Source organism: Panulirus ornatus, chromosome 73 (assembly GCF_036320965.1).
Source record: "Panulirus ornatus isolate Po-2019 chromosome 73, ASM3632096v1, whole genome shotgun sequence".
NCBI lineage: Eukaryota > Metazoa > Arthropoda > Malacostraca > Decapoda > Palinuridae > Panulirus > Panulirus ornatus.
The window spans coordinates 8919641-8987748 of NC_092296.1; the positions used below are offsets into that span (position 1 = coordinate 8919641).

Below are 68108 nucleotides of genomic sequence, written 5' to 3' on the forward strand. Positions count from 1 at the left end.
CATCACCAAAGACAAAGGCCATCTTCACTACACCCTTATGGTCACGACATCCTTATATTCCACCGTACCATCATCCACATTTTATCTTCAGGAATCTCACGACCTTTGACCTCGTCACGGGGTCAGGTCATCCTTCAAAGCAAACACCTGATCCACACATCCTCTACCACTTCTGAAACCACACTGCTCTTCCCCAATCTAATGCTCAAGACTTGTCTTATGCACGTTATTCACCTCCTTCCAAAACATTTTTTTATTCTCCCTAAAGTTCATCATATAAGAAGGAAAAATAGAAATAAAATGAAATGAAAGTGATGTAAGTTTTAGCCACTGGAATTTCCTACTCTCATCTCATTGGGTTTCTTTTGTGATGCTTCAGGTAATCAGACGCCATGGAATAAAATTTAATTACTATTGAATAATCAGCTCATATTCTCCAAAAATTGTACGAATACTTGAGCTCGGTACTGGCTGGACGTGTCATGAGGAACACTTCACGAGCAGCCATATATATACATTTATATTATTGTTTATAATTCTAGAATGTTTTTCACAATAAAGATATAAACATTAGATTAACGGTCATTCTAAGTAGAACAGTTTGGTCTGTTGTGGAGGAGAGGTTTTCAAGCGGCTCCTCAGTAATGACTGAACTTTTTCTTTTCGATCAGGATATCCGCAACTAACTTCTCGGCCTTTCTTTTCCATTCTTCTTCTGTTTCGTTGAAGTTCATTGAGAACCAGAGCCAGCAAGGGATTAGAATGAAAACATTCAGGAAGAGCAGCACCCCAATCAAAGTCCTCCATAGAGACCTGGTTCTTCTTCTTCTTCTTGTTTGTAACAAGGTAGCGAGTTCAGTAGCTTTAGATGACAAACTTGTGCAATCTTTCGTGGACTTGCCCGCAAATCCTCCCTTCTTGGCTGTGGGCCTGTCGAGGTTAGGTCCATCTTGAGCTGTTTTCGTCTTCATCCGGTGGGTTGTTCCCGCGCTCGGCACCTCTGCCTTGGGGTCTGACACAGGTGGCTCCTGTTGTTATAGTTCTTCTGTTGGTTTTCGTTGTTCGGTGTTGGAGTCGTTGCTGTTCATCTTTTCACCACTCTTCCTTTCAGACGTGCCTGACGAAGGACTCTGGTCCTTTGTCCTTTCAGCATCACATTGTGTGGGTGATGGAGACAAAGGCTGGTCCTCTGCTTCTCTGGTATCAAGATTGGTCTGTTCTGACGGAAGGCCCGCGTCTAACTCAGCCATTGGTTCCTGTGACTCAACCATTGGTTCCTTTTGATGTATCTCGATTGGTTCCTTTTGATGTATCTCGATTGGTTCCTTTTGATGAATCTCGACTGGTTCCTTTTGATGAATCTCGATTGGTTCCTTTTGATGTATCTCGACTGGTTCCTTTTGATGTATCTCGACTGGTTCCTTTTGATATATCTCGACTGGTTCTTTTTGATGTATCTGGACTGGTTCCTTTTGATGTATCTCGACTGGTTCCTTTTGATATATCTCGACTGGTTCTTTTTGATATATCTCGACTAGTTCTTTTTGATGTATCTGGACTGGTTCCTTTTGATGTATCTCGACTAGTTCCTTTTGATGTATCTCGACTGCTTCCTTTTGATGTATGTCGACTGGCTCCTATTCTTCTGTGGTCTCAGTCTTCACCTTGAAGTAGACCACGGACGAGGACGACCCATCCCCATCGGGGAAGTGGACTGCGATGTGCTCCTCGTCAGCGTGTAGGTAAACATAGAAATAACTGACCTTCACCTTACTGATGACCCGTTTCTTGGAAAGCAGTTCAATTAACAGAATAGCATTGTTGAAATGGCTGGTGGTGTCTTCCACGCCCATAGGATGATGTAGGGTGGTGACCACCTGGTTGAAGTTTTGTTCGAGCCTGGAAGAATCTTGTTGCCCCTCTTTCCATGCATCTTCCTGGAACACAACCTTAGCTAAAGTCTTCTTCCTCTTGAAGCAGGACATGCAGAGCATGGGTCGCACATGCTTGATTCTTATCCTCGTTGGTTCTCTTCGTCGTCCTTTTCCTCCCTCAGGCCGGACGTTGTTTGATTTGGAGAATTTGACGCAATATAATACCTGTGCCATATCCTTATCTGTGGCTTTTAACCAACTTACATGTCAAGTGGTGCACAGCAACTTGTATGTCCGACATAGAACGCGAGAAATTAGTAAAGATTGTACAGGTAAACAGATATGATAATGTGAGGATATATTATGATGTTTGCCAGTGATGCAACGATGCAAGTAGCTGTCGTATGAGGGAAAGATACGCTAAGTGGTCAGTAGGACACTTACACTAGTTGAGTGGTCAGTAGGGCACTTAGGCTAGGTAAGTTGTCAGAAGGGTACTTACGCTAGGTAAGTGGTCAGTAGAGTACTTAGGCTAGGTAAGTAGTCAGTAAGGTACTTATGGTAGGTAAGTGGTCGGTATGGTACTTACACTAGTTAAGTGGTTAGTAGGGTACTTATGGTACGTAAGTGGTCAGTAGGGTACTTGTGCTACGTAAGTGGTCATTAAGGTACGCTAGGTAAGTGGCCAGTAGGATACTCACGAAAGGTGAGTGGTCAATAGGGTACTTACGATGTGTAAGTGGCCATTAGGGTACTCACGGTAGGTAAGTGGTCAGTAGGGAACTTACGGTAGGTAAATAAACAATAGGATACTTACGCTAGGGGGAGAAAGAGTAGTAGAATTATCTTCCCTACACCCTCACCAAAGACACTGCAAAGGTCATCTTCACTACACCCTCACCAAAGACACTGCAAAGGTCATCTTCACCCTCACGAAAGATACTGCAAAGGTCATCTTCACTACACCCTCACCAAAGACACTGCAAAGGTCACCTTCACTACACCCTCACCAAAGACACTGCAAAGGTCATCTTCACCCTCACCAAAGATACCGCAAAGGTCAACTTCACTACACCCTCACCAAAGACACTGCAAAGGTCATCTTCACTACACAATCACCAAAGATGCTGCAAAGGTCTTCTTCACTACACCCTAACCAAAGATACTGCAAAAGTCATCTTCACTACAACCTCACCAAAGACAAAGGCCATCTTCACTACACCCTTATGGTTACGACACCCATATATTTCACCACACCCTCATCTACACTGTATCTTCGGTAACCTCACGACCTTTGACCTGACCCCTTACGGGGTTGGGGGGGTCAACAAAAATTTTCTGTACACATTCTTATTCACGAAACTTACATTTTTAATTGAGCTTTATCTTCACTACACTATTGATATCACTACACTCTCAACCATGGATACCAGTGACCTGTGTGACCTGACCCTAAATCAAGGCCGTCAGCCTCTAACGAACAACAGAAAAATCCTGAACATCCTCATGTATATATTCATTTATCAATATGCTTGATCGCCGTTTCCCGTGTCAGCGAGGTAACGCCAGGAAACGGACACATCCTTCAAAGCAAAGACCTGATCCACACATCCTCTACCACTTCTGAAACCACACTGCTCTTCCCCAATCTGATGCTCTGTACGTCTTTACCCTCTTAATCAATACCCTCCCATAAAATTTTCCAGGAACACTCAACAAACTTATACCTCTGTAGTTTGAACACTCACCTTTATCCCACTTGCTCTTGTAGAATGGCGCTACACATGCTTCCCGCCAATACTCAGGCACTTCACCTTGATCCATCCATACGCTGAATATCTTTACCAACCAATCAACAACGCAGTTACCCCCTCCCACCCCCTCCCTTCCTGATAAATTCTACTGCAATACCGTCCAACCCGCCGCCTTGCCGGATTTCATCTTCCACTAAGCTTTCACTACCTCTTCTCTCTTTACCAAACCACTCTTCCTGGCCTTCTCACTTGGCACACCACCCCTATCAAAACACCTTACATTGACACTTTGTCATCAAACACCTTCAACAGACCAAAATACTCACGCCATCTCCTTCTCACTTCATGTTTAGCTGTTATTACTTCCACCCTTGCCCCCTTACCTCCCAGTCATCTGCACTCCTTCCTTGCAAGTATCGTCCAAATGTCTCTTTCTCTTTCACTGACAACTTCTTCATCCCACCACTCACTACCCTTTCTAATCTGCCTACCTCCCACCATTCTTATGCCACATGCATCTTTTGCACGTGCCACCACCGTTTCCTTAAATACATCCCATTCCTTACCCCACTCCCCTCACGTCATTTCCTCTACCCTTTTGCCATTCAACACAATCTCTCCTGGTACTTCTTTCTCACACGTCGCTTTACCAAACTCTTTTACCCTTACCACTCACTTCTCCCCAACATTCTTCTTTTTTGACAACTACAAATCACCCTCGCCTCCACAAGATAGTGCTCAGACATCCCTCCAGCTGCCCCCTCTCAGCACATTAACGTTCAAAAGTCTCTCTTTTACAGGTATTTCCTAATCACTAGTCTTTCTTCGGCACACAAATCCACAAGCTCTTCACCATTTCCATTCACAGCACTGAATACCCCCATGTACACCAATTATATACCCTCAACTGCCACATTACTCACCTTCGCATCTAAATCACCCATCACTATAACCCGATCTTCATTTTATTTTGTAATCCCAAGAAAAAGAAAAGAAGAAAAACGGGATTCAAACATCAGTTGAGAAAACGGGTTGTGACTGCCATGACGTCAGAAACGATTGCTGGGCTGGCCGTTCTGCGGTGACGTCATGGGGGGAAACAAAGCGAGTCTTGTTTCTTGTCGCTCCAGAACCCGACCTGCTGCTGTGTTAGTGGAACCCCACCTGCTGCTGTGTTAGTGGAACCCCACCTGCTGCTGTGTTAGTGGAACCCCACCTGCTGCTGTGTTAGTGGAACCCCACCTGCTGCTGTGTTAGAGGAACCCCACCTGCTGCTGTGTTAGAGGAACCCCACCTGCTGCTGTGTTAGTGGAACCCCACCTGCTGCTGTGTTAGTGGAACCCCACCTGCTGCTGTGTTAGAGGAACCCCACCTGCTGCTGTGTTAGTGGAACCCCACCTGCTGCTGTGTTAGAGGAACCCCACCTGCTGCTGTGTTAGTGGAACCCCACCTGCTGCTGTGTTAGAGGAACCCCACCTGCTGCTGTGTTAGAGGAACCCCACCTGCTGCTGTGTTAGAGGAACCCCACCTGCTGCTGTGTTAGAGGAACCCCACCTGCTGCTGTGTTAGTGGAACCCCACCTGCTGCTGTGTTAGAGGAACCCCCACCTGCTGCTGTGTTAGTGGAACCCCACCTGCTGCTGTGTTAGAGGAACCCCACCTGCTGCTGTGTTAGAGAACCCCACCTGCTGCTGTGTTTAGAGGAACCCCACCTGCTGCTGTGTTAGTGGAACCCCACCTGCTGCTGTGTTAGTGGAACCCCACCTGCTGCTGTGTTAGTGGAACCCCACCTGCTGCTGTGTTAGTGGAACCCCACCTGCTGCTGTGTTAGTGGAACCCCACTGCTGCTGTGTTAGTGGAACCCCACCTGCTGCTGTGTTAGAGGAACCCCACCTGCTGCTGTGTTAGTGGAACCCCACCTGCTGCTGTGTTAGTGGAACCCCACCTGCTGCTGTGTTAGTGGAACCCCACCTGCTGCTGTGTTAGAGGAACCCCACCTGCTGCTGTGTTAGTGGAACCCCACCTGCTGCTGTGTTAGAGGAACCCCACCTGCTGCTGTGTTAGTGGAACCCCACCTGCTGCTGTGTTAGTGGAACCCCACCTGCTGCTGTGTTAGTGGAACCCCACCTGCTGCTGTGTTAGTGGAACCCCACCTGCTGCTGTGTTAGTGGAACCCCACCTGCTGCTGTGTTAGTGGAACCCCACCTGCTGCTGTGTTAGAGGAACCCCACCTGCTGCTGTGTTAGTGGAACCCCACCTGCTGCTGTGTTAGAGGAACCCCACCTGCTGCTGTGTTAGTGGAACCCCACCTGCTGCTGTGTTAGAGGAACCCCACCTGCTGCTGTGTTAGTGGAACCCCACCTGCTGCTGTGTTAGTGGAACCCCACCTGCTGCTGTGTTAGTGGAACCCCACCTGCTGCTGTGTTAGAGGAACCCCACCTGCTGCTGTGTTAGTGGAACCCCACCTGCTGCTGTGTTAGAGGAACCCCACCTGCTGCTGTGTTAGAGGAACCCCACCTGCTGCTGTGTTAGAGGAACCCCACCTGCTGCTGTGTTAGTGGAACCCCACCTGCTGCTGTGTTAGTGGAACCCCACCTGCTGCTGTGTTAGAGGAACCCCACCTGCTGCTGTGTTAGTGGAACCCCACCTGCTGCTGTGTTAGAGGAACCCCACCTGCTGCTGTGTTAGAGGAACCCCACCTGCTGCTGTGTTAGAGGAACCCCACCTGCTGCTGTGTTAGAGGAACCCCACCTGCTGCTGTGTTAGAGGAACCCCACCTGCTGCTGTGTTAGTGGAACCTCACCTGCTGCTGTGTTAGTGGAACCCCACCTGCTGCTGTGTTAGAGGAACCCCACCTGCTGCTGTGTTAGAGGAACCCCACCTGCTGCTGTGTTAGAGGAACCCCACCTGCTGCTGTGTTAGTGGAACCCCACCTGCTGCTGTGTTAGTGGAACCCCACCTGCTGCTGTGTTAGTGGAACCCCACCTGCTGCTGTGTTAGTGGAACCTCACCTGCTGCTGTGTTAGTGGAACCCCACCTGCTGCTGTGTTAGTGGAACCCAACCTGCTGCTGTGTTAGTGGAACCCCACCTGCTGCTGTGTTAGTGGAACCTCACCTGCTGCTGTGTTAGTGGAACCCCACCTGCTGCTGTGTTAGAGGAACCCCACCTGCTGCTGTGTTAGAGGAACCCCACCTGCTGCTGTGTTAGAGGAACCCCACCTGCTGCTGTGTTAGAGGAACCCCACCTGCTGCTGTGTTAGTGGAACCCCACCTGCTGCTGTGTTAGTGGAACCCCACCTGCTGCTGTGTTAGTGGAACCCGACCTGCTGCTGTGTTAGTGGAACCTCACCTGCTGCTGTGTTAGTGGAACCCCACCTGCTGCTGTGTTAGTGGAACCCCACCTGCTGCTGTGTTAAGGGAACCCCACCTGCTGCTGTGTTAAGGGAACCCCACCTGCTGCTGTGTTAGTGGAACCCCACCTGCTGCTGTGTTAGTGGAACCCCACCTGCTGCTGTGTTAGTGGAACCTCACCTGCTGCTGTGTTAGTGGAACCCCACCTGCTGCTGTGTTAGTGGAACCCCACCTGCTGCTGTGTTAGTGGAACCCCACCTGCTGCTGTGTTAGTGGAACCCCACCTGCTGCTGTGTTACAGAACCCCACCCTGCTGCGTTAAGGGAACCCCACCTCTGTTACAGAACCCCAAGTGCTGCGTTACAGACCCCCAAGTGCTGTGTTACAGAGCCCCACTGCTGTGTTAAAGAGCCCCAGGTACTGTGTTAAAGGAACCCCACCTGCTGTGTTATAGAACCCATACGTGCTGTGTTACAGACCCTCAAGTGCTGTGTTACAGAGCCCCACCTGCTGTGTTACAGAGTTCCAACCCCAATCTAATGCATCTCGCCAGATCTCCCCCCCCCCCCTTGCTGTGTTATCACAAAACATCGGCCGCTGATAACGTCAGGAAGGGAGGGGGGGGGGGGGATGTAGTATTAAGATATAAACACTACAATAGAAAAACTCACTAAATTACCTTAATAGTTCACATATTCACATACTTCCCACGTATTCCCTGCGTGTCGTAGAAGGCGACTAAAAGGGGAGGGAGCGGGGGGCTGGAAATCTTCCCCTCTCGTTTTTTTTTAATTTTCCAAAACAAGGAACAGAGAAGGGGGCCAGGTGAGGATATGCCCTCCAAGGCCCAGTCTTCTGTTCTTAACGCTACCTCGCTAACGCGGGAAATGGCGAATAGTTTGAAAAAAAGAAAGAAAAGATATATATATATATTCCTCTGAGTCCACGGGGAAAATGAAACACGGTAAGTTCCCAAGTGCACTTTCGTGTCATAATCACATCATCAGGGGAGACACAAGAGAGAAATATAACAGTCAGTTGATATACATCGTAGAGACGAACCAAGACGCCATTTGGTAAATATTAGAGATGATTGAGCCGGCCATTAACACCCTTGATGGCCGTAATTAAGAATGTATAGTGATTATTACAACGTTAAACACTGAAACAAAACACATACAGTTGTCTACAGGTCCTCCTATTAGAAATATTAATAACTCTTTTTCTCCTCTACTGTGTATATGTTTGTGTGTGTGTATGTGCCTTTGTGTGTGTGTGTGTGTCGTCTTGTGTGTGTGTGGTTGTGTGTGTGTCGTCTTGTGTGTGTCGTCTTGTGTGTGTGTGTGTGTGGTTGTGTGTGTGTGTGTGTGTATCTTGTTCAACTGAGCTTTCCTAACTTCGGGTTCCCAAAGCAGTGCGTCTGGTCTAATAAAAGGGCACTCAGGTTGAGGAACTCAGGGTTCGAATCCCCTGATCATCGCCCAGCTGCTATACATGAATGAGTTTAACACGAGAGCAAGAATAACGCGAGATAACCCCTATCTTTATCTTTATCCATAGATTTTTATGGGCCTGGTGTGTGTATATATACAAGCGTCAAGGCTGGATGCACTCCACGCAGGAGCAGGGAGGCCTTCAGCGAGTATTTTCAACTCCTCTCTCCCCGTCCACTGATGAAGATGTAGCCTCCACACATGGTGACTTCTGGCTCACGGTGCTACCGCCTGCGAGTGGAGTCCGGTAACACACACACACATATCCATATCTCTCAAGAGTGCACATATAAACATATATAAGAATATATCATATAAAACCCCGTCGTATGGGAAGAGAGATAAATGATAAAAACACGGGAAATAATGGAAAAACAATGTCTATAGATGTTTATATACAAAATAAAGGAAATGAATAAAAAAAACCAAGAAATCAATTATAAAAGCCTGTTAAACTCATCTTAACTGAAAAAATAATTTGAAATATAACAAATAGTAATTCAAAAACAGGAAACCGGGAGCACATAAATGAAAATGATCAAAAAGACGCAAATACAGCATGAAAACATGATATAAATGAAACGAGAAATGTTCGTATGCCAAGTAGAAAAAGATACAGATCGACCAATGAATGATTTCAGATGAATGTTAAGAAGATACATTAAGCAAGAAGAAATCAACATCAACTATAAGATATTGATATTTAATTAAAACATTTTATTTAAATGTATTTTTTTAAAAAAATTAAAGTATTGCAGAAAACTATGCAAAATCAATAAATAAACAAAATAAAATTAATAAAAATTTCATTGTTTATTTGTAATTATAAATACATAAATAAATGATACAAAAAATATATAGTTATAGGCAGATATATATGAATAAACCGTAAATTCAATGAAGCCATATGAGAGAGGAAAGGCCAGACTGAGCGAAAGAGGCGCCAAGCAGCAGATCATAAGGTAGGGTTGCTCCTCCAAGCTACCCGGGTGACGTCACGAGAAGGGCGGGGCCTGGACACAGCTGATGGTCGGATAGTTTGTTGGGTACATGCCCCGCCCCTCTGATGACGTCACCCGGGTAGCTCAGCGTAGCAACCCTACCTTATGTTCTGCTGTTTGGCGCCTCTTCCGCTCACCGAGGCATTTCCTTGCTTTTCACGGCTTCATACAGTGAGTGAATTCTGGTGTACCTATAAATAATGTCTGAAAATTCTTGGCATATTCTTTGCCTTTTTTCATTACTCCGTAAGAAGTTAATTTGTTGTTCATGTGTTTATTCAATGAATTTAGTCTTTGTCAACAACCTTTTTTCGTCTATCTTTTGATTCTTATTTCTTTCCTTCATTTACGATATCAATATTTATATTTATCAACAATGAACTTTGCTTTAGCATTATTTTTCATTTCTATCATTTATCTAATTTTGCCATGAGCTGGTGTTTTTACAATTTATATTTATGTATATTCCTATTGTATAAATTTATATATTCCTGTCTTTCATTTTCCAAATGTGAATAAATAATACGAGAACAAGTAAACATAACAGAAATGATATAAGTAAACCGATAATTGGATAATTAAAGAGCCTTAAATAATACAAGAAAAAGTAAATATGATTAACAGAAAGAATATACGTACACTGATAATTGTGTAAATAAAGATCCTTATAAACTATGCTTAATTATTTTAATTATAGATAATGTTCTTCTCTAAATCATAAATCAAATGTATCAATATATACGGTATATTATACAACAATCAAAATATTCATAAGCAAGAAATATCATTGTAGAAAGCCGTAATCAGCGAGGAAAAAGCCTGGGTGAGCGGAAGACGAACCAAACAACAGATCATAAGGTAAGGTTGCTACGTTGAGCTACCCGGGTGACGTCACGGGAAGGGCGGGGCCTGGACACGTCAGTTGGCGGGAAAGTTTGTTGGGTACAAGCCCCGCCCCTCTGATGACGTCACCCGGGTAGCTCAACGCAGCAACCCAACCTTATGATCTGCTGTTTGGTTCGTCTTCCGCTCACCCAGGCTTTTTCCTCGCTCATGACGGCTTTCTACAATGATATTTCTTGCTTACGAATATTTTGATTGTTATATGATATACTGTATATATTGATACATTTGATTTATGATTTAGAGAAGAACATTATCTATTATTAAAATAATTCAATTAGTTCGTAAGGATCTTTATTTACTTAATTATCAGTGTACGTATATTCTTTCTGTTGAATTTATTTAATTTATTCGCATTATTTAAGGATCTTTAATTATCCAATTATCGGTTTACTTATATCATTTCTGTTATGTTTACTTGTTCTCGTATTATTTATTCACATTTGGAAAATGAAAGACAGGAATATATAAATTTATACAATAGGAATATACATAAATATGAATTGTAAAAACACCAGCTCATGGCGAAATTAGATAAATGATAGAAATGAAAAATAATGCTAAAGCAAAGTTCATTGTTGATAAATATAGATATTGATGTCGTAAATGAAGGAAAGAAATAAGAATCAAAAGATAGACGAAAAGAGATTGTTGACAAAGACTAAATTCATTTAATAAACACATGAACAACAAATTAACTTATTACGGAGTAATGAAAAAAGGCAAAGAAAATGCCAAGAATTTTCAGACATTATTTATAGGTACACCAGAATTCACTCACTGTATGAAGCCGTGAAAAGCAAGGAAATGCCTCGGTGAGCGGAAGAGGCGCCAAACAGCACAACATAAGGTAGGGTTGCTACGCTGAGCTACCCGGGTGACGTCATCAGAGGGGCGGGGCATGTACCCAGCAAACTTTCCCGCCATCTGACGTGTCCAGGCCCCGCCCTTCTCATGACGTCACCCGGGTAGCTCAACGCAGCAACCCAACCTTATGATCTGCTGTTTGGTTCGTCTTCCGCTCACCCAGGCTTTTTCCTCGCTCATGACGGCTTTCTACAATGAACTTTTCCTGCCTCTGTATAAGGAATATTTTTATATAATCATTTATGCATAGTTTATCTTTATTTATTCAATTATCAGTGTACGTATATATTGTAATATTGCTAAAATTGATTATTTTAAGGAATATTTTTATATAATCATTTATGCATAGTTTATCTTTATTTATTCAATTATCAGTGTACGTATATATTGTAATATTGCTAAAATTGATTATTTTTCGTATCATTTATTCACATTTGAAAATTAACAAAATGAAAATATAAACTTATTCAATAAGAATATAAGTAATCATAAACATCATCCAAAAAGACCAGTTAATGGTGGAATTAGATAAATGATAGAAACAGGAAAAGTGAAGCCACGTTAATGGTTGATAAATATAGATATTTATAATTCAAACGAAGGAAAGAAATAAGAATTAAGATATAAATGAGAAAAACTTGTTGACCTTAAAGAATTAATTCATTGAACAACAAATTTATTTCTTACGAAGTAATGAAAAAAGGCAAAGAAAGTGCCAAGAATTATATATATATATATATATATATATATATATATATATATATATATATATATATATATATATATGTATATATATATATATATATAATAATAATAATAATAATAATAATAATTAGAAAGAAAACATGGTTATAAACTACGAAAAAATATCTATATAAGTATAAGCATTTTTTTTTATCCAGTTATCAGTGTACGTATATATTCTAATGTAGCTCAATTTCACTATTTCTCGTATTATTTATTCACATTTGAAAATTAACGAATGAAACGAATATATAAACTTATACAATAAGAATATACATAGATATAGATAGCATTAAAAAGATCACTTAGTGGTAGATTTGAATAAACGATAGAAACAGGAAAATAAAACTTTGATAGGTGAGAAATATAAATACTTCTCGTATTATTTATTCACATTTGAAAATTAACGAAACAAAGGAATATATGAACTTATCTAATAAGAATATACACAAATATAATTGGCATAAAACACATCAGTTAATGGTGGAATTACATATATATATATATATATATATATATATATATATATATATATATATATATATATATATATATATATATATATATATATATATATATATTACTTTGGCAAAGAAATAAATAACTAAGACAGAAACTGCCATCACTTCCCATATTTCCAGGCGCCGCAGCGAAAAAAGCCTGGGTGAGCGGAAGAGACGCCAAACAGCAGATCATAAGGTAGGGTTGCTACTCCACGCAACCGGGTGACGTCACGAGAAAGGCGGGGCCTGGACACGTCAGATGGCGGGAAAGTTTGTTGGGTACAAGCCCCGCCCCTCTGATGACGTCACCCGGGTAGCTCAACGCAGCAACCCAACCTTATGATCTGCTGTTTGGTTCGTCTTCCGCTCACCCAGGCTTTTTCCTCGCTCATGACGGCTTTCTACAATGATTTTTCGTGCCTCTATATAAATTGATACAAATTATGCTGTACATATTTACATTTAATGCATGATTTAAGATAGAATATTATTTATAAAATATAATTTTGCATAGTTTATATGCATCTTTATTTATCCAATTATCAGTGTACGTATACATCTTAATGTTGCTCAAATTGAGCATTTCTCGTTTTATTTATTCACATTTGAAAATTAACGAAAGAAATGAATATATAAACTTGTACAATAATGATATACATAAATATAAATAGCATTAAAAAGACCACTTAATGGTGGAATTAGATAAATGATAGAAACAGGAAAAATAAAACAACTTTAATAGGTGATTAACTTAACTATTTATCGTAATATTTATTTACATTTGGAAAATAACGAAATAAAGGAATATATAAGCTTTAATAAGAATATATATAGATATAATTAGCAGTAAAAAGACCAGTTAATGGTGGAATTAGTTAAATATATGTATACATATATATATATATATATATATATATATATATATATATATATATATATATATATATATATATATATATATATATATATATATATATATATATATATTATACTTTAGGCAAAGGAAAAATAACTAAGACAGAAACTGCCATAACTTCCCATATTTCCAGGCGCCTCAACGAAAAAAGCCTGGGTGAGCGGAAGAGACGCCAAACAGCAGATCATAAGGTAGGGTTGCTCCTCCAAGCTACCCGGGTGACGTCATCAGAGGGGCGGGGCTTGTTCCCAAGAAAAATTCCCGCCAACTGACGTGTCCAGGCCCCGCCCTTCTCATGACGTCACCCGGGTAGCTCAACGCAGCAACCCAACCTTATGATCTGCTGTTTGGTTCGTCTTCCGCTCACCCAGGCTTTTTCCTCGCTCATGACGGCTTTCTACAATGATTTTTCGTGCCTCTATATAAATTGATACAAATTATGCTGTACATATTTACATTTAATGCTTGATTTATGGTAAATATTATTTATAAAATATATTTTGCATAGTTTATATGCATCTCTATTTATCCAATTATCAGTGTACGTATACATCTTAATGTTGCTCAAATTGAGTATTTGTCGTTTTATTTATTCACATTTGAAAATTAACGAAAGAATTGAATATATAAACTTGTACAATAATGATATACATAAATATAAATAGCATTAAAAAGACCACTTAATGGTGGAATTAGATAAATGATAGAACAGGAAAAATAAAACAACTTTAATAGGTGATAAATTTAACTATTTACCGTAATATTTATTTACATTTGGAAAATAACGAAATAAAGAAACATATAAACTTTAATAAGAATATACATAGATATAAATAGCATTAAAAAGATCACTTAATGGTAGATTTGAATAAATGATAGAAACAGGAAAAGAAAATAACTTTACTGGGTGATAAATATAAAAACTTCTCGTATTATTTATTCACATTTGAAAATCAACGAAACAAATGAATATATAATCTTATTTAACAAGAATATACACAAATATGATTAGCATTAAACAGATCAGTTAATGGTGGAATTATATATATATATATATATATATATATATATATATATATATATATATATATATATATATATATATATACATACATATATATATATATATATATATATATATATATATATATATATATATATATATACATATATATATATATATATATATATATATATATATATATATATATATACATACATATATATATATATATATATATATATATATATATATATATATATATATATATATATATATATATATATATATATATATATTACTTTAGGCAAAGGAAAAATAACTAAGACAGAAACTGCCATCACTTCCCATATTTCCAGGCGCCGCAGCGAAAAAAGCCTGGGTGAGCGGAAGAGACGCCAAACAGCAGATCATAAGGTAGGGTTGCTACTCCAAGCTACCCGGGTGACGTCATCAGAGGGGCGGGGCTTGTTCCAAGATAATTTCCCGCCAACTGACGTGTCCAGGCCCCGCCCTTCTCATGACGTCACCCGGGTAGCTCAACGCAGCAACCCAACCTTATGATCTGCTGTTTGGTTCGTCTTCCGCTCACCCAGGCTTTTTCCTCGCTCATGACGGCTTTCTACAATGATTTTTCGTGCCTCTATATAAATTGATACAAATTATGCTGTACATATTTACATTTAATGCTTGATTTAAGATAGAATATTATTTATAAAATATATTTTTGCTTAGTTTATATGCATCTTTATTTATCCAATTATCAGTACACGTATACATCTTAATGTTGCTCAATTTGAGTACTTCTCTCTTTATTTATTCACATTTGAAAATTAACGAAAGAAATGAATATATAAACTTGTACAATAATGATATACATAAATATAAAGAAAATTGAAAGACAGGAATATATGAGTTTATATGTTAAGAATATATATAGATATGAATAATATTATAAAGAGACCAGCTCATAGTGAAATTAGATAAATGATAGAAACAGGAACAATAAAGCTAAAACAAAGTTAATAGTTGATAAATATAAATAGATATAAATGAAGGAAAGAAATAACAATCAAGAGATAGATGAGAAAAAGTTGTTGACCTTAAAGAGTAAATTCATTAAATAAACACGTGAATAACAAATTTTTTCTTACCGAGTAATGAAAAAGGGCAAAGAAAATGCCAAGAATTATGAATTTATACGTATTATATGCTATATAAATTTACATTTAATGCTTCTTTTCAGGTAGAATATTATTCATATAAATATACTTGCATATATTATAAGCATCTTTATTTATCCGATTATCAGTGTACGTATATATCTTAGTGTTGCTCAATTTCACTATTTCTCGTATTATTTATTTACATTTGAAAATTAACGAATGAAACGAATATATATAAACTTATACAATAAGAATATACACAGATACAAATAGCATTAAAAAGATCACTTAATGGTAGATTTGAATAAATGATAGAAACAGGAAAATAAAACAACTTTAATGGGTGATAAATATAAAAACTTCCCGTATTATTTATTCACATTTGAAAATTAACGAAGCAAATAAATATATAAACTTACTTAAGAATATACACAAATATAAGTAGCAATAAACAGATCAGTTAATGGTGGAATTACATATATATATATATTACTTTAGGCAAAGGAGAAATAACTAGGACAGAAACTGCCATCACTTCCTGTATTTCCAGGCGCCTCAACGAAAAAAGCCTGGGTGAGCGGAAGAGACGCCAAACAGCAGATCATAAGGTAGGGTTGCTACTCCAAGCTACCCGGGTGACGTCACGAGAAGGGCGGAGCCTGGACACGTCAGATGGCGGGAAAATTTGTTGGGTACATGCCCCGCCCCTCTGATGACGTCACCCGGGTAGCTCAGCGTAGCAACCCTACCTTATGTTGTGCTGTTTGGCGCCTCTTCCGCTCACCGAGGCATTTCCTCGATATTGAAGGCTTTGTACAATAAACATTTGTGCCCATAGAGATAAATAGATCATTTTATTGTCTTTATTGGCATATATATATATATATATATATATATATATATATATATATATATATATATATATATATATATATATATATATATATATATATATATATATATATATATATTCTTGTTTCATTCCTTCATTTAGAATATATATATATATATATATTTATATTTATGAACTATCACCGTTGTTTTATTTTTCCTGTTTATATCATTTATCTAATTTTGCCACGAGCTGGTCATTTCATAATGTTATCTAGATTTATGTATATTCTTATTGTAGAAATTTATATATTCCTTCCTTTCACTTTTGAAAGGTGGATCAATAATTAGAGAAAGATATTTTGTGCTACAGACTATTATATACGTAAACTGATAATTAAATAAATAAAGGTACCTGTAAACTATGCTATATTTTACGTAATACCATATAAATTCCTATAATATTTAAAACGTAATTGTAATTTTATATAAAATACATGATCTATGAATCAAAACTCTTATAGGCAAGAAAATTTATTGTGCAAAGCCTTCATCCGCCAGAAAAAAGCCTCGGTGAGCGGAAGACGAACCAAACAGCATAACATAAGGTAGGGTTGCTGCGTTGAGCTAACCGGGTGACGTCATCAGAGGGGTGGGGCTTGTTCCCAAGAAAATTTCCCGCCAACTGACGTGTCCAGGCCCCGCCCTTCTCATGACGTCACCCGGGTAGCTCAACGCAGCAACCCAACCTTATGATCTGCTGTTTGGTTCGTCTTCCGCTCACCTGGCTTTTTCCTCGCTTTCTACAATGATTTTTCGTGCCTCTATATAAATTGATACAAATTATGCTATACATATTTACATTTAATGCTTGATTTAAGGTAGAATATTATTTACATAATATATTTTTGCATAGTTTATATGCATCTTTATTTATCCAATTATCAGTATACGTATACATCTTAATGTTGCTCAATTTGAGTACTTCTCGTTTTATTTATTCACATTTGAAAATTAACGAAAGAAATGAATATATAAACTTGTACAATAATGATATACATAAATATAAATAACATTAAAAAGGCCACTTAATTGTGGAATTAGATAAGTGATGAAAACAGGAAAAATAAAACAACTTTAATAGGTGATTAACTTAACTATTTATCGTAATATTTATTTATATTTGGAAAATAACGAAATAAAGGAATATATGAACTTTAATAAGAATATACATAGATATAATTAGCAGTAAAAAGACCTGTTAATGGTGGAATTAGTTAAATATATATATATATATATATATATATATATATATATATATATATATATATATATATATATTGATTCTTGTTTCATTCCTTCATTTAGAATATATATATTTATGAAGTATCACCGTTGTTTTATTTTTCCTGTTTATATCATTTATCTAATTTTGTAATGAACTGGTCATTTCATAATGTTATCTAGATTTATGTATATTCTTATTGTAGAAATTTATATATTCCTTCTTTTCACTTTTGAAAGGTGGATCATTAATAAGGAAAAAGTTATTCTGAGCAACAGAAAAATATATACGTAAACTGATAATTGTAGTAATAAAGATACAAATATACTATGCTATATTTTATGTAATAACAATAAATTCTTATTATATTTAATAATATTTGTAATATTATATATAATATACAATTTTATAAATCAAAACTTTTAAAAAGCAAGAAAATTTATTGTAGAAAGCCGTCATCAGCGAGAAAAAAGCCTCGGTGAGCGGAAGACGAACCAAACAGCAGATCATAAGGTTGGGTTGCTACTCCAAGCAACCCGGGTGACGTCATCAGAGGGGCGGGGCTTGTACCCAGCAAACTATCCGACCATCAGTTGTGTCCAGGCCCCGCCCTTCTCGTGACGTCACCCGGGTAGCTCAACGCAGCAACCCCACCTTATGATCTGCTGTTTGGTTCGGCTTCCGCTCACCAAGGCTTTTTTCTCGCACATGAGGGCTTTGTGAAATGATTTTACTTGCTTATGAATATTTTGATTCTTATATCTATTATAATATTGATAGTGTTACATCATTTGAACAATATAGATAAGATTTTATTCATTATTAAAATATTTAAGCATAGTTTAAAAGCCTCTTTATTTATACAATTACTAAATACGTATATTATTTTCTGTTACACAAACTGAATATTTCTTCAATTCATTCGACGGCCATAAAACCAAACAAAAACTTATATATTGATTATTTACATATGAAAATTGAAAATTGAAAGACAGGAATATATGAGTTTATATGTTAAGAATATATATAGATATGAATAATATTATAAAGAGACCAGCTCATAGTGAAATTAGATAAATGATAGAAACAGGAACAATAAAGCTAAAACAAAGTTAATAGTTGATAAATATAAATAGATATAAATGAAGGAAAGAAATAACAATCAAGAGATAGATGAGAAAAAGTTGTTGACCTTAAAGAGTAAATTCATTAAATAAACACGTGAATAACAAATTTTTTCTTACAGAGTAATGAAAAAGGGCAAAGAAAATGCCAAGAATTATAAATTTATACGTATTATATGCTATATAAATTTACATTTAATGCTTCTTTTCAGGTAGAATGTTATTCATATAAATATACTTGCATATATTATAAGCATCTTTATTTATCCGATTATCAGTGTACGTATATATCTTAGTGTTGCTCAATTTCACTATTTCTCGTATTATTTATTAACATTTGAAAATTAACGAATGAAACGAATATATAAACTTATACAATAAGAATATACATAGATACAAATAGCATTAAAAAGATCACTTAATGGTAGATTTGAATAAATGATAGAAACAGGAAAATAAAACATCTTTAATGGGAGATAAATATAAAAACTTCACGTATTATTTATTCACATTTGAAAATTAACGAAACAAATAAATATATAAACTTATTCAATAAGAATATACACAAATATAATTAGCATTAAACAGATCAGCTAATGGTGGAATTATATATATATATATATATATATATATATATTAGGCAAAGGAGAAATAACTAAGACAGAAACTGCCATCACTTCCTCTATTTCCAAGCGCCCAAGCGAAAAAAGCCTGGGTGAGCGGAAGAGACGCCAAACAGCAGAACATAAGGTTGGGTTGCTACTCCAAGCTACCCGGGTGACGTCATGAGAAGGGCGGAGCCTGGACACGTCAGATGGCGGGAAAATTTGTTGGGTACATGCCCCGCCCATCTGATGACGTCACCCGGGTAGCTCAGCGTAGCAACCCTACCTTATGTTGTGCTGTTTGGCGCCTCTTCCGCTCACCCAGGCTTTTTTCGCTTGGGCGCTTGGAAATAGAGGAAGTGATGGCAGTTTCTGTCTTAGTTATTTCTCCTTTGCCTAATATATATATATATATATATATATATATATATATATATATATATATATATATATATATATATATATATATATATAATTCCACCATTAGCTGATCTGTTTAATGCTAATTATATTTGTGTATATTCTTATTAAATAAGTTTATATATTTATTTGCTTCGTTAATTTTCAAATGTAAATAAATAATACGTGAAGTTTTTATATTTATCACCCATCACCCATTCCTCGATATTGAAGGCTTTGTACAATAAACATTTGTGCCCGCAGAGATAAACAGATCCTTATATATTCTTTTTGGTATATATATATATATATATATATATATATATATATATATATATATATATACATATATATATATATATATATATATATATATATATATATATATATATATATATATATATATATATATATATATGAGCGGAATTAACGAAAGAAATGAATATATAAACTTGTACAATAATGATATACATAAATATAAATAGCATTAAAAAGACCACTTAATGGTGGAATTAGATAAATGATAGAAACAGGAAAAATAAAACAACTTTAATAGGTGATAAATATAAATATTTCTCGTAATATATATTTACATTTGGAAAATAACGAAATAAAGGAATATATAAACTTTAATAAGAATATATATATAGATATAATTAGCATTAAAAGGACCAGTTAATGGTGGAATTAGTTAAATATATATATATATATATATATATATATATATATATATATATATATATATATATATATATATATATTACTTTAGGCAAAGGAGGAATGACTAAGACAGAAACTGCCATCACTTCCCATATTTCCAGGCGCCGTCATGAGCGAGGAAAAAGCCAGGTGAGCGGAAGACGAACCAAACAGCAGATCATAAGGTTGGGTTGCTGCGTTGAGCTACCCGGGTGACGTCATGAGAAGGGCGGGGCCTGGACACGTCAGATGGCGGGAAATTTTCTTGGGAACAAGCCCCGCCCCTCTGATGACGTCACCCGGGTAGCTTGGAGGAGCAACCCTACCTTATGATCTGCTGTTTGGCGCCTCTTCCGCTCACCCAGGCTTTTTTCGCTGCGGCGCCTGGAAATATAGGAAGTGATGGCAGTTTCTGTCTTACTTATTCCTCCTTTGCCTAAAGTAATAATATATATATATATATATATATATATATATATATATATATATATATATATATATATATATATATATATATATATATATATATATATATATATATATATTATTTATTTATATATATATATATATATATATATATATATATATATATATATATATATATAATTCCACCATTAACTGCTCCTTTTAATGCTAATTATATCTATATATATTCTTATTAAAGTTTATATATTCCTTTATTTCGTTATTTTCCAAATGTAAATAAATATCACGATAAATAGTTAAGTTAATCACCTATTAAAGTTGTTTTATTTTTCCTGTTTCTATCATTTATCTAATTCCACCATTAAGTGGCCTTTTTAATTCTATTTATATTTATGTATATCATTATTGTACAAGTTTATATATTCATTTCTTTCGTTAATTTTCAAATGTGAATAAATGAAACGAGAAATACTCAATTTGAGCAACATTAAGATGTATACGTATACTGATAATTGGATAAATAAAGATGCATATAAACTATGCAAGAATATATTTTATAAATAATATTCTTTCTTAAATCATGCATTAAATGTAAATATGTACAGCATAATTTGTATCAATTTATATACATACAGGCACGAAAAATCATTGTAGAAAGCCGTCATGAGCGAGGAAAAAGCCTTGGTGAGCGGAAGACGAACCAAACAGCAGATCATAAGGTTGGGTTGCTGCGTTGAGCTACCCGGGTGACGTCATCAGAGAGGCGGGGCTTGTACCCAACAAACTTTCCCGCCATCTGACGTGTCCAGGCCCCGCCCTTCTCGTGACGTCACCCGGGTAGCTTGGAGTAGCAACCCAACCTTATGATCTGCTGTTTGGCGTCTCTTCCGCTCACCCAGGCTTTTTTCGCTGCGGCGCCTGGAAATATAGGAAGTGATGGCAGTTTCTGTCTTAGTCATTCCTCTTTTCCCTAAAGTAATATATATATATATATATATATATATATATATATATATATATATATATATATATATATATATATATATATATAACTAATTCCACCATTAACTGGTCCTTTTAATGCTAATTATATCTATGTATATTCTTATTAAAGTTTATATATCCCTTTATATCGTTATTTTCAAAATGTAAATAAATATTACGAGAAATATTTATATTTATCACCTATTGAAGTTGTTTTATCTTTCCTGTTTCTATCATTTATCTAATTCCACCATTAAGTGGTCTTTTTAATGCTATTTATATTTATGTATATCATTATTGCACAAGTTTATATATTCATTTCTTTCGTTAATTTTCAAATGTGAATAAATAAAACGAGAAATACTCAATTTGAGCAACATCAAGATGTATACGTGTACTGATAATTGGATAAATAAAGATGCATATAAACTATGCAAGAATATATTTTATAAATAATATTCTATCTTAAATCATGCATTAAATGTAATGTACAGCATAATTTGTATCAATTTATATAGAGGCACGAAAAATCATTGTAGAAAGCCGTCATGAGCGAGGAAAAAGCCAGGGTGAGCGGAAGACGAACCAAACAGCAGATCATAAGGTTGGGTTGCTGCGTTGAGCTACCCGGGTGACGTCATCAGAGGGGCGGGGCCTGTACCCAACAAACTTTCCCGCCATCTGACGTGTCCAGGCCCCGCCCTTCTCGTGACGTCACCCGGGTAGCTTGGAGTAGCAACCCAACCTTATGATCTGCTGTTTGGCGTCTCTTCCGCTCACCCAGGCTTTTTTCGCTGCGGCGCCTGGAAATATGGGAATTGATGGCAGTTTCTGTCTTTGTTTATTTCTTTGCCAAAGTAATATATATATATATATATATATATATATATATATATATATATATATATATATATATATACATATATATATATATATATATATATATATATATATATATATATATATATATGTAATTCCACCATTAACTGATGTGTTTTATGCCAATTATATTTGTGTATATTCTTATTGCATAAGTTCATATATTCCTTTGTTTCGTTAATTTTCAAATGTGAATAAATAATACGAGAAGTATTTATATTTCTCACCTATCAAAAATATATTTTCCTGTTTCTATCATTTATTCAAATCTACCATTAAGTGATCTTTTTAATGCTATCTATATCTATGTATATTCTTATTGTATAAGTTTATATATTCGTTTCATTCGTTAATTTTCAAATGTGAATAAATAGTACGAGAAATAGTGAAATTGAGCTACATTAGAATATATACGTACACTGATAACTGGATAAAAAAAAATGCTTATATTTATATAGATATTTTTTCGTAGTTTATAACCATGTTTTCTTTCTAATTATTATATATCTATATATATATATATATATATATATATATATATATATATATATATATATATATATATATATATATATATATATATATATAATTCTTGGCACTTTCTTTGCCTTTTTTCATTACTTCGTAAGAAATAAATTTGTTGTTCAATGAATTAATTCTTTAAGGTCAACAAGTTTTTCTCATTTATATCTCAATTCTTATTTCTTTCCTTCGTTTGAATTATAAATATCTATATTTATCAACCATTAACGTGGCTTCACTTTTCCTGTTTCTATCATTTATCTAATTCCACCATTAACTGGTCTTTTTGGATGATGTTTATGATTACTTATATTCTTATTGAATAAGTTTATATTTTCATTTTGTTAATTTTCAAATGTGAATAAATAATACGAAAAATAATCAATTTTAGCAATATTACAATATATACGTGCACTGATAATTGAATAAATAAAGATAAACTATGCATAAATGATTATATAAAAAGATATTCCTTAAAACAACCATGAAATGTAAATATATTTGCACATGATATGTATCAGTTTATACAGAGGCAGGAAAACTTCATTGTAGAAAGCCGTGATCTGCGAGGAAAAAGCCTGGGTGAGCGGAAGACGAACCAAACAGCAGATCATAAGGTTGGGTTGCTGCGTTGAGCTACCCGGGTGACGTCATGAGAAGGGCGGGGCCTGGACACGTCAGATGGCGGGAAAGTTTGCTGGGTACAAGCCCCGCCCCTCTGATGACGTCACCCGGGTAGCTCAGCGTAGCAACCCTACCTTATGTTCTGCTGTTTGGCGCCTCTTCCGCTCACCGAGGCATTTCCTTGCTTTTCACGGCTTCATACAGTGAGTGAATTCTGGTGTACCTATAAATAATGAAAATTCTTGGCATTTTCTTTGCCTTTTTTCATTACTCCGTAATAAGTTAATTTGTTGTTCATGTGTTTATTCAATGAATTTAGTCTTTGTCAACAACCTTTTTTCGTCTATCTTTTGATTCTTATTTCTTTCCTTCATTTACGACATCAATATTTATATTTATCAACAATGAACTTTGCTTTAGCATTATTTTTCATTTCTATCATTCATCTAATTTTGCCATGAGCTGGTGTTTTTACAATTCATATTTATGTATATTCCTATTGTATAAATTTATATATTCCTGTCTTTCATTTTCCAAATGTGAATAAATAATACGAGAACAAGTAAACATAACAGAAATGATATAAGTAAACCGATAATTGGATAATTAAAGATCCTTAAATAATGCGAATAGATTAAATAAATTCAACAGAAAGAATATACTTACACTGATAATTAAGTAAATAAAGATCCTTATGAACTAATTAAATTATTTTAATAATAGATAATGTTCTTCTCTAAATCATAAATCAAATGTATCAATATATACAGTATATCATATAACAATCAAAATATTCGTAAGCAAGAAATATCATTGTAGAAAGCCGTCATGAGCGAGGAAAAAGCCTGGGTGAGCGGAAGACGAACCAAACAGCAGATCATAAGGTTGGGTTGCTGCGTTGAGCTAGCCGGGTGACGTCATCAGAGGGGCGGGGCCTGGACACGTCAGTTGGCGGGAATTTTTCTTGGGAACAAGCCCCGCCCCTCTGATGACGTCACCCGGGTAGCTTGGAGTAATGAAAAAAGGCAAAGAAAATGCCAATAATTTTCATTATTTATAGGTACACCAGAATTCACTCACTGTATGAAGCCGTGAAAAGCAAGGAAATGCTTCCGTGAGCGGAAGAGGCGCCAAACAGCAGAACATAAGGTAGGGTTGCTACGCTGAGCTACCCGGGTGACGTCATCAGAGGGGCGGGGCTTGTACCCAACAAACTATCCGACCATCAGTTGTGTCCAGGCCCCGCCCTTCTCGTGACGTCACCCGGGTAGCTTGGAGGAGCAACCCTACCTTATGATCTGCTGTTTGGCGCCTCTTTCGCTCAGTGTGGCCTTTCCTCGCTCATATGCCTTCATTGAATTGGATGTGTATTTCATATGTCTCCCTTAAGATAATTTCTCTTTTAAAACTATATACTTATATATTTATTTTTCAAAATTTTGACTAAATATTTAATTTTTTTCTATTTATAGAAGGATTTTACATAGTATATTACAAATTCTTTTTCTTTTAAACAACAGCAGGTATATATAATATGTCCTCGTTACATATAATTTTGCAATTTAGTTTACCCAAATTAATGCTGATTTCTTCTTGTATAATTTATGTCTTCAAAGTTCATCTGAAGTTATTCATTAGGCTTTTACTTAGTCTGTCCTTTTCTACTTGATCTATGGACGTTTCTCGTTTCATTTATAACATCATTTTATGCTATATTTGGGTCTGTTTTAATCATTTTCATTTATAAGCCCTCGTTTTCTGTTATTCAATTACTTTATATATATATATATATATATATATATATATATATATATATATATATATATATATATATATATATGTGTGTGTGTGTGTGTGTAAGATAAGTATATTCACGTCATTCTACTGTGAACATTGTTATTTTTTTCATACGCATTTAGTTTCCTGTCATTCATTCATTCATTTACATACTCTGATATTATTTATTCGCATTATCTTTGGCTGTTTTCATTAACTAGCAAGAAGTTATTTATACATTGAGAATATTACATAAATGAAAATAATAGAGACCAGTTCATGGCGAAATTAGATAAATGATAGATAGGAACAATAGAGCTAAAACAAAGTGAATAGTTGATAAATATAAATATCTATATTACAAATGTTTATATCTTTTTGTATGAATTTTTGTGTTAATAAACAATACAAATTATCAAGCATCAATATAAACATATATTAGAATTTCAATAAAAGTATAAATAAAGATAATAAGAAACTATGCAAACAGATTTTACATAAATAAAATACTTATCAATAATTTCTACACCTAATAGAGTAAGAATACATAAGACATAATATGCGATAATAACAAGATATATATATATATATATATATATATATATATATATATTCACTGTATGAAGCCGTGAAAAGCAAGGAAATGCTTCCGTGAGCGGAAGAGGCGCCAAACAGCAAAACATAAGGAAGGGTTGCTACGCGGAGCTACCCGGGTGACGTCATCAGAGGGGCGGGGCATGTACCCAACAAATTTTCCCGCCATCAGTTGCGTCCAAGCTCCGCCCTTCTCGTGACGTCACCCGGGTAACTTGGAGGAGCAACCCTACCTTATGATCTGCTGTTCGGTGCCTCTTTCGCTCAGTCTGGCCTTTTCTTGCTCATATGGCTTCATTGAATTGTATGTGTATTTCATATGTCTCTTTTAAAATAATTTTTTTTCTGTCTTTTTATGTATTTTTATATTCTAAATAAAAAAATTTATAATAAATATTTTATTATTATAAGTTTGTTAAAAAATTTACATAGTATTATCCAATTTATTTTTACTAATAAAGATATGGAGATAAATAATATTTTTCTCACGTCTATCAACTTTTATCTAAGTTTACCCTAATTAATGCAGGTCTTTCCTTGCTTAATTTATGTCTTCAAAAATCCTTTACAGTTATTCATTAGGTCTTTAGTTCGTCTGTGTCTATTTCTACTTTGTATATGGAAGTTTCTCGTTTCATTTACAACATTATCATACTGTATTCGCGTCTATCTCTCTTAATCATCGTTACTTACATGCTAATCGTTTCCTGTTATTCAATATATATATATATATATATATATATATATATATATATATATATATATATATATATATATATATATTACAGATTCTTTTTTTGCTTAAACAACAGCATATATAACATTTTTTTTTCCAAAAGAAGGAACAGAGAAGGGGGCCAGGTGAGGATATTCCACAAAGGCCCAGTCCTCTGTTCTTAACGCTACCTCGCTAATGCGGGAAATGGCGAAAAGTTTGAAAGAAAAGAATATATATATATATATATATATATATATATATATATATATATATATATATGTATATATATATATATATATATATATATATATATATATATATATATATATATATATATATATATATATAATATGTGTGTGTTTGTGTGTGTTTGTGAATTCAGTTTCCTGTCATCTATCTATTGGATAGAGTGTATGATCTAAGGTCAATAAGTTTTTCTCATCTATTTCTTAACATTTTTTTCCTTCGTTATATATATATATATATATATATATATATATATATATATTCCTATGAGTCCGCGGGACAAATGAAACACGATATGTTTTCCCCGGAGACTCACAGGAATGTATATGATCACACGGAACATTTTGATCCTCTCCAATATATATATATATATATATATATATATATATATATATATATATATATATATATATATATATATATATATATGTTTAGCATTGATTTATCTACATTTCTCGTTTCTATTATTTATCTGACTTTGCCATGCGGTGTTTTTTTTTTATACCATCTTCATTTATTTATATTCTTATTGTATATGTTTATATCTCTTTTCTTTATAGGAATTTTCATGTGTGAATAAACAATTCAACAAATGGTGAAAATTAGCAACATGAATATACATTTGGACTTCGTTGATAGGATAAATAAAGATGATAAATAAACTTTGCAAAATAATACATTATAGATAAAATATCTATATTTCCTTCCTCCACGAAATGTATGTACACATAGCTCCTCCAAGCTACCCGGGTGACGTCACGAGAAGGGCGGAGTCTGGACACGTCAGATGGCGGGAAAGTTTGTTGGGTACATGCCCCGCCCCTCTGATGACGTCACCCGGGTAGCTCAGCGTAGCAACCCTACCTTATGTTTTGCTGTTTGGCGCCTCTTCCGCTCACCGAGGCTTTTCTTCGCTGAGGCGCCTGGAAATATAAGAATTGATGGCATACTTTCTGTCTTATTCCTTTTCCTAAAGTAATATATATATATATATATATACATATATATATATATATATATATATATATATATATATATATATATATATATATATATATAGTTTATTTAATAAAAAGATAAAAGTCAACAAGTTTTTCTCATTTATTTACTGATTCTTACTTCTTTCCTTCATTTACAATATACATTTTTATATTCATCATCTACTAACGTTGTTTTAGCTCAATTTTTTGGTATGTATTCATTAGCTGACTTCCCTGTAAAAATGGTATTCTAATGCCATATTTATCCATGTTTATGCTCATCATATGTTTATTATATTCTTTTCTTTCTTTAATTTTCCTCACGTGAAAAAATAGTTCAATAAATATTTAATTTCAGGCAACAGAGAAAAGTACAAACACCTGTTATAAAAGAAATAAAGATACTTACAAACTATGCAAATAGATTTTATAGTAAAAGATTTTAATTCTAATTTTGCATTTGAATGCATATTTATATTTGACTTATAATTATTATAATATATTTGATTAGTAACAAGATTTATAGGCACAAAAACCCATTTAGTGCAGCCGTCATGAGCGAGGAAAAATGTCTCCGTGAGCGGAAGAGGCGACAAACAGCAACGCTGAGCTACCCGGTTAACGTCATCAGAGGGGCGGGGCTTGTACATAGCAAACTACCCGACCATCAGTAGTATCCAGGCTCCGCCCTTCTCGTGACGTCACCCGGGTAGCTCAGAGGAGCAACCCAACCTTATGATCTGCTGTCTGGCGCCTCTTTCGCTCAGTGTGGCCTTTCCTCGCTGATATAGGCTTCATTGATTTGAAAGCGTATTTTATACGTCTCCCTTGAATTAAATTTTCCTCTGCCATACTATATATTTTTATATTTTGATAAAATGATATAAATAAATATATTATCTTGTTTTTTGTACAAAAGATTTTGCATAGTTTCTTGCAACATATTTTTCTGCTTAAACATTTACACGTATATAGTATTCTCTATTAATTCTGCTATGTAGTGTATTCTAATTAATGCTAAGCTCTCCTTGATTAATTTATTTCTTCAAAGTTCCTCTAAAGTTATTCATTAGGTTTTTAGTTAGTCTGTGTCTATTTCTACTTTGTATATGGATGTTAACCATGCTCACAGACAAAACGCGAATACACCTATATATATATATATATATATATAGTTTTGGAAAGAGGGGCAAGTATGAAGTCTGTTGGGGATGAGAGAGCTTGGGAAGTGAGTCAGTTGTTCGCTGATGATACAGCGCTGGTTGCTGATTCATGTGAGAAACTGCAGAAGCTGGTGACTGAGTTTGGTAAAGTGTGTGAAAGAAGAAAGTTAAGAGTAAATGTGAATAAGAGCAAGGTTATTAGGTACAGTAGGGTTGAGGGTCAAGTCAACTGGGAGGTAAGTTTGAATGGAGAAAAACTGGAGGAAGTAAAGTGTTTTAGATATCTGGGAGTGGATCTGGCAGCGGATGGAACCATGGAAAAGGAAGTGGATCATAGGGTGGAGGAGGGGGCGAAAATTCTGGGAGCCTTGAAGAATGTGTGGAAGTCGAGAACATTATCTCGGAAAGCAAAAATGGGTATGTTTGAAGGAATAGTGGTTCCAACAATGTTGTATGGTTGCGAGGCGTGGGCTATGGATAGAGTTGTGCGCAGGAGGATGGATGTGCTGGAAATGAGATGTTTGAGGACAATGTGTGGTGTGAGGTGGTTTGATCGAGTAAGTAACGTAAGGGTAAGAGAGATGTGTGGAAATAAAAAGAGCGTGGTTGAGAGAGCAGAAGATGGTGTTTTGAAATGGTTTGGGCACATGGAGAGAATGAGTGAGGAAAGATTGACCAAGAGGATATATGTGTCAGAGGTGGAGGGAACGAGAAGTGGGAGACCAAATTGGAGGTGGAAAGATGGAGTGAAAAAGATTTTGTGTGATCGGGGCCTGAACATGCAGGAGGGTGAAAGGAGGGCAAGGAATAGAGTGAATTGGATCGATGTGGTATACCGGGGTTGACGTGCTGTCAGTGGGTTGAATCAGGGCATGTGAAGCGTCTGGGGTAAACCATGGGAAGCTGTGTAGGTATGTATATTTGCGTGTGTGGACGTATGTATATACATGTGTATGGGGGTGGGTTGGGCCATTTCTTTCGTCTGTTTCCTAGCGCTACCTCGCAAACGCGGGAGACAGCGAAGTAAAAAGGTTAGGACGAATGATTTGGTAAACAGAAAAGAGGTAGTAAATGCTTTGCGGAAGATGAAAGCCGGCAAGACAGCATTTGGATGGTATTGCAGTGGAACATAAAAAAAAAAAAAAAAGGTGATTGTGTTGTTGACTGGTTGGTAAGGATATTTAATGTATGTATGATTCATGGTGAGGTGCCTGAGGATTGGCAGAATGTATGCATAGTGCCATTGTACAAAGGCAAAGGGGATAAAGGTGAGTACTCAAATCAAAGGTATAAGTTTCTTGAGTATTCCTGGGAAATTATATGGGAGGGTGAAAGCATGTACAGATCAGATTGGAGAAAAGCAGTATGGTTTCAGAAGTGGTGGAGGATGTGTGGATCAGGTGTTTGCTTTGAAGAATGTATGTGAGAAATACTTAAAAAAGCAAATGGATTTGTATGTAGCATCTATGGATCTGGAGAAGGAATATGATACAGTTGATAGAGATGCTCTGTGGAAGGTATTAAGAATATATGGTGTGGGAGGCACGTTGCTAGAAAGTGAAAAGTTTTTATCGAGGATGTAAGGCATGTGTACGAGTAGGAAGAGAGGAAAGTGATGGGTTCTGTGAATGTTGGTTTGCGGCAGGGATGCGTGTTGTCTCATTGGTTGTTTAATTTGTTTATGTCTGGGATTGTTAGGGAGGTGAACATTTGGTGTACATGAGGTGTTCAGTGTTTTAAGTAGAAATGGTGAAGAGCTTGTGGATTTGTGTGCTGAAAAAAGACAGGTGATTGGGAGAATGCAAGAGTTTTGGAGAGAGGGACAAGTATGCAGTCTGTTGTGCATGAGAGGGCTTGGGAAGTGAGTCAGTTGTTGTTCGCTGATGATACAGCGCTGGTGGCTGATTCGGGTGAGAAACTGCAGAAGCCGGTGACTGAGTTTGGTAAAGCGTGTGAAAGAAGAAAGCTGAGTAAATGAATAAGAGCAAGGTTATTAGGTACTGTAGAGTTGAAGGACAAGTCAATTGGGAGTAAGTTTGAATGGAGAAAAACTGGAGAAAGTTAAGTATTTTAGATGTCTGCTAGTGGATTTGGCAGCGAAAGGAACCATGGAAGCGAAAGTGAGTCACAGGGTGGGGGAGGGGGCAAAAGTTCTGGGAGCATAGAGAAATGTGTGGAAGGCGAGAACATTAATCTTGGAAAGCAAAAATGGGTATGCTTGAAGAAATAGTGGTTCAAATAATGTTATATGGTTGCGAGGCATGGGATATAGATAGACATGTGCAGAGGAGGGTGGATGTGTTGGAAATGAGATGTTTGAGGACAACATGTGATGTGAAGTGGTTTGATCGAGTAAGTAATGAAAGGGTAAGAGAGATGTGTGGTAATAAAAAATGTGTGGCTCAGAGAGCAGAAGAGGGTGTTTTGAAATGGTTTGGTCACATGGAGAGAATGAGTGAGGAAAGATTGACAAAGAGGGTATATGTGTCAGAGGTGGAGGGAATGAGGAGAAAAGGGAGACCAAATTGGAGGTGGAAGGATGGGGTCAAAAAGATTTTGAGCGATCAGGGCCTGAACATGCAGGAGGGTGAAAGGCGTGCAAGGAACACAATGAATTGGAACGATGTGGTATACTGGGGTCGACGTGCTGTCAATGAATTGAACCAGGGAATATGAAGCATCTGGAAAGTTTTGTGGGGCCTGGATGTGGAAAGGGATCTATGGTTTTGGTGCATTATACATGACAGCAAGAGACGGAGTGTGAACGAATGTGGCCTTTGTTGTCTTTTCCTAGTGCTACCTTGCTCACATGCAGGGGAGGGGGTTGTCATTTCATGTGGTGGGGTGGCGACGGGAATGAATAAGGGCAGCAAGTATGAATTACGTACATGTGTATATATGTATATGTCTGTGTTGTTTATATATGTATACGTTGAAATGTATAGGTATGTATATGTGCATGTGTGGACGTGTATGTATATACATGTGTATATGGGTGGGTTGGGCAATTCTTTCGACTGTTTCCTTGCGGTACCTCGCTAATGTGGGAGACAGCGACAAAGTATAAATAAAAAAATAAATATATGTGTGTGAATTTCATACTTCAGCATGTATCTTAACACAAATGAGATGCACTGCTAGAATTATATTCATATATTTTTGTAAAATAAATATAACAAACAACAGCTTCTTTCTCATTAATCAATACATGTGAGCAAAGTTCCTGTAAGGTTATAAAAACACTACTTCACAATGTATGAATTTATTTTTCTGTCCATTTGATTAACATAATTTTTAAAGCTGTTTGCATGTGCAGTATGTGAACATGGGAAATATATGATTTACTATATATGCAAGTGGACATAAATAATACGCACATTGTTACTTTTTTAACTACCTATATAAAATGTGGATATAATAGACTTCATTCAGTATATAGCAATGAAAGTATCATGTGAAATGGCTCATGTTTCCATACTCAAGTATTACTGATACACTGGCTCATGTTTCCATACTTGGGTAGTATTGATACATTAGCTCATGTTTCCATACTCGGGTAGTATTGATACACTGAGGCTTTTTATTCCATACAAAACATACCAAGCATTCTGAATTCAATAAGTGACAATATAAAAAATATTCATCTAAGTAAATACTACAATACAACACCATTTCATTAATTTTTAGAACTGATATCTCAAATTCAAAATACTTGATATATTTTTCCTCTACTAAATTTTCTTGCCTAAAGAGGCTAAAATGAATGATATATGGAGAAATTCTTCATTATATATATAAATCATATATATATATATATATATTTACATATATATATATATATATGAGCCTTCGAGGAGGATGAGCACTCGAAGCACGACTCCTTCTTATTTTATATATATATATAAACAAATCAATTTCCAGTACCAGACTGAAAGCTATACAAACCTATTGCCAATTATACATAAAAAATATTCTCCACTATCCAAATTTTTTTCTTTGAACACTAGACTGTATGATGCCCTCTGATGACATATTAAAATTTGTTTTGTAAAACCAACTGCTCATGTACACATGTTGTGAAATAATAGTCATAAACTTTTATATATTTAATCTACCATATATGGCCACTTATGTATCCAATAAAAAACAAAAATACAGAAGTACTTCTTTACATATGGCTGTCCTAAACCTTTGTGTTACCCTAAACACTTTTGAAATGCAGAACTTTGTAGCTTGAAAGATGACCAGCTATCTGATATAGTAAACATCAGGCTGCTATACTTACACAAGTAGAAATTATACAGATGTTCTTCTGTTGCATTATTTCGGAAAAGTAGTTTGTACTGTGTAGCTTATTCATAACTTGTTAAATCTTTGTCAATGTCAATCATAAACTTGTGAAAATGAACAATGTATCAAGATACAAGGTCTATCAAACCACACATGGAACCAAGTGCTGCCACCTATTATCTGTAGTATGGTTCAATATATTAACTTAACACAGACTTTCTGAAAACTTCAAGTGACCATATACAGTTGATGTGGGAAGTAGATACAAGTAAGAGGCAGCACTACAGCAGCAGTGTTCTACATCCTGGGATAAAGAAGCTCACTGGAGGGTAATGCTCTGGAGATCTATCAAGTTCGCCAATAAATTTCAACTGTTTTTCTACATACAGGTCCATTTTTATATCAAAATATTTTCACTTCTTAAAACTAGAAGGTTCATGATCAAAGCAACTTTCCTGACATCATAATGTAATAACAACAACTATGACTCTTGACAAATCTCCATGCAAAAGCAAATACACTTAAAGCATTTTTCAGCCTCCAGCTGAGTGATGCTACCGTCCCATACAAACATCTGTGAAAATTGATAAAATATAATACACTGTTCAGTACAATTTTTGCATCTTTACATAGTGAACTATCATGTATGACCTTTGTTATATATGTATAACTGAATAAGTAGGGAACTAAAACATTTTGTTCTAAATCATAATGCAATAACATAATACATATTTCTATTACAATGATTATTTAAACCATACAATTAAACAATCTTGCATAAATCAATTCATTGATTACAAAAATGAAAGATTGTTACCAAGCCAATATTGAAAATCTGAGCAATGACCCTGTGATATGTACTGTTATTCAATCTCCAGCATATCTCTATCTAATACAATGATAATTTAAACCATACAATTAAACAATCTTGCAAAAATCAATTCTTTGATTGTAAATATGAAACATTGTTACCAAGCCAATATTGAAAATACTGAGCAATGACCCTGTGATATGTAGTTATTCAATCTCCAGCACTGAGACTATTAGATTAAACTGAAGTTACTCAAAGCTTTTAACTCCTGGTTGTTGCATGGTTAATCACAATGAATCCTTCTATATCATAAGATGAGCAAGTATACAACCTCTCGCATTACCACCTGGCCACATGTTCAAAACTTCCTACAACACTAAACAATCCTGTGGAAAAGCAGTGGTAACTTCATCAAATATTTAATTTTCAGCATGTGCTGGATAGGTGGATAAAATATTAGGCTTTCTGTATCAGCATAAACATATATTTATACCTGGTGCTCCTGCTTAGCCATTAGTTCCTATTCATAATGTGTCTATTTAAAAGTTTGGCATCAGTTAATATTCCTGCTGCAACAAATCTAAACTACAAATTCTGGAAAATAAGAAAAAAAGTTGTCTTTTACTCAATGATATGCGTGAAATTATCTTTGGCAAAAATAACTAGTGATCATGACTTGTCATATGTCCAAACACCTTACTGTAACCTGAAGCTTTCCATATATTTCATATTCATGAGCTGGGAAGGATAGACAGTTGAAATTCCAGTCTCATGATTTGGATCCTAACAAATTTAATATCTATACTCCTACACAAATCATTTTAATTTGACAGCAAGAAAAAATATGAGGAAATGTTTACGTGGGGTGATTACATTCTGACTACGGAGCTTCAACACATTTATATAGCCTCAATTATTAACCAAAACATATATCCAATACAAGAATATAGCAATATACAGAAATACAAACATTACTCCATTTAGTTCATCGACTCCTGAATCAGAAACATAAAAAATGTGCTAGAGAATTTAGTAATACTGCCCTGTATTTATCTCTTGTTATTTCAGTCACAACTCCTTTTAAAGGAAAATTCCTCCCCACCAACCCTTCAAAGACAGAGACCCCTCAGAACTTAAAACTTGAAACAACCACATAAAATAAGAAAACAAAATACAATTTAAACCAAACAAATGATATTTCTATCACTTCAAAGAACTTGCTCCTAGTAAAACAAATATATGAAATACAAATCCTTTATCGTTTACTGCACTATCCATCTCATAGTTAAAAACAGTAATCTGTTGTAACACAAGTGGATAGAAAAAATTTCCAGAAAGTGTGACAAGGGACTCTGTTCTGAACTGGATGCTTTCACAAACTGAGAATCCGAAAGCTCCACTGCATGCATATATACATGAACTTCATATTTCTAACTGTGAAAATCAATGAAGTATAAAAGTATATCATATCAATACTGTTTATATCATCTTTTGAAACACTACACGGTAAGAGGAGAGGAGACACCACTGCTCACATGCAGTATCTGCTATACAATGCATCATTTCTAATAAAAAATCTTGAATGTTTACAAATAATAATATAATAAAACCTATTCATCTAACATAACATATAAACTACTAAATATATCTGGAGACTTCCACAACATTAAAGAATACACTATCAAAACATGGAGTGATGACAGATAATCCCCATTCCAATTTCTTCACTCACTCGCAGAAAATTGTCTAATAAGCACAAAATTCTTGCACAATCAATTAACTTTATAACTGATTCAGATCAGTCTAATGAACAAATGGCCAATCTTAAAATTCACCATATTCATTACTGACATGATCCATTAACTTTACATCAAAGCAATTTAAAAGTGGAGTTTTCTGCACTTTTAGTTACAATTAACTCAACTTTATTAACGGTTAACCACAACTTAAAACACCCTGCATATCTTAATACACCAAAATTATTTTATGAAGAAAGAAAAATCTAATACAATCTGCTTGTTCTCCTTTAAGAATACAGTTTGCATCACTCTTTCTTTATAAATATACAAAGGACAACCTTGAAAAAGAGCTGGATACTGTTATATAAAATTTTTTCCCTTTGTTCATCTTCAACATTCCACAACCCTGTGCAACAAGATACAATAATATGAATGATTTATCTACCCTAAATTTAGGTACATCTATCTATCATCCAGATTAAGATTTACTCTAAGAATATCTACTAAGATTTTACAAGAGTTCTGCAAATATTCTAGGGATCTTTACAATGTCATAAGGCCAGTCTCTATTCTCTTTTATACAGAGTTTTCTCAACTTCCTGTGTCACTCTGCTGTAAAACTTATCTGTCATTTCCAAGTCAAAGATAAGGTACATGGGGATCCTGCAACTGTGTAAACACAGACATATATGCCTCACTCAAACTCATGTTCCTTTTTTGCAGACTTTCAGCTAGCTCAACAACTGCCAGCTTGTTCTTTCATCACTCCCATGAGCAACCTGTGAATGGGTTGACTATTCAGAGGTTTCAAAATGAACTTCCTAGTGCATTTCACTCCTAGTGGGTTTTGCCACCATCATCAATAATTGTGAAGTGGACAATCTTCCTTCCAGCAAATTCCACGAAGTCGATTTCTTTGCGTTCAATCAGGTCATCCACACTTCGCTTCATCATTCCTTAAAAGCATTGGGAAATTTAATGGTCAGTACTATATACCTTTTCATACATCTGAAACATCTAAATAGACTAACTTAATTAAAATATATCCTGGGGTATATCTATAAGCCTACCTGTCAAGAAAATGTATGCTGAGGAATTAATTACAGCAGCAATTAATAAGCAAACAGAAAAGTTGCTGCTGCAGTTTGAAAACATTGTTAATGGTTTATAGTCAGGTACTACATAACTGTTGGAAGTCAGTTACTATCTACCTAATCGTTGGAAGTCGGATACTGTCTATTCCAATCTCTGATGCCTATTCCCTCCAGGAACTCCTTCAAGGGGGGTAGCCAAAGCTAAAGTCTCTGTACCTGGTAAACTCCAGTGCCACTTCTTGGCCGATGTTGCCTAACCCTTAACATGCCACTGCCTTTCACCCTCCTGCATGTTCAGGTCCCGATCACTCAAAATCTTTTTCACTCCATCCTTCCACCTCCAATGTGGTCTCCCACTTCACCTCGTTCCTTCACCTCTGACACATATATCCTCTTTGTCAATCTTTCCTCATTCATTCTCTCCATGTGACCAAACCATTTCAAAACACCCTCTTCTGCTCTCTCAACCACACTCTTTTTATTGCCACACATCTCTCTTACCCTTTCACTACTTAATCAAACCACCTCACACCACACAATGCTCTCAAACATATCATTTCCAACACATCCACCCTCCTTCGCACAAACCTATCTATAGCCCATGCCTCGCAACCATATAATATTGTTGGAACCCCTATTCCTTCAAACATACCCATTGTTACTTTCCACTATAATGTTCTCACCTTCCACACATTCTTCAACACTCCCAGAACCTTCGCCTCTTCCCCCACCCTGTGACTCAATTCCGCTTCCATGGTTCCATCCGCTGCCAAATCCACTCCCAGATATCTAAAACACTTCATTTCCTCCAGTTTTTCTCCATTCAAACTTACCTCCCAAGTGACTTGTCCCTCAACCCTACTGTACCTAATAACCTTGCTCTTATTCACATTTACTCTCAGCTTCCTTCATTCACACACATTACCAAACTTAGTCACCAACTTCTGCAGTTTCTCACCCAAATCAGCCACCAGTGCTGTAATATCAATGAACAACATCTAACTCACTTCCCAAGCCCTCTCATGCACAACAGACTGCATACTTGCCCCTCTTTCCAAAACTCTTGCATTCACCTCCCTAACACCCCATCCATAAACAAATTAAACAACCATGGAGACATCACACACTCCTGCTGCAAACCTACATTAAATGGGAACCGATCACTTTCCTTTCTTCCTACTCGTAAACATGCCTTACATCCTTGAAAAAAAATTTTCACTACTTTTCACTTGCCTCCCACACCATATACTCTTAATACCTTCCACAGAGCATCTCTATCAACTCTATCATATGCCTTCTCCAGATCCATAAATGCTACGTACAAATCTAAACCATGGAAAGCTGTGTAGGTATGTATATTTGCGTGTGTGGACATATGTATATACATGTGTATGGGGGTGGGTTGGGCCATTTCTTTTGTCTGTTTCCTTGCGCTACCTCGCAAACGCGGGAGACAGCGACAAAGCAAAAAAAAAAAAAAAAAAAAAAAAAAAAAATCTATTTGTTTTTTAAGTATTTCTCACATACATTCTTCAAAGCAAACACCTGATCCATACATCCTCTACCACCTCTGAAACCACAATGCTCTTCCCCAATCTGATGCTTTGTACATGCTTTCACCCTCTTAATGAATACCCTCCCATATAATTTTCCAGGAATACTCAACAATACTCAACAAACTTATACCTCTGTAATATGAACACTCACCTTTATCCCCTTTGCCTTTGTACAATGAGACTATGCATGCATTCCACCAATCCTTATGAGCCATACATACATTGAATATCCTCACCAACCAGTCACTCACATTTTTTAATAAATTCCACTGCAATACCATCCAAACCCACCGCCTTGCTGGCTTTCATCTTCTGCAAAGCTTTTACTACCTCATCTCTGTTTACCAAACCATTCTTCATGACCTTCTCACTTCCCATACCACCTCGACCAAAACACCCTATATCTGCCACTCTATCATCAAACACATTCAACAAACCTTCAAAATATTCATTCCATCTCCTTCTCACATCACCACTACTTGTTATTACCTCCCCATTAGCCCCCTTCACTGATGTTCCCATTTGTTCCCTTGTCTTACGCACTATACTTACCTCCTTCCAAAACACATTTTCATTCTCCCTAAAATTTAATGATACTCTATCACCCCAACTCTCATTTGCCCTCTTTTTCACCTCTTGCACCTTTCTCTTGACCTCCTGTCTCTTTCTTTTATACATCTCCCAGTCATTTGCACTATTTCCCTGCAAAAATCGTTAAGATGCCTCTCTCTTCTCTTTATTCTTGCTTCTTCATCCCACCACTCACTACCCTTTCTAATCTGCCCACCTCTCACGCCACAAGCATCTTTTGTGCAAGCCATCACTGCTTCCCCAAACACATCCCATTCCTCCCCCACTCCCTTTATGTCCTTTGCTTTCACCTTTTTCCATTCTGTACTCAGTCTCTCCTGGCACTTCCTCACACAAGTCTCCTTCCTAAACTCGCTTCCTCTCACCACTCTCTTCACCCCAACATTTTCTCTTCTTTTCTGAAAACCTCTACAAATCTTCAACTTCGCCTCTACACAACATCTCTCCAGTTGCACCTCTGAGTACATTAACATCCTAAAGTCTCTCTTTCACATGCCTATCAATTAACACATAATCCATTAATGCTCTCTGGCCATCTCTCCTACTTACATATGTATATCTTTGTATATCTTTCTCTTTAAACCAAGTATTCCCAATCACCAGTCCTTTTTCAGCACACAAATCTACAAGCTCTTCACCATTTCCATTTACAACACTGAACATCTCATGTACACCAATTATTCCTTCAACTGCCATATTACTATCCTTTGCATTCAAATCACCCATCACCATAACCTGGTCTAGTGCATCAAAACTCCTTATTTATCTTCAAAAATTCAACATGAATATGGACAGCAAAAGATTGGTTATTGATAAATTCTTGTAAATTTTCTTTGCTTGCTCCCCTAACCTCCAAAGACATGTAATTCGTTCTGTAAAACTCTGAAGCATACACTAGATATCAATTACTTCGGCTTTTTGCTTCGGAGAATTGGTTACTTGTGTGCCCTAACTATTATCCAGACCTCTTAATACCTAGCTTGCTCCTGTCATAAACTTACTGAGTGACAGCGACACATTGATGGGCCATCTTACAGAGATATGCTTTGAAACTATTTAACTTCTTTTGTCTTACACATCAGAAACAACCTTGAAATCCAAAACAATTATTTCTACAATGCTTTATTTCTAGCACTATTCACATTTCATTTTAGGCCTGGCCTCATTCATCATATCCTGTAGAACTCTTTCTCACAGTCATAAAAAGAATTAATCTTTAATTACAAGCAATGAAGTTTTGTGTTTATGGGTGGTATAAATGGAAAAGGAAGTTTCATTTGAAAATTCAACTTTGTTTGCCAGGTACAAAATTGAGTGTTTATATCTGTGCTATCATCACTTCTACAGACTGAGAGTAAGCTGAGGATATGTATGAGTGAATAAGACACTGTGTGTTTTTGATCACCCCAAGTAAATTGAAGCATAGGTACAAAGTAATCAATAAATGGAAAGAGAACATTCTGCCTTACCAGGGTTGTACACGCGTTCAAGGCGGAAGGTAGGCAACCCACTACAGTCCTTAGAAATGTACATTCCAAGAGACTTATAGTCCTTTACTGGTGGGTATACCACACGCATGGTTTCACGCACAATCTGAGTGTCCACATTGTAGTAGCCTGTCAAGTAAATATGGATTCAAAAACAAGCAAAAAATTGTATGACACTATCTTGTCTTTCACATTTGGATATCAATCAACATGTACCAGAGTGGTTCCTAAGATATGTATGTACTTATGAAATCTTACAATTTGAAACTGTCAAAAAAAATATTTCTATGCATTTATCAGCTTGACTTCTGCAATGTTGTTTTTTACATACCCTTCCACATCTTCTCGATGAGATCAAGCACTGTACGAGGAGGCAGCACATGATCATGGTCCAGAGGCATCACAAAGCAGCGGCCAGATCTAATATCAATGATGCCTGTCACATTCTGACGAGCATGTGCAAAATTAATCATATACAAGTGGAAGATTTACAACATATTTTAACAAATTTCAACGCGCCCATTCCATTCCTTCCACCATCATTTTTTTCTTTCCCACATAACTATAACTAACAAGAATTATGTACATTTCAACCTCATTAATCAAACACCTTTCTATACCCTGTTCATAAATGCATCTACGGTACAAATACTTTATATCGGATGCAGAGTATCATGCTATCCCAGTTACCAAATTTAGAAATAAGGATTTCTATAGTTCTTGTGTAGAAAAATAAAGAGGGGAAAATTTTGCTGTGTCTTTGACACCTCTAAATTGGGTTTTATTTCATACTTGTATGTGTAATTTGCCCATGTACGTCTTTAGCTACCATACTGAGCAAAGTGTGCAGCATCTGGTACAACAGTATGGTCAACAACTGACATGTGATACCAAAACATGGGCAAAGCAGCTAAACAATGTCATAACCATTATGTCTACCTCCCTGTTTAAACAATTTCTATCTGCCATAATCAATCTACTGATGTGGAAATAAACAAACATGCATAATCATAAATTACTCATACAAGTACATCAACATACAGCCTTGAAATCATGGATGAAACGACCTGGATGTCCAATGCCAAAGTCTGGAACATGGATTTCCTCAAAGCTCTCTTCATCTACGTCTAATTCAAACTCTTCCTTAAAGAGGCTTTCTGATGTCCACTCAGCATCATCAACACCCTTGGGAGAAGGAAATATAAGTTTATCAAAAGAAAATTAATGATCATTCATTCTTCTAAAGTTAATAACTTTATCTATCAACCTATCACTGACCAAATCACCATATAAATCCCTCACACAAATCCAGTCATCCTTTTCAGTCAAGACATGAATACAACCTAAACTCTCATGTCACTCAGAATAATTTACCTTCCCTTACTTTACGTTGTTTTGAGGACTTAACATTTTACCCCCAAAGCTTGGAACTGGTCCAGGTGGTTGGAGGCCATGGCTTACATGATTTTGCAAACTTTGTAAATACTTCTCCAAGCCTGTCTTACATTTCTCCTATATTGTTTCTGGAGGAAGCAGTTAATGTGTTTTGCAGCCTTGCATTCCAGATGTTCAAAGAAGGTTTTGCTATTATTCTACTCACTGCTTTCTTCTGGGGCAATATCTTAGACCATCTTCCATGCCTATCATACAGTCAAACCCAAGCACTACAAAGTCACTCTTTCCAACAGGTGTATCATATAAAATTTTCTCAATATCCAAGCTAGTATGTTTGAAGATAAAGTCTAGTAATAGTGGTACATCAGTCCCTCTCATCCTACTGTGTACAGTGACATGATGCTTAAGGAAATTTTCCAGTATATACAATGAAAATTTTCTACCTCCATTACTCCCAGTCATCATGACAACCTAGGTTCCACAGCCTGTATCCTTAAGAGTGAAATCCCCTCGTATCAGTGCTTTACCATCTCTTGAAAACTGCAGAAATCCCCTCGTATCAGTGCTTTACCATCTCTTGAAAACTGCAGGTTTTACTGCTTATTGTACCATCCTTACTGTTCCTTCCCTATTCTATCTATCTACCTATCTATCTGATGTCCATTCTCTCTGGGAACTCACTCCAGGTGGTACCCATAACAAAAGAAACTCTAGTAATAGCGAATTCCAATGCCGTTCTTAGCCTTCAGTGTCTCATCCTTAACACTTTGGTAAATTATATAATATGAACACCACAATGCATTTCTCTCCTAATGTTACCCTTTCACCTGTGTATTTGCTGAATAGGTCATCTTACACTATTTCCTAAAACTCATGATTATCTTTTATTAAGAAAGCCTATTCTTATGCTACCTTTCCTTCTCATTCCCTCCTTCGTATCATGTATTCAAACTAAAGTGTATGAAATCTAAACATACATTCTGACAATAAAAAAAATAATCAGAGACATAACAGACTTAATTCATGTGAAAGAAAACTTGCTGCCCCAAGGTTGACATTCAACTCTTCCACTGTCAAACAAGACATTCTTAGTAATGGCTAGATCAGGATTTCTAGTGCTTTCAGTCACTTGAAATTGGATGGAACTTTTGGGGTGTTAGTTCTGATAACATGAGACTAATTCAGGCCACCTGCAGATGCCATTTAATGTTACACAGTGGTCACAAACATCAAAAATATACAAGACTAGAAAAACAGAGGCCAATAATATGTAATGCACTTTCATGAATACCAAAAATACCAAAATGGTAAATAATGGCAGCTTCAATCAATCCTATAAAGGCAGAATATCAAAATCAAAAATACTTTTCTAAAACAATCCCCAGACACTAGCATTCCTTGTGATGTCAAACTTTTGAAATCATGGTTTCATGCATACACTGGAAATAAAAAACAAAAACATCCAACTAAGCAACTATTTATGCCTGTATCAAATCAACTAATCCCATCATTCAAAGCCCATCTCATATATCTTTTAGAAACATAAGCAATCCTTTGTTTTGTCTTTACAGTTTCATTTTAACACTGCACAGTCTTTTCCTACAAATCTCAATTTAAAAAAAAAAAAAAAAGCTAATACTCTTCAGCAACTGAAAAGCATACCTTGTAAGCAGCAGGGTTTCCTCCTAGGGGCATCACATGAAGAGAGTCACGCTCAAAAGGAATCCCACACCAGCCACGAAAACGAGACATCTGAGCAGAAAGTAAACATTATATGTATCAGTCCATGACAGAGAAAGAGATAGAATGAAACATGGATTGACATTAAGAGAACTAAAGACTCCAAACAATGAAGAGTTCTCAAGTTATGAGGATTTGGACTTTGAAATGTCACAATGACATTCATAACAAAGTAGTATCTAAATCTGTGAAGAATGCAGGGGTGAGATATCTGGGCACCTGGACATGATGGATGCGTGAATTATTGAAAATATTTAAAACAAGGGAGAGGAAATGAAGTGAGATAGGGCAGACCTTAAGTGAAACAGAATATCAATGAACAAGTACATGGTTGACAGATGTATCCAGCTATCAAAGAAAATGGGTATATGGAGATTATACAAGACAACCTCTCAGGTACTTGGAAGATGAAGTTCTTATTTCATACAGCTGTGGCAATCTTCCTTTTTTTTTTTTTTTTTTTATTTTTTTTTTTTTTATACTTTGTCGCTGTCTCCCGCGTTTGCGAGGTAGCGCAAGGAAACAGACGAAAGAAATGGCCCAACCCCCCCCATACACATGTACATACACACGTCCACACACGCAAATATACACACCTACACAGCTTTCCATGGTTCACCCCAGACGCTTCACATGCCTTGATTCAATCCACTGACAGCACGTCAACCCCTGTATACCACATCGCTCCAATTCACTCTATTCCTTGCCCTCCTTTCACCCTCCTGCATGTTCAGGCCCCGATCCCACAAAATCCTTTTCACTCCATCTTTCCACCTCCAATTTGGTCTCCCTCTTCTCCTCGTTCCCTCCACCTCCGACACATATATCCTCTTGGTCAATCTTTCCTCACTCATTCTCTCCATGTGCCCAAACCATTTCAAAACACCCTCTTCTGCTCTCTCAACCACGCTCTTTTTATTTCCACACATCTCTCTTACCCTTACGTTACTTACTCGATCAAACCACCTCACACCACACATTGTCCTCAAACATCTCATTTCCAGCACATCCATCCTCCTGCGCACAACTCTATCCATAGCCCACGCCTCGCAACCATACAACATTGTTGGAACCACTATTCCTTCAAACATACCCATTTTTGCTTTCCGGGATAATGTTCTCGACTTCCACACATTTTTCAAGGCTCCCAAAATTTTCGCCCCCTCCCCCACCCTATGATCCACTTCCGCTTCCATGGTTCCATCCGCTGACAGATCCACTCCCAGATATCTAAAACACTTCACTTCCTCCAGTTTTTCACCATTCAAACTCACCTCCCAATTGACTTGACCCTCAACCCTACTGTACATAATAACCTTGCTCTTATTGACATTTACCCTTAACTTTCTTCCTATTAACCAAAAATATATGCAACACATGCATTTCAATTCAAATTTATGTTACTAGCCTCCATAAATTCTCTGTATTCAATGTTCATTTCGAGACTATAAAGATGTTCTGAGGAACAAGTGCTACCTACAGAGCAGAATAATCAAAGAGAGTAAAATAATAATAAATGGAAACATAACAACTGGGAGTTAAGTCAGAGTAAATGGAAACATTATTCGGATTTATTTCACTCCATGGAACTAGTAAGGTGCTGGAAACTAATGGAGTCAACACAAAGATAGATATGTATAATGTACATGTGTATATATGTATATGTCTGTGTGTGTACATATATGTATACGTTGAGATGTATAGGTATGTATATTTGCGTGTGTGGACGTGTATGTATATACATGTGTATGTGGGAGGGTTGGGCCATTCTTTCGTCTGTTTCCTTGCGCTACCTCGCTAACATGGGAGACAGCGACAAAGCAAAATAAATAATAAATAAAATGTGAATAAGAGCAAGGTTATTAGGTACAGTAGGGTTGAGGGACAAGTCAATTGGGAGGTGAGTTTGAATGGAGAAAAACTGGAGGAAGTAAAGTGTTTTAGATATCTGGGAGTGGATTTGGCAGCGGATGAAACCATGGAAGCGTAAGTAAATCATAGGGTGGGGGATGGGGCGAAAATTCTGGGAGCCTCGAAGAATGTGTGGAAGTCGAGAACATTATCTCGGGAAGCAAAAATGGGTATGTTTGAAGGAATAGTGGTTCCAACAATGTTGTATGGTTGCGAGGCGTGGGCTATGTATAGAGTTGTGCGGAGGAGGGTGGATGTGCTGGAAATGAGATGTTTGAGGACAAATGTGGTGTGAGGTGGTTTGATCGAGTAAGTAATAATAGGGTAAGAGAGATATATGGTATCAAAAAGAGTGGTTGAGGGAGCAGAAGAGGGTGTTTTGAAATGGTTTGGTTACATGAAGAGAATGAGTGAGGCAAGGTCGACAAAGAGGAAATATGTGTCAGATGTGGAGGGAACGGGGAGAAGTGGGAGACCAAATTGTAGGCGGAAAGATGGAGTGAAAAGGATTTTGAGTGATCGAGGCCTGAACATGGAGGAGGGTAAAAGGCATGCAAGGAATAGAGTGAACTGGAACGATGTGGTATACTGGGGTCAACATGCTGTTAATGGATTGAACCAGGTCATGTGAAGCATCTGGGGTAAACCATGGAAAGTTCTGTGGGGCCTGGATGTGGAAAGGGAGCTGTGGTTTCGGTGTATTATACATGACAGCTAGAGACTTAGTGTGAACAAATGTGGCCTTTGTTGTCTTTTCCTAGCACTACCTCCATAAATGCTACATACAAATCCATTTGCTTTTCTAAGTATTTCTCACATACATTTTTCAAAGCAAACACCTGATTCACACATTGTCTACCATTTCTAAAATCACACTGCTCTTCCCCAATCTGATGCTCTGTACATGCCTTCACCCTCCCACATAATTTCCCAGGAATACTCAACAAACTTACACTTCGGTAATTTGAGCACTTACTCTTATCCCCTTTGCCTTTGTACAATGGCACTATGCAAGCATTCCACCAGTCCTCAGGCACCTCACCATGAATCATACATACATTAAATAACCTTACCAACCAGTCAACAATTCAGTCACCCCCTTATATATATCATTTATTTATCTATTTTGATTTGTCACTGTCTCCCGCGTTTGCGAGGTAGCGCAAGGAAACAGGCAAAAGAAATGGCCCATCCCACCACCATACACATGTATATACATACACATCCACACACGCAAATATACATACCTATACATCTCAATGTACAAATATATATACACACACAGACATATACATATATACCCATGCACACAATTCACACAGTCTGCCTTTATTCATTCCCATCGCCACCTCGCCACACATGGAATACCATCACCCTCCCCCCTCATGTGTGCGAGGTAGCGCTAGGAAAAGACAACAAAGGCCCCATTCGTTCACACTCACTCTCTAGCTGTCATGCAATAATGCCCGAAACCACAGCTCCCTTTCCACATCCAGGCCCCACACAACTTTCCATGGTTTACCCCAGACGCTTCACATGCCCTGATTCAATCCACTGACAGCACGTCAACCCTGGTATACCACATCGATCCAATTCACTCTATTCCTTGCCCTCCTTTCACCCTCCTACATGTTCAGGCCCAGACCACTCAAAATCTTTTTCACTCCATCTTTCCACCTCCAATTTGGTCTCCCACTTCTCCTCGTTCCCTCCACCTCCGACACATATATCCTCTTGGTGAATCTTTCCTCACTCATTCTCTCCATGTGCCCAAACCATTTCAAAACACCCTCTTCTGCTCTCTCAACCACGCTCTTTTTATTTCCACACATCTCTCTTACCCTTACATTACTTGCTTGATCAAACCACCTCACACCACATATTGTCTCAAACATCTCATTTCCAGCACATCCACAGTCCTGCGAACAACTCTATCCATAGCCCACGCCTTGCAACCATACAACATTGTTGGAACCACTATTGCTTCAAACATACCCATTTTTGCTTTCCGAGATAATGTTCTCGACTTCCACACATTCTTCAAGGCTCCCAGGATTTTCACCCCCTCCCCCACCCTATGATTCACTTCCGCTTTCATGGTTCCATCCGCTGCCAGATCCACTCCCAGATATCTAAAACACTTTACTTCCTCCAGTTTTTCTCCATTCAAACTTACCTCCCAATTGACTTGACCCTCAACCCTACTATACCTAATCACCTTGCTCATTCACATTTACTCTTAACTTTCTTCTTTCACACACTTTACCAAACTCAGTCACCAGCTTCTGCAGTTTCTCACATGAATCAGCTGCCACCGCTGTATCATCAGCGAACAACAACTGACTCACTTCCCAAGCTCTCTCATCCACAACAGACTTCATACTTGCCCCTCTTTCCAAAACTCTTGCATTCACCTCCCTAACAACCCCATCCATAAACAAATTAAACAACCATGGAGACATCACACACCCCTGCCGCAAACCTACATTCACTGAGAACCAATCGCTTTCCTCTCTTCCTACACGTACACATGCCTTACATCCTCGATAAAAACTTTTCACTGCTTCTAACAACTTGCCTCCCACACCATATATTCTTAATACCTTCCACAGAGCATCTCTATCAACTCTATCATATGCCTTCTCCAGATCCATAAATGCTACATACAAATCCATTTGCTTTTCTAAGTATTTCTCACATACATTCTTCAAAGCAAACACCTGATCCACACATCCTCTACCACTTCTGAAACCACACTGCTCTTCCCCAATCTGATGCTCTGTACATGCCTTCACCCTCTCAATCAATAACCCCCCATATAATTTACCAGGAATACTCAACAAACTTATACCTCTGTAATTTGAGCACTCACTCTTATCCCCTTTGCCTTTGTACAATGGCACTATGCAAGCATTCCGCCAATCCTCAGGCACCTCACCATGAGTCATACATACATTAAATAACCTTACCAACCAGTCAACAATACAGTCACCCCCTTTTTTAATAGATTCCACTGCAATACCATCCAAACCTGCTGCCTTGCCGGCTTTCATCTTCCGCAAAGCTTTTACTACCTCTTCTCTGTTTACCAAATCATTTTCCCTAACCCTCTCACTTTGCACACCACCTCAACCAAAACACCCTATATCTGCCACTCTATCATCAAACACATTCAACAAACCTTCAAAATACTCACTCCATCTCCTTCTCACATCACCACTACTTGTTATCACCTCCCCATTAGCGCCCTTCACTGAAGTTCCCATTTGCTCCCTTGTCTCACGCACTTTATTTACCTCCTTCCAGAACATCTTTTTATTCTCTCTAAAATATATCCCCTATATATATATATATATATATATATATATATATATATATATATATATATATATATATATATATATATTTTTTTTTTTTCATACTATTCGCCATTTCCCGCATTAGCGAGGTAGCGCTAAGAACAGAGGACTGGGCCTTTGAGGGAATATCCTCACCTGGCCCCCTTCTCTGTTCCTTCTTTTGGAAAAAAAAATAAAAAAAAAAAAAAAAAACGAGAGGGGAGGATTTCCAGCCCCCCGCTCCCTTCCCTTTTAGTCGCCTTCTACGACACGCAGGGAATACGTGGGAAGTATTCTTTCTCCCCTATCCCCAGGGATAATATATATATATATATACATATATATATATATATATATATATATATATATATATATACATATATATATATTATTATTTTTTTTTTTTTTTTTTTTATACTTTGTCGCTGTCTCCCGCGTTTGCGAGGTAGCGCAAGGAAACAGACGAAAGAAATGGCCCAAACCCCCCCATACACATGTATATACATACGTCCACACACGCAAATATACATACCTACACAGCTTTCCATGGTTTACCCCAGACGCTTCACATGCCCTGATTCAATCCACTGACAGCACGTCAACCCCGGTATACCACATCGCTCCAATTCACTCTATTCCTTGCCCTCCTTTCACCCTCCTGCATGTTCAGGCCCCGATCACACAAAATCTTTTTCACTCCATCTTTCCACCTCCAATTTGGTCTCCCTCTTCTCCTTGCTCCCTCCACCTCCGACACATATATCCTCTTGGTCAATCTTCCCTCACTCATCCTCTCCATGTGCCCAAACCATTTCAAAACACCCTCTTCTGCTCTCTCAACCACGCTCTTTTTATTTCCACACATCTCTCTTACCCTTACGTTACTTACTCGATCAAACCACCTCAAACCACACATTGTCCGCAAACATCTCATTTCCAGCGCATCCACCCTCCTCCGCACAACTCTATCCATAGCCCACGCCTCGCAACCATACAAAATTGTTGGAACCACTATTCCTTCAAACATACCCATTTTTGCTTTCCGAGATAATGTTCTCGACTTCCACACATTCTTCAAGGCTCCCAGAATTTTCGCCCCCTCCTCCACCCTATGATCCACTTCCTTTTCCATGGTTCCATCCGCTGCCAGATCCACTCCCAGATATCTAAAACACTTTACTTCCTCCAGTTTTTCTCCATTCAAACTTACCTCCCAATTGACTTGACCCTCAACCCTACTGTACCTAATAACCTTGATCTTATTCACATTTACTCTTAACTTTCTTCTTTCACACGCTTTACCAAACTCAGTCACCAGCTTCTGCAGTTTCTCACATGAATCAGCCACCACCGCTGTATCATCAGCGAACAACAACTGATTCACTTCCCAAGCTCTCTCATCCACAACAGACTTCATACTTGCCCCCTTTCCAAAACTCTTGCATTCACCTCCCTAACAACCCCATCCATAAACAAATTAAACAACCATGGAGACATCACACACCCCTGCCGCAAACCTACATTCACTGAGAACCAATCACTTTCCTCTCTTCCTACACGTACACATGCCTTACATCCTCGATAAAAACTTTTCACTGCTTCTAACAACTTGCCTCCCACACCATATATTCTTAATACCTTCCACAGAGCATCTCTATCAACTCTATCATATGCCTTTTCCAGATCCATAAATGCTACATACAAATCCATTTGCTTTTCTAAGTATTTCTCACATACATTCTTCAAAAAGAAGAGTGAATGTTGGGGTGAAGAGGGTGGTGAGAGTAAGTGAGCTTGGGAAGGAGACTTCTGTGAGGAAGTACCAGGAGAGACTGAGTACAGAATGGAAAAAGGTGAGGACAATGGAAGTAAGGGGAGTGGGGGAGGAATGGGATGTATTTAGGGAATCAGTGATGGATTGCGCAAAAGATGCTTGTGGCATGAGAAGAGTGGGAGGTGGGTTGATTAGAAAGGGTAGTGAGTGGTGGGATGAAGAAGTAAGATTATTAGTGAAAGAGAAGAGAGAGGCATTTGGACGATTTGTGCAGGGAAAAAATGCAATTGAGTGGGAGATGTATAAAAGAAAAAGACAGGTCAAGAGAAAGGTGCAAGAGGTGAAAAAGAGGGCAAATGAGAGTTGGGGTGAGAGAGTATCATTAATTTTAGGGAGAATAAAAAGATGTTCTGGAAGGAGGTAAATAAAGTGCGTAAGACAAGGGAGCAAATGGGAACTTCGGTGAAGGGCACAAATGGGGAGGTGATAACAAGTAGTGGTGATGTGAGAAAGAGATGGAGTGAGTATTTTGAAGGTTTGTTGAATGTGTTTGATGATAGAGTGGCAGATATAGGGTGTTTTGATCGAGGTGGTGTGCAAAGTGAGAGGGTTAGGGAAAATGATTTGGTAAACAGAGAAGAGGTAGTAAAAGCTTTGCGGAAGATGAAAGCCGGCAAGGCAGCAGGTTTGGATGGTATTGCAGTGGAATTTATTAAAAAAGGGGGTGACTGTATTGTTGACTGGTTGGTGAGGTTATTTAATGTATGTATGACTCATGGTGTGGTGCCTGAGGATTGGCGAAATGCTTGCATAGTGCCATTGTACAAAGGCAAAGGGGATAAGAGTGAGTGCTCAAATTTCAGAGGTATAAGTTTGTTGATTATTCCTGGTAAATTATATGGGAGGGTATTGATTGAGAGGGTGAAGGCATGTACAGAGCATCAGATTGGGGAAGAGCAGTGTGGTTTCAGAAGTGGTAGAGGATGTGTGGATCAGGTGTTTGCTTTGAAGAATGTATGTGAGAAATACTTAGAAAAGCAAATGGATTTGTATGTAGCATTTATGGATCTGGAGAAGGCATATGACAGAGTTGATAGAGATGCTCTGTGGAAGGTATTAAGAATATATGGTGTGGGAGGCAAGTTGTTAGAAGCAGTGAAAAGTTTTTATTGAGGATGTAAGGCATGTGTACGTGTAGGAAGAGAGGAAAGTGATTGGTTCTCAGTGAATGTAGGTTTGCGGCAGGGGTGTGTGATGTCTCCATGGTTGTTTAATTTGTTTATGGATGGGGTTGTTAGGGAGGTGAATGCAAGAGTTTTGGAAAGAGGGGCAAGTATGAAGTCTGTTGTGGACGAGAGAGCTTGGGAAGTGAATCAGTTGTTGTTCGCTGATGATACAGCGGTGGTGGCTGATTCATGCGAAAAACTGCAGAAGCTGGTGACTGAGTTTGGTAAAGTGTGTGAAAGAAGAAAGTTAAGAGTAAATGTGAATAAGAGCAAGGTTATTAGGTACAGTAGGGTTGAGGGTCAAGTCAATTGGGAGGTAAGTTTGAATGGAGAAAAACTGGAGGAAGTAAAGTGTTTTAGATATCTGGGAGTGGATCTGGCAGCGGATGGAACCATGGAAGCGGAAGTGAATCATAGGGTGGGGGAGGGGGCGAAAATTCTGAGAGCCTTGAAGAATGTGCGGAAGTCAAGAACATTATCTCGGAAAGCAAAAATGGGTATGTTTGAAGGAATAGTGGTTCCAACAATGTTGTATGGTTGCGAGGCGTGGGCTGTGGATAGAGTTGTGCACAGGAGGGTGGATGTGCTGGAAATGAGATGTTTGAGGACAATGTGTGGTGTGAGGTGGTTTGATCGAGTAAGTAACGTAAGGGTAAGAGAGATGTGTGGAAATAAAAAGAGCGTGGTTGAGAGAGCAGAAGAGGGTGTTTTGAAATGGTTTGGGCACATGGAGAGAATGAGTTAGGAAAGATTGACCAAGAGGATATATGTGTCGGAGGTGGAGGGAACGAGGAGAAGAGGGAGACCAAATTGGAGGTGGAAAGATGGAGTGAAAAAGATTTTGTGTGATCGGGGACTGAACATGCAAGAGGGTGAAAGGAGGGCAAAGAATAGAGTGAATTGGAGCGATGTGGTATACTGGGGTTGACGTGCTGTCAGTGGATTGAATCAAGGCATGTGTATGGGGGTGGGTTGGGCCATTTCTTTCGTCTGTTTCCTTGCGCTACCACGCAAACGCGGGAGACAGCAAAAAAAAAAAAAAAAAAAAAAAATATATATATATATATATATATATATATATATATATATATATATATATATATATATATATATATGTAATATGTAACATGTAATACAATTTTATCCCTGGGGATAGGGGAGAAAGAATACTTCCCACGTATTCCCTGCGTGTCGTAGAAGGCGACTAAAAGGGGACGGAGCGGGGGGCTGGAAATCCTCCCCTCTCGTTTCTTTTTTAAATTTTCCAAAAGGAACAGAGAAGGGGGCCGGGTGAGGATGTTTCCTCAGAGGCCCAGTCCTCTGTTCTTAACGCTACCTCACTGAGGCGGGAAATGGCGAATAGTATGAAGGAAAGAAAAGATATATATATAAATTGTTACTCATTATACTTAACTGCCATCACATGCACATATACATACATATGTATACATACATATACATTTCAACATATACATACATATACATACAAAGACATATATACACATGTACATATCCATACTTGGTGCCTTCGTCCCCTCCCATCGCCACCCCGCCACACACGAAATAGCATCCCCCTCCAGTGGGGCAGGGCCAGGAACAGACAAAACAGGCCATATTCGTTCACACTCAGTCTCTAGCTGTCATGTGTAATGCACCGAAACCACAGCTCCATTTCCACATCCAGGCCCCACAGACCTTTCCATGGTTTATCCCAGATGCTTTATATGCCCTGATTCAATCCATTGACAGCACATCGACCCCAGTATACCACATCGTTCCAATTCACTCTATTTCTTGCACGCCTTTCACCCTCCTGTATGTTCAGGCCCCGATCGCTCAAAATCTTTTCACTCCATCCTTCCACCTCCAATTTGGTTTCCCACTTCTCCTTGTTCCCTCCGCCTTTAACAAATATATCCTCTTTGTCAATCTTTCCTCATTCATTCTATCCATTTGTCCAAACCATTTCAACACAACTTCTTCTGCTCTCTCAACTACACTCTTTTTATTTCCACATATCTCTCTTTACTTAGACAATCAAACCACCTCACACCACATATTGCCCTCAAATATTTCATTTCCAACACATCCACCCTCCTCCATATAACCCTATCCATAACCCATGCCGTGCAACCATCTTGTTGGAACTACTATTCCTTCAAACATACCCATTTTTGCCCTCCGAGATAACGTTCTCTCCTTCCACACATTCTTCATCGCTCCCAAAACCTTTGACCCCTCCCCCACCCTGTGACTCACTTCTGCTTCCATGGTTCCATCCGCTGCTAAGTCCACTCCCAGATATCTAAAACACTTCATTTCCTCCAATTTTTCTCAATTCAAACTTACATTCCAATTAACTTGTCCCTCAACCCTACTGAACCTAATAACCTTGATCTTATTCACATTTACTTTCAAATTCTGAAATGTAATATACTTACCCAACCATTCAAATTTTGACACTGCTTGCAAAAATAATGAAAGGAGACCTTTCACCTACTCAAATACAGTCAAACTGTAATAATAAGGTGAATCATATCTGTGAAAACATGTTAAGAACCCACAATGTCATTCTGGTGAGCACAAGGGCAGCAACCCCATCAGCCATATCCCCACTTATCGGGCCTACTGAGACAGACTCCTATGGTAAGCAAAGAGTGGTAAGTCATATGGAAGGTAAGACAACTCTATCAAGGGCCAAACTCCTAATCCCAACAACTACCAAAACTGTCAAAAACAATAATAGAAAAAGTCATGCCCATGTGTCATATTCCATTGCAGTATAAATCTATCAAAATCCTAAATGCAATATTTGATCAAGAGAGAAGCAGCACCATGCAATCACAATCACCAAGAATTCCTTCCTACTATTGCCCATTATAAAAATAAGCAAAAAGTCAGTAACTTATTTTGATTATAAAAAAATGACAAATATAAACCTTTTAGTAGTTTTGATAATTCTAAATACTATGAACAGAATACCGATGATCCATTCCATTCTCGTAAAAAGTCATTTCGCAATTCCTGATACCAGCATCCTCTATGCCAAAGGAGTATTTCAGCAAGTCTAAACATATCAACTAGTTATTTGGAATAATGTACAACAATTAACAAAATAAGGAGAGTAAAAATGAAATTAATGATGAATTCTATGACTTGCTTCTTTTATTCCACCCATTCTTATCATAACAACTGATGACCCGTACAATGTACAACACTGTTAACACCCATTTATAGCGACCCATAAAGCAGTTTCAAATCTACAGAAATGTTACACTGTCTATTTTCACTGACCTGGTGGCGTGAAAACTGGCGGTAAAGGTATACACCACCAATGATACCAATGCTAAAGACCAGAAGTGCTGTGATGAACACACAAATGGTAGTAGCTGTGGACACACGCCTACGAGCAGTTGATGAGAGCCATGCCTCAACATCCCCATTTCTTGGATCGATTACTGTGTGGTCGACATTTTCTGCACCCTGATGGGATAAATAAAAAGCATCAATAAAGACATCCTACTTTCATAATGTAATTTAACATCAGAACCTTGTTGTTCTTTCATGTCATTTAAGATCAAACACAGCACAGGGTATATCAATGCATATAACCAGTACACACACACACACACATAATATATATATATATATATATATATATATATATATATATATATATATATATATATACATATACACATACGCCTCACAGCCTATTTGGTTTCCTCCACTTACAGTACAGTTCACGAGACACCAAACTTTTTTGATATTTTTTAAGCACTTCTCTAACCTGCCTCGTTAAAGGTTTTTCATCAGATTCTACCAGTTTTGGACCACCTAATCTGACAAGTAAGTACTATTTCAGTCTGGTCTAGTATCCTTTGGGAAGCTGGTGACACTGTTCCAGAGAATTCTGCCTTGGAGACTCTTTTCAACTTCCTACTGTATTTGATGTTCAAAATGCCACTTTTCATAGTCTTCATTCATCTGGTCACTAACAAAACATGTTTACTGGGATATGATCTGAGTGTGATGTTACATGCATTCCTCATCCTCAAAATTATTGGAATATAAAGTAGGGTACTAAACATCCAATAGGTCAACACTACAGTTATGCCATCTTTGAAAGCAGTACTTCCTTAAGGTATTTCAGATGGAAATCATCACATTTGCAACCTCAGTGTGACACTTTTTCATACAACCCCTTTGCTCACATTCTGTCTCATTTGGATATGTTATTCTCCAAAGGCTTACACCCATGTCTCTCACTACCTTGGTGTATTCATTTATCAAATCATTTGCTTACATCTTTCTACTAGAGGCACTCCTCCTGTTGCACAATGACAATCTTAATCAAAGCTTCATGAACTAATAGCAGATAAGCACCTATCATATCTCTTCCATCATAATGAATAATATTACATAAATACTATGTCATACTGAAGAAAGTAAGTTTTGAACGTAAATTGCCAAAATTTATGTTAATGGGTTTCTCATACAAGAAAACATTGGTATAAACATCTGGAATATTAGTGTCAACAAAATATTAAAGAAGAGTATGGGATCAAAACAAAAACTGGTTTTGGACTAAAAATTTCACATATCTGTAGATCAACATTCACAAGAGAAAGTTACAGCCACACAAAATATCTGCCAATTTTTTCAATACTTTTAGAATTTTCTTCTTAAACCTCTAGCTTTCATATGAGATGGAAACCCCTGGTAATCAAAACACTTCAAAACAACAGATGTGAAAAAAGAACCTCAATTTGGTAGATTAAGTTATCACAAAATTATGACAAAAACAAAGTCATGGGCAAGAATAGACAGTTATCCTCACATCAGAGGCAACTGGCCATGTTTCTATAAGTTCTGGCACTACCCTAAACCTTTCTAAAGGCTCATGCAGCCTAAGAATGAGCCACTTCCAGCAGCAAGGAAAAAAAAATTGGACTCCTTTAGAGTGAGAAGTTCATTGATGAGTGCACTTCCAATGATACAGCCTTGCCAAAGGTAATTTATCAAACTCTGTAATCCTTTGCAAGTGGAGCCTGTTAAAACCTCTCTCTCTCTCTCTCTCTCTCTCTCTCTCTCTCTCTCTCTCTCTCTCTCTCTCTATGTATGTGTATATATATATATATATATATATATATATATATGGTAAGACTAGCAGGTTACAAGAGCTACATAATACCTGTTAAGATTAATGGTGACAAAGAGCAAATTCTAGTCAGCCAACAATCCTACCACAATGCTTGCTGGGCACCGCCTATTGTCTATTCCAGTGGCAAAATGAATCAGATTAAAGCAAGTGCTCCCCTCCAACAATTCTAGTCATTCAAATTTTCAGGTCATAATCAAAATTAACGTTTTTCCACATCAGTATACATAAATTTGTAGGATTCCCAAATTCTGTATCACTTCTCAGGGGAAAAGGTCGATCAATCCATTAATAAAACCTTTTATGAGAGAGTCAGTGAATCCTTTGGAAGAAATTATAACAATTACCAATCAAAGAGATTAGATCTTAAACCCAGAGTTGGTTTCCAGGTAAAAGTATCATCTAATACTATAGACGGTCCATCCATGAACATAGCTCAGCCCAAGTCAGACCATGACCTCATACTACCTCCACCCACACTGGCCATGTGATCAAGTTAAGGTGAGGACATCCCTCATTCACTGGACTTCCTGTTCCAAGACAACTGACCAAATGGTCGGGCCGACGGCCAAGCCCCACCAACCAACAAAGCATTACAAAACTGGAACACTTTACAAAATCCGAACACACACAGAGCATGAGGTGTTTAGCTCATAATCGAAACGGAAAGACTTTGGCGAGTTCGTGGTACAAACCCTACGAAAACATAACCTTAGGAAACCAACTCATTCAAAAGGTAAGTGGAAACTATGGGCGCTGAAGGTGGCCATTGATCCCTGCTATCCCAGCAAATACCACACACACACACACTCTCACACACACACACACTCTTAAAGTTCCACAAAAGTAAAGGCATTCATTTACTTCCCCTTCTAAGTACTTCTAAGAGGATTCACATGACAAATGAGTTTGTAATCCCAGAGATGTGCGGATCGACGTTGGACATACCATTAGCAACCTTCTCCTCCTCAGTACTTGGTCCCTTCGTAGAATTACCTAACAATATAAATACAAAAAAATCCATACATTTAAGCCCATGTGGGCCGATTTATATAAACAACTGATACTATTTCATCTGAAATCAGTCTCAGTACAACGTAGGTCTCTGACCTCTCACGGACTTCATTAAATTGACGCAGATGTCCCGAAACGTCATTCATGGCCACCCTTCACCATCCCTGGCGAGGCGACCAATCTTTCCCCCTAACTCACTCTCGCCCCGTTAACGCCAACTTACCTCCACTTCACTTGCCACCAGGGGCTTCTCCATAGGTTTCTCCGCCTTCTTATCCGTCTTGGGCTTGGTGACGATGGTCATCTTGGGGGAGGGCGGTGTCTACCAACACAGCAACACACAACAACACTGCACTACCCCTTAATACAGACTACTCCACACCGCAATAATCAATAGTCTCATATCTCTGCATTTATATCCAGAAGATTATCGGATCCTATTATCTACACGTAACAAATACAATTCGAATCTCTATCGTGCGGGCGATAAGGTTTCCAACCCTCTTTCAGCTGCTATGATCTTCCCGGTCACGGTGCTTATACTGACGTAATTGTTCACTGCTCTAAGCAACGGAATGAAGAACAAACACGTAACTCGGGATCGACCATTCATATGAAACATAGCAAAATGACATCATGCGTTTCCAAACAAAACAGAGAGGAAGACGTTTTAGTGTAAAGTGCGTAGGACTGCTTTTAGGGACAGGCGTAAGATGAGAGTGTGGTCCTGAATGATTCTGAGGATTCGTTCATACCATTTTGATATAAGAAGGTTTAAGACTGTGTTTGTTGAAGACATTAGTACCATAGGACAGAAATATTTTAGGAAGTGTTGCAGAGAAAGGCGACATGCAAATGCTACAATAATGATAATAATAATAATAATAATAATAATATTAATAATAATAATAATAATTATAATAATAATGATAATAATGATAATAATAATGATAATAAATAATAATGATAATAATAATAATAATAATCATAATTTTAACACTAAAAAAAAGTAGAGTAACATACTGAGACATACGGGCAATTAATTTTCACGTGACATTCCGATTCCAATGCACGACGGTCGAGGAACTCGACTAGATGATGGGACAAGAAGCAAAGTCCTCTACATCTTATCATCCCCAGATCTACTGAATGACATCACGTACATACAACGACTCCTTGTGCCGTAATTTCCCAGTCTGTTTCCTTAACACATTCCCATCTCCGTTTAATTCGTAAGCAAAATGGTGCCTCCCTCAAGGCGATCCTTCCTAGATAGATGACGTTATTATAAAGGTCTAAAGTGTAACTTCTACCATCCTCAGGGTTCCCGGGGCTTTTCTGCTCCTAAAATCTCGACAAACTTCCAACAAGTACATACTTCCTGGGTGGACACCAGGCTGTCGATATGGCCTGTGTGAGGGGCAATGGGGAAGTACAAGATTCTCCACACAGCTTTTAGATAGATAGCAACTTCGCTGCATTGTAAGCAAGCGAGGGGCTTCGGCAGGGACAATAGAAGAAGCTAATATAGACTTATGGCGTGGCTGTACATCAGCTATGAATAAGGACTATCCCCCCATCAGTCAGGTCTGGTCTGTGCTCAAGAAATACGGGAAATTTACAGGCAACTCTCCATCCCACAACCCAACACACCAAGACAGCACCATGGTCGACCTTAATGATTATAAAAACGAAAATATCAGATCGTTTCGACCTATTGCAATGATAAGACGCATTTGTAAACTCGTGGCAGAATTGGTTAAAAGACATATCATCACACTAGAATTACAAACACAGAAAGTCTTCATTATACAAACAGTTCGAGATCCGCTATTTACATTCTCCTTTCGGCATTTTTGGGTGTTTCTATTTGTCTCCAACCTAATGTGTTCTTCATTGACAGCAGGTTCGAAACTTTTCACAAATTTCCTCTCACAAATTTCCTTTTTCCTCTCTTGCTTTAAGTACTTTATATCTTTTGTCCTTCAATCAGATCCTTTTATCTTTAACTGATATTTTGCTCGTGTGTGATTACTAATGTCTGAAATCTGGATGGGAATTTTACACACACACACACACACACACACACATATATATATATATATATATATATATATATATATATATATATATATATATATATATATATATATATATATACCGTGTCTTTACTCCAGTGTACACAGATACACACATACAAATCCCAGCCTAAGCCAGGCAGACATTTACCGACCAGCCCCCCCAGGATTGATCCTATGCAGTCTTATGGTCAGTAACGCTGACCATATTGTTCTGTGTGTGTGTGTGTGTGTGTGTATGTGGCGATAACATATCACAAACTGAGGATTAAGTCATCTCTCATATCTTGTGCTAAAGATAAAGGGTATCTTTCTCTTCTCTTGTACACCAACTATTGTACCACCATCGTGATTGTACACTATCAGAGAAACCCCCCTGTGTTCAAGCGAAGATCTCGTTCAACACTCACTGCACATTTCATTCGTCACTTTAGAATAGTTTCATTGCTTGCTTTGATGGACAGCTGAACTGTGGTACCTAAAAACAAAATTTGCAGCCAGTTGCCCATTAGCCATATTTTCGTGCGTTGAAATTGAGTGGAAGATCCGGGCGAAGGGAGAAGTGATTCGCAAGACGCCCTCCGATGCTTTTGCGATCTGATGGAGGACAAGTTACTCATCGAAGGCGCAGTTTTTCATGCCCGTTTGAATTACCTCTTTACAGCACCCACTCCATCGAGAAAAAAAAAAAAATGCACAGAAATAAAGATGTGTATCTACAAGCCTCGATTAGAACAGGAGTGACCATTTCTTTTTTTTTTTTTAAGTTGAACGAAACCATTGCGAGTAGGTTATGGGTGGGTCTAATATTACACAATCCCAGCTTTACAGTATGGCCTTCTGAACCCACCTACAGTCCCTTTAAGACAAGTGTCCAAGGTTTGGTCATGGGTGGGTTGTGAGCGAATTATGAACTTGCCAAGATTAGTAAAAGTTCAAAATCAAGAGAAATCGAGTGGTATGTAAGAACACGTTGTATCTTTGAGAAGTTGGCACGTTTTGAGATATTTAGATGTCTGGATATCAATGTCAATAACAAATTCCCATGGAAGAGAATACAAATGTTGTACGGAAGTAAGTCTATCATGAGACCGGGGAGCAGTTTAGAATAAATGTGCATCTATATTTGACAACATAAAACAGCTGGTAGCAATAATTACGGGGGTTACGATCGATGAAACAAATCAATATACTCTTTCAGTGTTTTCCCAACTATTATTCCGTAAGTCACCGAAGCAAGTAGCTATACATATATATATGCATGAAACCACAGGAAAATTGAACACGATAAGTTCCTGAGGGCACATTCGTGTAATGATCACATCATCAGGGGAGTATGCAAGAATGAGACAGAAGACGTACTCCAGGAAAAGGAACTGACAAAACTCAGTTCTCCTCCGCATCTTGGGAAACCCTCCTCTCCCCCCCGTTCCCTTTGAACATCAATTCATTGTTTTTTTTTCCTAACAGAACAGTACATCTGCTCAGAAAGATGAGAGGGAACTTTACATTCTGTCATCAGAAAAAGCTGGCCATCACCACCTTCGGACTTGTGATAAAGTCGTAGATATGTTATCATACGAAAGTCAACAGCTCCATTCCCTGGGATACTGAGAATAATACCTTCGAGAAATATACTTCCGTGTTGACAACGAAAAAAAAAATTCACTTGGCACCTGCAGGAGAAGCCCGAGAAATTTCCGTCGTTATATCCTGACTGACCTGATTGCGACTTCTGTGGAAATCTTTTAACCCCTCGAGTACGACGGTACGAAACTTAAAGATGATACTTCGTTACGATCCCTAGGTATGATGATGTACGTCGTGGTCACCATCTTTGGATATGATGGCAGAGTGCATTGTGGGTCGTACCTGCTTTCCGTAAAGAACACTTCTGTTGTTGAGTTTGCTAGGGTTTGATAACGTTAAGGTAGGTTTGGGTAAGTTTGATGAGGATCTGCTGATTTAGGTTAGGTTTGATGATGTTGGTTGAGTTTGGATAGGTTTCAGGAGGTTAGCCTCCTCTTAGATATGTTTATACTAATATTCTTCCACTGGCTAGAAGTCTTTGTTAAGATACTAAAACAGAGCTTGACAAAACTACCATTTAAAATGCTAAATTGTAAATTTCCCATCTTTCTTTTTTTTCTCTCTCTCTACAGGTATCTCATTAGTGCTTCACTGCAAAGAGCTGATTTACTAATAGATCAACAGTTTATACCAAACATTTGTACCCTTTGCCACAATGGGGATCATACTGCCACACAGCGATCATCTCTGAACCCCACTTGGTGGTCAAAGAGAACAAGTTCTAAACCGTGTTGTGAAGTGTTTGGCTGTCCAGTAGATTAACAATATCATCGTAAACACATACATGCAAACTATTTCCTTTGATAATCAAGTCATATGGGTATGAACTTTGTAGTTGTATGACCTTATTTTTGTTGTTCTTAACGCTTCCAACATTACATAACTTTACACGTTAAGAAATGTTTCATCACTGCAGTAACCCACTTTTAAATACTTCGTGAGCAGTTTCATTTCTTCCCCTTTAGCCACAAGGCTTGACCGCAGAGAGATCTCCCACGCAGCGAGTTAGGTTGTGACGCGAATTAGTTTAAGCAAAGAAAGAAAGAAAGTAGGCGGTTGTCTAACCGGTCTCATGATGACGGTGTCGAGCAGTGACATGTCCGGTGCGAGGTGGGTGCAGCCCAGCCTCACTCATGCCTCTCCACCAACCACCACCCTGCTGCACCCTCAACCCTGCTTGCTTACCCAGGGTATGGATGGCCTTGAGTCTTGGGTGTCTATCCTCAAATAAACTTGAGGGGATGTCATGCATGCGTGTGCAAAGTTATTATATCGATCACGTATAAGAAGATTGTTTCATAGTCTGTGTTCCTTTTTCCTGGAAGTATACGTATGTGTGTCTGTGGTATGGGTGGTGAACATATACATATTATGTATCGTGTGTGTGTGTAACATCATTTGTGTGGTGCAACACGTGAATGTGTATGTATTTGTACACAGTACAGGCAGTGCTATTTAGCAAGCACGGGACCGATCTATTGAACATCATCAAACAGTTTTTAGACCCGTATGATCCACATTCACAATTTCACCGTTAAGTTCCTTTTGTTCATTCACTATTCTTGTACTTTAAAAGTTCTTTACATTGCGGACAAGTTTCTTGCTTGATTTCATATGCTTGTGGGTTGCTCTGTTTTTACATATTTCGAAGAACTGTTCACCGATGACGTCCACAAACTGATTTTAGAACTTAAAATCTTGATAAGTTACCCCTTAACCGTCTCTCATCGGTAAACAAATCTATAGCCTCCCTAGTCAATCTCTTTATGACTGAAATTCACCATTAAACGCACTTTACCATACCCAAACATGTGTTCCTTTACCCCTGCATGTACCGCCCTACTTGTTCCTTCCTTGTTTTCCTCGAATGTTTATTCTGGTTCATTAATATTCTATGTCGGGGAGGGGGGTATCAAAATAATCAACACCTCCAGTGAATTCTTTTCCTACAGTGCAAACATGTTTGTTGTGGCCTAAGTACTTACCAGTGGGAATTCTTCGAAACTACTGGTGACACCGTAATCACTTCAGGTCAGCGATAGTTGTAAGACGCTGCTGTTCTGGCCAATGTCCCTCAGTATTCAAGAGTTGAGGGCAGAAGTTAACACCATCTAGAAATGACGGTCGTAAAACGCTGTTGTTCTGAAACCGTCTTTTATTACCCTCATAAAATAGAAAACTAAAGTTAGCCCTTTTTGAAGAGCCACGTAGAAGAATTGTGCAGTTATTTCAGGCTGTTCCATTACTATGTGAACATTATAGAAATCCATACGATCTACACAAGTATTGAAAGTCAAGGGCCGACCGCAGTAGTGGCGTCAACAAGTTGCTCCTTGTCCTAAGCCTGGCTAGCATTCGCGCCCAGCTGGTCCGCCTGCCCACTTCCTTAATCAACGAGTTGAGTCTTGGCTTCCCTAACACCTCTCATAATACACACACATAATAGCATTTTTTTTTTTCATTCTGTTCTTTAGTCCACTTGTTCGTAATATCCGTGAAAAGGCAGTTGAAGTACCATACTTGTGTGTAGTGTAACGTGTATTGGCGAAAAGTGTGTGGTGAAAAATGGGTGTTTATGCTACAGGCAGTTTTTTTTTTTTCTTTACTCTCGTCTTGTTCCGTCTTTAGTCATTCTTACTTTATGTACCCAAGCTCATACACACGCCCCCGAATTTGCCGCTGAATGGGGCTACTTTATCGTGGTGGCCACGCTCATGTTGTGTATATATATATATATATATATATATATATATATATATATATATATATATATATATATATATATATATATATATATATATATATATATATATATATATATATATATATATATATATATATATATATATATATATATATATATATATATATATATATATATATATATATATATATATATATATATATATATATATATATATATATATATATATATATATATATATATATATATATATATATATATATATATATATATATATATATATATATATATATATATATATATATATATATATATATATATATATATATATATATATATATATATATATATATATATATATATATATATATATATATATATATATATATATATATATATATATATATATATATATATATATATATATATATATATATATATATATATATATATATATATATATATATATATATATATATATATATATATATATATATATATATATATATATATATATATATATATATATATATATATATATATATATATATATATATATATATATATATATATATATATATATATATATATATATATATATATATATATATATATATATATATATATATATATATATATATATATATATATATATATATATATATATATATATATATATATATATATATATATATATATATATATATATATATATATATATATATATATATATATATATATATATATATATATATATATATATATATATATATATATATATATATATATATATATATATATATATATATATATATATATATATATATATATATATATATATATATATATATATATATATATATATATATATATATATATATATATATATATATATATATATATATATATATATATATATATATATATATATATATATATATATATATATATATATATATATATATATATATATATATATATATATATATATATATATATATATATATATATATATATATATATATATATATATATATATATATATATATATATATATATATATATATATATATATATATATATATATATATATATATATATATATATATATATATATATATATATATATATATATATATATATATATATATATATATATATATATATATATATATATATATATATATATATATATATATATATATATATATATATATATATATATATATATATATATATATATATATATATATATATATATATATATATATATATATATATATATATATATATATATATATATATATATATATATATATATATATATATATATATATATATATATATATATATATATATATATATATATATATATATATATATATATATATATATATATATATATATATATATATATATATATATATATATATATATATATATATATATATATATATATATATATATATATATATATATATATATATATATATATATATATATATATATATATATATATATATATATATATATATATATATATATATATATATATATATATATATATATATATATATATATATATATATATATATATATATATATATATATATATATATATATATATATATATATATATATATATATATATATATATATATATATATATATATATATATATATATATATATATATATATATATATATATATATATATATATATATATATATATATATATATATATATATATATATATATATATATATATATATATATATATATATATATATATATATATATATATATATATATATATATATATATATATATATATATATATATATATATATATATATATATATATATATATATATATATATATATATATATATATATATATATATATATATATATATATATATATATATATATATATATATATATATATATATATATATATATATATATATATATATATATATATATATATATATATATATATATATATATATATATATATATATATATATATATATATATATATATATATATATATATATATATATATATATATATATATATATATATATATATATATATATATATATATATATATATATATATATATATATATATATATATATATATATATATATATATATATATATATATATATATATATATATATATATATATATATATATATATATATATATATATATATATATATATATATATATATATATATATATATATATATATATATATATATATATATATATATATATATATATATATATATATATATATATATATATATATATATATATATATATATATATATATATATATATATATATATATATATATATATATATATATATATATATATATATATATATATATATATATATATATATATATATATATATATATATATATATATATATATATATATATATATATATATATATATATATATATATATATATATATATATATATATATATATATATATATATATATATATATATATATATATATATATATATATATATATATATATATATATATATATATATATATATATATATATATATATATATATATATATATATATATATATATATATATATATATATATATATATATATATATATATATATATATATATATATATATATATATATATATATATATATATATATATATATATATATATATATATATATATATATATATATATATATATATATATATATATATATATATATATATATATATATATATATATATATATATATATATATATATATATATATATATATATATATATATATATATATATATATATATATATATATATATATATATATATATATATATATATATATATATATATATATATATATATATATATATATATATATATATATATATATATATATATATATATATATATATATATATATATATATATATATATATATATATATATATATATATATATATATATATATATATATATATATATATATATATATATATATATATATATATATATATATATATATATATATATATATATATATATATATATATATATATATATATATATATATATATATATATATATATATATATATATATATATATATATATATATATATATATATATATAT

General features: G+C 35.8%; 1 protein-coding gene across 1 annotated transcript; it reads right to left on the minus strand.

Moving 5' to 3' along the window:
• Positions 1–32672: 32672 nt before the first annotated feature.
• Positions 32673–58936, minus strand: LOC139748262 (integral membrane protein 2C). Its single transcript, XM_071661212.1, has 7 exons — positions 58777–58936; positions 55673–55861; positions 44052–44141; positions 42036–42179; positions 41326–41440; positions 40977–41123; positions 32673–37222 (listed from the first exon to the last, which is right to left on the minus strand). The coding sequence occupies exons 1-7, from the start codon at positions 58855–58857 to the stop codon at positions 37104–37106; spliced, it is 885 nt and encodes a 294-aa protein (XP_071517313.1). The 5' UTR covers positions 58858–58936; the 3' UTR covers positions 32673–37103.
• Positions 58937–68108: the final 9172 nt, after the last annotated feature.

Coding starts and splice junctions, on each gene's coding strand:
- LOC139748262 (XM_071661212.1), bottom strand. CDS start 58,857: ATGACCATCGTCACCAAGCCCAAGACGGATAAGAAGGCGGAGAAACCT. Junction 44,142..55,672: donor GCCAGTTTTCACGCCACCAG/GTCAGTGAAAAT, acceptor CTTTCTGCTCAG/ATGTCTCGTTTTCGTGGCTG. Junction 41,441..42,035: donor TCATCCATGATTTCAAGGCT/GTATGTTGATGT, acceptor CATGCTCGTCAG/AATGTGACAGGCATCATTGA.